The 67,432-nt window shown below is 49.3% G+C and overlaps 6 protein-coding genes across 15 annotated transcripts in view; 3 read left to right on the top strand and 3 right to left on the bottom strand.

The window, feature by feature from the left end:
• The window catches only part of LOC127208322 (testisin), a 5,765-nt gene extending 3,872 nt beyond the window's left edge, over positions 1-1,893 (bottom strand). The window contains exons 1-4 of one of the 2 annotated variants that reach the window (XM_051167726.1): positions 1,520-1,893; positions 1,394-1,420; positions 917-1,082; positions 121-404 (exon numbers count right to left, since the gene is read on the bottom strand). In XM_051167726.1, coding sequence (XP_051023683.1) covers positions 121-404; positions 917-1,082; positions 1,394-1,420; positions 1,520-1,730 — 688 coding nt within the window. In that variant the 5' untranslated portion in view covers positions 1,731-1,893. The remainder of the gene's footprint in view (positions 1-120; positions 405-916; positions 1,083-1,393; positions 1,421-1,519) is intronic. The other variant, XM_051167727.1, reaches the window with a different exon arrangement.
• A 5,799-nt stretch (positions 1,894-7,692) lies between these two features.
• Positions 7,693-13,845, bottom strand: LOC127208638 (serine protease 27-like). The gene is made up of 5 exons (XM_051168127.1): positions 13,700-13,845; positions 13,108-13,270; positions 11,231-11,511; positions 9,690-9,853; positions 7,693-7,944 (listed from the first exon to the last, which is right to left on the bottom strand). The coding sequence occupies exons 1-5, from the start codon at positions 13,827-13,829 to the stop codon at positions 7,693-7,695; spliced, it is 990 nt and encodes a 329-aa protein (XP_051024084.1). The 5' UTR covers positions 13,830-13,845.
• A 3,418-nt stretch (positions 13,846-17,263) lies between these two features.
• LOC127208783 (serine protease 41-like) lies at positions 17,264-22,587 on the top strand. Its single transcript, XM_051168365.1, has 7 exons — positions 17,264-17,330; positions 17,426-17,452; positions 17,533-17,568; positions 17,770-17,938; positions 19,021-19,301; positions 21,816-21,973; positions 22,348-22,587. The coding sequence occupies exons 1-7, from the start codon at positions 17,264-17,266 to the stop codon at positions 22,585-22,587; spliced, it is 978 nt and encodes a 325-aa protein (XP_051024322.1).
• Positions 22,588-28,799: 6,212 nt separating this feature from the next.
• Positions 28,800-30,235, top strand: Prss33 (serine protease 33). Its single transcript, XM_051167784.1, has 4 exons — positions 28,800-28,958; positions 29,096-29,367; positions 29,550-29,719; positions 29,894-30,235. The coding sequence occupies exons 1-4, from the start codon at positions 28,813-28,815 to the stop codon at positions 30,050-30,052; spliced, it is 747 nt and encodes a 248-aa protein (XP_051023741.1). The 5' UTR covers positions 28,800-28,812; the 3' UTR covers positions 30,053-30,235.
• Positions 30,236-34,876: 4,641 nt separating this feature from the next.
• On the top strand, positions 34,877-41,074 carry Elob (elongin B). The gene is made up of 4 exons (XM_051167786.1): positions 34,877-34,965; positions 35,070-35,204; positions 36,797-36,902; positions 40,717-41,074. Exons 1-4 carry the CDS (start codon positions 34,963-34,965, stop codon positions 40,827-40,829), a joined length of 357 nt encoding a protein of 118 aa, XP_051023743.1. The 5' UTR covers positions 34,877-34,962; the 3' UTR covers positions 40,830-41,074.
• A 427-nt stretch (positions 41,075-41,501) lies between these two features.
• Srrm2 (serine/arginine repetitive matrix 2) lies at positions 41,502-62,712 on the bottom strand. Of its 9 annotated transcripts, none has more exons than XM_051167908.1 (15): positions 62,490-62,712; positions 58,964-59,235; positions 58,018-58,125; positions 57,670-57,834; positions 55,754-55,831; positions 55,180-55,242; positions 54,920-54,952; positions 54,629-54,679; positions 53,800-53,892; positions 52,946-53,138; positions 44,208-50,788; positions 43,199-43,486; positions 41,993-42,106; positions 41,774-41,881; positions 41,502-41,649 (listed from the first exon to the last, which is right to left on the bottom strand). In XM_051167908.1, the coding sequence occupies exons 2-15, from the start codon at positions 59,203-59,205 to the stop codon at positions 41,640-41,642; spliced, it is 8,127 nt and encodes a 2,708-aa protein (XP_051023865.1). In that variant the 5' UTR covers positions 59,206-59,235; positions 62,490-62,712; the 3' UTR covers positions 41,502-41,639. The 9 variants fall into 9 exon arrangements, 6 of the variants coding, with proteins under 6 accessions (XP_051023865.1, XP_051023868.1, XP_051023867.1 ...); XM_051167911.1 differs by lacking the exon at positions 62,490-62,712 and having other exon boundaries at positions 44,208-49,748; positions 49,818-50,788; positions 58,964-60,295; XM_051167910.1 differs by lacking the exon at positions 62,490-62,712 and having other exon boundaries at positions 55,180-55,239; positions 58,964-60,295.
• Between the last annotated feature and the right edge of the window lie 4,720 nt (positions 62,713-67,432).

The raw sequence follows: 67,432 nt of genomic DNA, 5'->3' as shown, positions 1-67,432 counted from the left end.
GGGTGGGAGGGAGAAAGAGGAGAAATTGTTGAGTAAGTGAGAGGAGGGGCTTCAGAGTTCAGGGAGGGAGTGCTAGTGCTGGTGTGCCCCTCTCCCCAGCCCAGCAGTACCCAGGCTCACTCTCATCCTCTCCAATGTCCCCCCAGCCGGTCACCCAGCAGTCAGATCGGTTCTCAAACTTGAATGTGGAGTTGAGGAGGCAGACTGGTTGGATGTAGTTGTTGTAGCTGACAGGAGTCGACAGCTTCAGCAAGGCTATGTCGTGGGGATAGGACTCAGTGTACTTGGGGCTCAGAAAGATGTCTTCTATTTGGTAACGGTTGGAGTAGGCCTGCAGGTTCCACAGAGACGGCCTGGAAGTCAGTTCACCAAACTGGACGGTCCAATCAAAGGGATCGTTGTTCCTGCCAGAGAAGGAGAGGTCGCCAGAGCTCAGCTAGGCCTCTCTCTGAGAGGCCACGGTAGCAGTTACCCAGTCCTTCCTTCTTACAGGAAAAAAAAAAAAAAAAAAAACAGAACTCAGACAGGCTGGAAGCCATCTTTGGTCCTGGGCACTGTTGAACGGAAGAGCAAAAAAGTGGTCATCCCAGCAGCTTTGTCCTAAAGACAGAAGGTGAGCCTTGGGAAACCCCCCAAAGAGGCTCGAGCAAATGTGGAAACCAGTGTGGGACTATTTGGGAAGGGAAGGAGAAAGAGCAGTCAATACTCTCAAAGGGAAAGAGAATGTCCTGAAAGTACATTCTAGAAGAACTGGAAGAGAGCTCCCTCCAGCGACATTAATGTAAAATCCCGCCACAGCTTCTCCTGAGGCTACACTAAAATGCTTACACAGGTGCTAAATTCAGGACCAAAGTTACTGACCTTCCCACCCCATCCCACCCCCCTTGCAACTGCCCCGGCCTGACTTCAGACTCACTTTTGGAAGCAGTGGGCAGCTGTGAGCACCCAGCGGCGGTTGAGCAAGGTCGCACCACATAAGTGGATACCCCATACTCGCAGGCTCCCTTGCCACGGCCAGCGGCCAAGCTCGGCATCATCACCACCCACTACACGTGAAGGGATGGTCCTGTGACCACAGGGCCCTGTGAGGAGGGTCAGTCTGAGCAGAGATTTCCCATCCCCATGCCCATCCCTTTCCCCACACTGACACTTCGTTGTAGCCTTAGGGCACGGAGAGGGACAGACTTCCTGAGGATCTGCTGGGGACACTTCCCACGTGAACTGTGTGCACCTCCCCCGCCCCTAAACCACCCACCCACCCTTAGGGTTGGGGGGCAAGTGGCTTTACTATCAAACACAGTTGAGTTCTTGATCCTGGGGCAAAGGAGAGGAGCAGTTGAAGTGCACCCCGAAGCAGGGCCACCACGCAGGAAGGACGTTCTGAGCGCCTTACCTGACAATAGGTCCACTTCCTGCAATTCTGCGTGAAAGAGAGAGACTTGAGTAACACACCCCTTTGAGTTCCCCATCTACGTGCTGCCGCCCCCAGTCCCACAACAGTACCCCCAGAGCAGCTCACCGGGTCTCTCGGGTTCCACCTCCAAATGGGTTGACAGTGAGGCTGCCACCACCACCGCCACCACACCCAGCAGTGGCACCAACGTCTTGCCCCGCGCGCCCATGGCCACCTCCCTAGCCTCCTGGCACCCCCTCTTACTTCCTGCCGCACCAGGCCCGCGCCCACTAGAGAAAAGGCAGATCCCTAGGCCCAAGGGATGTTTGGGGGCCATGGTGCCCTAACACTGTCTTCCAGGACATCCATTAAAGCTGTTGACATGGCGCAGCTCTCAGTGAACCAGAGCAGTCCTTGTGTCTGTCATCTGAGCTCAGGGGTGCCGGTTACCTACCCTGTTGCCCTCTGTCCTCCGCTCACGACTTCTTCCAGGACCAAACTTAGCCAATGTCCCCCAGGAAGGTCCATGAGCACTCCTGAGGCCTACCCCTGTTGGGATCAAGCAAGAACGTGTTCCTTCCCAGGACTTTCTTGGCGAAAGCCAAGCGCCCGGCTTTCTCCCTTTGCGGGCAATCGGCTGAGCCCCGCCGGCTTAGGCTGCCCCCTGGCGGCAAGCTCATCTTTAATAGCCTTCCTCCTTGCTGAATCTTTTTAAAAATGTATTTACGTGGTTTTTGTTTCTTGGTTTTTTGTGTTGGTTTCTTCTTCTTCTTCTTCTTCTTCTTCTTCTTCTTCTTCTTCTTCTTCTTCTTCTTCTCTATTTTCTTTGTTTTTGTCGTTGTTTTTTGTTTGTTTGTTTTTGTTTTTGATACAGTGATTCATTCTGTATCCACTCTGGACTCAAGTTTATGATCCTCAGGCCATAGCTTCCCCAACACTGGGTTTACGGACATGTGCCTCTTAGACTTCTGTACACACACACACACACACACACACACACACACACACTCACACACACACACACACAAAGATAAAGACTACCAAAAGATTTTAAAACACAGAGAGAGATATTATTTCGTCTTGTTTTTCAAGACAGGGTTTCTCTGTGTAGCCCTGGCTGTCCAGAAACTCACTCTGTAGACCAGGCTGGCCTCCAACTCTTCCTGCCTCTGCGTCTTGAGTGCTGAGACTAAAGGTATGTGCCACCACATCCAGTTTATTTTCTCCCTTTTTAAAAAATGTTTGTAAGTAAGTGAGTGTGTGTGTGTGTGCACGGGCGAGCATGCGTGCGCGTGCCATTCACGTGTCAGTATTAGGGGGGCAAGAACAGGGATTAAAAGCATGGTATCTCAGTACATATATGCAACTTGCAACAATCAGATTAGGATAAATGGCAAATCCATACCACTAAACATTCACCGGTTCTTTGAGGATATTAAGAATGTTCTCTACTATTCCGAAATAATAAATCATTTTTGCTCATACTTCCCTCACCAAGCTTTGGTGTTTTAGAAATTATTCTTTCTACCCCGGGCCACTATTGTCCCCCACTCTCTCCACTGCCCTCCTCCCCTACACCTCCCAGCCTCTGGCCTCCACTATTGCGTTCTGCACTTTGAGATGAACTTTTAAGGTGTTAGATGTTGTTTGGGGTTTGGGAGGTGGCTTGTGCGTTATGATGGGATGGACCTCAGGCCCTCGCACACGCTAGGCAAGCCTTTACCAGCGAGCCGCATGCCCAGCTCCTGGCCTTCATCCTGTGTCTCATTTACTTCACGTATACAATGTCCCGAGCCTTGTCCATGTCGCTGCAAAGGACAGGGTGAGTTATGCGTCTGCATCACACTCTTTACCCTTCGCTCGTGGACACACGATGCCTCTGCTGACCCAGTGTCTCGCTCCTGGGGACACTGCTTCAGTGGACAGGCCGAGGCTGAAGTTCCGGGTTAAGTCTTTTTCTTCTTCACCTTTCAAATACCTGTCTTCACTGACACACAAGCCAATGGGTTGTGTACACATCTTCATCCCGTGAGTGTCATTGGGTTTTGCTCATACTCACTCTCATTCTTCTCTCTTGGCCCCTTGCCAAACTGGTCACCTTTCAAACAACACTCCTCAAAATGAGGCTAGAGGAAGGAAGGCTCAGCAGTGAAGAGCACTTGTTGCTCTTGCTATGGATCCCAGTTTGACTCCCAGAACTCACATGGCAGCTCACAAACATAGGTAAGTCCAGTTCTAGGAGATTTGACTTCTGATACGTGTGGTGCACATACATACATATGTACATGCATACACACACAGATATAACACACACATGCATATATACACACACATATACACTTACATACGTAACACACACACACATATACCTTTATATACATAACATACAGACAGACAGGCAAAAGGGTCTTACACATTTATTTTTTATTTAAAAAGTAGGGAGTAGCCAGGTGGTGGTGGCGCACACCTTAAATCCCAGCACTCAGGAGGCAGAGGCAGGTGGGTCTCTATGACTCCGAAGCCAGCCTGGTCTACAGAGTGAGTTCCAGGACAGCCAGAGCTACACAGAGAAACCCTGTCTAAAAAGAAAGAGTATTTAAATGTAGATTCCAAACAAGTGAAAATGTGTGATGTTCATCTTCTTGTTACCTTTTCTCTCTCTCTTTTTTTTTTTTTAAACCTTTTTTTAACTTTTTGTTGATTCTTTATGAATTTCACTTCATGCACCCCAGTCCCATTCATCTATCTCCCCTTCTGACCTCGGCCATGATGAGTCTAAAGAAAGAAGACTCAAATTAATAATAATAATAATAATAAAGAAAGAAAGAAAGAAAGAAAGAAAGAAGACTCTTTATTGATACTATGCAGCATACTGTTTGTTTGTTTGTTTGTTTGTTCGTTTGTTTATCAAGATAGAGTTTCTCTTGTAGTCCTGTCTGTACTGGACACTTTGTAGACCTGGCTGGCCTCAAACTGACAGTGATCTTGCCTGCTTCCTTTGCCTCCCAAATGCTGGGATTAAAGGCTTGTGCCGCCACCACCTAGCAATGCAACATACTCTTAAGAAAAAGAGAATTAGATTCCTTCTTGGCTAACAGGCTTCTAACAATTTGTACAACGATGTGGACCTTAGCTCCTGAAACAAGGAACCTTGGATTGGAAACATAGGGTAAAGTGGGTAGAGACGTTCAATTCTGTTACACTGCTAAAGGGCCAGAGGACAAGCCAGTAGAAACTCTTCCTCTCTGGAACATGTCAAAACAGCAATCCCCAGCCTCTACTTTCAGCTCCCCCCACCTCTACCTTCAGCGCCCTCCACCTCTACCTTCAGCTCCCCCAACCTCTACCTCCAGCTCCCCCCATCTCTACCTCCAGTTCCCCTTACCTCTATGTCCAGCTCCCCCCACCCTCTACCTCCAGCTCCTCACTTCTACCTCCAGCTCCCCCCACCTCTACCTTCAGCTCCTCCCACCTCTACCTGCAGCTCCTCATCTCTACCTCCAGCTCCCCTGACCTCTACCTCCAGCTCCCCCACCTCTACCTTCAGCTCCCCCACCTCTGACCCCCATCCTGAGCTATGGCACATGTATATCCTCAACACACCATGATGACAAATAAGCAATAATAACTAAATCAATTAATAACTTTGTTGCCTGGGGGTCAATATAAGTGTATAAAAGGGACATAGACACCACTAAGCGGTCCATCCTCTGGTCCCAGTGACCCGTGACCACTGGAGGAGGTCCATATTGGTTAGTTTCTTGTTACAATCAAAATACCCAACATAACTTGAGAGAGGAAGGCTTTGTGTCGACTCAGAGTTCGAGAGGTGTCAGGACATCATGACAGGCAAAGCACAACACTTCACATAATGGAGGGCAGGAAGCAGGAAAAAAGGCAGGGGACAATGGCGAGGCTAGATACTGCCCACAAGGGACAATGACCCAGTAGCCTCCTGCTGGACCTTACCTATTGTCTCAGTGACTTCTCTGTTACTGTCATTAGACACGCTGGCCCAGGCAACTTACAGGAGAAGGAGCTTATTTGGGGCTTTCGGTTTCCGAGGATTAGAGTCCATTGCCATTGTGGCAGGAGGATGGCAGCAGGCAGACAGGCATAGTGCCTCAGTAGCAGCTAAGAAATCACATCAGAGAGCCGGGCATGGTGGCGCATGCCTTTAATCCCGGCACTCGGGAGGCAGAAGCAGACGGATCGCTGTGAGTTCGAGGCCAGCCTGGTCTACAAAGTGAGTCCAGGACAGCCAAGGCTACACAGAGAAACCCTGTCTCGAAAAACCAAAAAAAAAAAAAAAAAAAAAAAAAAGAAATCACATCAGAGCACAAAGGCAGAGAGAGCTAACTGGGAATTGTGGAGTCCTTTTGAAACCTCAAAGCCCACCACCAGGGACACACCTCTCCAAGAAAGCCACACCTCCTAATCCTTCCCAGACTTTTCTACCAAGTGGGGACCAAGCATTCCAATACATGAGCCTATGGGGGGCACTGTTCAGATGGCCACGCCTCTTCTTACCTTCTCCTAATAATGCCGTCCTGTTACAGATCCAGCAGGGATTGTTTCCTTCCTTAGACCAGAACCCAGAAAAGATTTGCTGTCTATAATCTAGATGCTTCTCAAGGCTGTCCAGATAAATGTTAACATTAACCGTCGCTGCGAGGATGTGGTGGCACACCCTTTTAATTACCAGAGGCGGAACTTTGTGAGTTCAACACCACCCTGGTCTATATAGGGAGTTCCAGGACATCTAGTGCTACATAATAGAGAAAACTTGTCTCAAAAGATAAAAGGACTAATGATCATGGGGTGTGCCTGCTTGACGTCCCTCTGGTGTGTCTTGGAGCCCCACTTCCTTCAGGACATTGTGGAGTTGGGCAAGTGGTGCAATTCCCCAGCACTACCTCCTCCCAGGCAAGCCACTTCTGCTGTCATGGGTGTCCACTTCTTGGGAGTTCCGAACCTCAAGCCTGGTAGCAAGGTAGGAGCAATCAGGCAGGGGCCCCACAAAGAGGTGCTTTAGGGAGCATTCCCAAATGGTGCCCTCGAGAGGTGTTGGTGTCACAACAACAGCCAAGGATCTCTCTAACTTTACATGCTATGGTTAGCCCCTCCTGCCAAAAAAGGCCCAGTGGAATGGGAGCTGGCCAAGACACTCGAGGGCAGAATGGGTCCCAAGGCAGCTGGTTAAGGGACAAGGTCCATGGGATGGTAAAAGACCAAGATTTTCCCAAGAGTCCTTTTGTTCTTGGGAACCCTAGCATTCGCATCCCAGCCCATCTCTGTGTACTCCCTGCTGCCATCACCAAGCCCAGCTCACCACAGAGGCACAGTGGCCAGCTACCCACTTGGGACACTGGGACACAATCCTGGGTGCAGCCCAAGGGGTTGCTCAGGCCACAGGTCCCTACTTGACCTCTCACCTGCCTCAGCTCAGGCAGGCACAGACCCAACCTACCACCAGCCCTGCCCAGAGCCCAGGGACTGGGCCTCACACCTGCCAGTAATGCTGAGACTCACTTCAGTCATGCCAATGATTTACCATGAGCCTGGAAGTGACCCCACGCCTTACTTGTGATGTTACCCCAGTCCTACCAATGGCCCCAGAATGTTCAGGAAATCCTCCGATATCGCTAGAAGCAGGGAAACTGAGCCAAGGACATTTTCCTGCTTCTGATCGATGGAGCTGAGAGCGCTGTACACACAGGAGTGTCAAAAACCTGGTGCTATTATATGGGTGACATCTGCATACATGGGAGGCATATAGGGGGCATCCTCTGGGTGCCTGTGAAGGCTGAAGCTCATAGTAGGCATAGGAAGAACCACACAGTGGGAAAATGTGTCCCGCTGGATCCAGCCTTTATTGCTTCAGATACAGACACACTAGAGGGAGACCAACCCAGTCACAGAAGCCACCAAAGGACACTCTAGAAGCTGAAGCTTGGGCTCCACGCTGGAATGAGAGGCATGGAAGACTCTTGTCCCTCTGCCCCTGGAAATCAACAGGCCCCCAGGGAGTGACCGGCAGCTTCAGGGCCCATGGGGACTAGAAAGAGACCAGGGCTTAGCTAACAGTCCCAAGGGTTTTAATGATGTGGGAGTCAGGAAGCTTCCGTGGGGTAAGGGGAGGGTCCTAGGGGGACAGAGTACGGATGGGGTGCTTGTCTGCAGATAGCTATGCAAGGAAGGCACAGGAAAGGGGGTCCCTGAGAGAAGCCACACTAGCCTTGGGAGCAGATTGAGGGCAACAGGTCCGAATACAGGAGTGGAGGTAATGAGGCTGCAGATTAGGGTCCCAGGAAGAGGAACGCCAGGAATGGTAGCAGGCCAGGAAGCAGGGTCCCTGAAAGGCTGGGAGAGAAACTTTTTCCTTCCGTGGCTAAATTCCTCATGGTGCTCTCAATCCATGAGATGTAGAAGCTGACGTTGGTGTAAACACCTGGCCTCTTGGGCAGAGCACAGTCGGATCCCCAGCTCACCACCCCTGCCTGGATCCAGACACCATTAACTTCACAGACCAGGGGACCTCCAGAATCACCCTGAGGAGAAAGAAAGGATCCAGAGGTGTTGGGTGTGCCTGAGCCCGCTGCCTTCATTACACAAATAGGAAGCTGAAGTTCTCCAACCCAGTCCCACAGAACTCTCTTCCTAGTAGCAGACAGGATCGGTGAGTTGGAAGTTTCTAGAAGGTTGCGGGGGTGGGCAATCTGAGAACTGAAGGAGAAGGGGATTCCTAGCAGACGGGACACACAACCAAACGTCTAAATGAAATATGAACTTCCGCCACAGAGATGTGTTCAGCGCCAAGGGCAGATGGCCGTTTCAGAGCTGCTGATAGTGCTTCTTGCTCTAGCATGTTTGGTTTTATCTAAAACATCTCTTTGAAGTAAGAATCAAGAGGTATTTGGCAGGAAGGGTGTATAGAAGATCAAACAAGGAAAGATAAAATCAACGAAGCTTGAAGGTGGCCTGCTTCTCCTGAAAACGCAGTCAAAGGCTCTGTTGGGGGGGTGTAATCTGGCCCCAAAAGAAAACTCTCAGGGTAGAGGCAAGGTCACAGTGATTTCTTTTTCCCTCCCTTCCAACTCTGCTGAGGGTGGAGCCCAAGGCCTTTCAAACCTTAGGTACAAACTCCACCCCTGGCTCGCACCCCCAGCACTCTGATTATACTTATTTTATTTTATTTGTCAGAGGTGAGGCGTGTGAGGGGAGGGGTGTGCCGGCCTCTGTGTGCCCGTAGATGCCGGAAGTCAACATTGGATGTCTTCCTTTATCACTCTCCGTCTTTTTTTTTTTTTTTTTTTTTTTTAAATACGGAATCTCTGACTAAACTTGGGAACCTGTATTTTGATTAGACTGTCTGGTCAACAAGCCCCTGGAACCTGCCTGTCTTTGATACTCCCAGCCCCACCCCCACCCCACCCCCTACCTTAGTGATGGGGTTATAGACTTGTGCCATTTTACAAGTCTTTGTTTGTTTGGTTGGTTTTGGTTTTGGTTTTGAGACAGGGTTTCTCTGTGTAGCCCTGGCTGTCCTGCACTCACTTTGTAGACTAGGCTGGCCTCGAACTCACAGCGATCCACCTGCCTCTGCTTCCCGAGTGCTTGGATTAAAGGTGTGCACCAGCACACCCAGTCTCTCTCTCTCTCTCTCTCTCTCTCTCTCTCTCTCTCTCTCTCTCTCTCTCTCTCTCTCTCTCTCTCTCTCTCTCTCTCTCTCTCTCTCTCTTAATATTATCTTTAACAACTCACATGCTCATGAGATTTATTGGGAGGCTCAGGATGTAGAGGGAGGAATCCAGATCTGGCTGCCCCTGCTCCCAAGAGAGGACACTCCTCTTTTTTTTTTTTTTTTTTTTTTTTTTGAGTAGCCCTAGCTGTCCTGGACTTGCTTTGTAGACCAGAGACCTGCCTGCCTCTGCCTCCTGTGAGCTGGGATTAAAGGAATGCTCTACCACCTGACCGAACCTAGATTTTTATCTTTTTTTAAAATACATGAGTGCTTAGGATTCAAATTCCTCCTGCTCATGATTCAGGGAATGAACCATCTTCCCAGCCTCTCACTATGTTTATATTTATATGATATTTGGAAGGGAGACAATGTCTAGAGTTTCTTTTTTTTTTTTTTTTTTTTTTTTTAGTGTATGTATGTGTGTGTGCGCGCGCGCATGCTGTTTTTAAGACACCCAGCCCTCCTGGAAGGTTCTCGATGTGATCAGGAGTGGAACACCCTGCACCCTGGGGTTGCTGGTGAGGTGGAGCTGTCTGGGTATGGCTCACTCACGTTACATGCATCCTTCTTGCCTTCCTCGAAGCCAGCACACAGCATGTCTTCAAAGATGGCGGGCCCCACGCTGGAAATGGAGTTCTCCTCATAGTAGGCATTGCAGGTCTGGGCATCAATAAGCGGTACCTGCAACTCCTTCAGGGTGAAGGGTGGTGGGAGTGCTGGCGTTGGGAGAGAGCAGAGTTACGGGGAAGGGGACCATCCGTATCTTCCCAGATCCACATGGTTAACTTAACCCTGTGGCCAGCGTCATTTCTCCTACTTCTTTAAGCAGGGCTTTGTTTGCCCACATCAAACCCTGAAAGGCTTTCAAAGGTGGTATCCAAGTGTGAGGACATAGATTTGGAGGATGTACACTATTCCTCCTCCAGCTGGGCTCTGTGGATTGCAGCCATTCTCAGTCAAGACAGTAGAATGGAATGGACATGGGGTGGGTGGGCACAGGACAAAAGCCAGGAGCCTACACCTGGCCTGCTAGACCCTGGCCAGTGGTCAAGTCGCATCCATCGCATGACCCTACTATTCCCAGCATTCCAAACAGCAAGTCAAAGGTGATTTAAGGGCCGAGTGGGTTAAATAATGCGGCCCCAGATCCATGTCTACCCAAAACTTCAGAATGTAACCTTATCATTGAACAGGAGACCTGCAGATGTGATTGTCTAAGATGGGTGGATCAGGATGAAGGGCTCTTAAGAGACACAGTAGGAGACCTGGGGAGACACATGGCAGCGGAGGTCTGTGTGAACCCCAAGGCCAAGGCTGGAATGATGCACCTTAAGAAGCAAGGACCCTCCAGCCCTCCCTGGAGCCCCGAAAGGTTTGAAGTCCTTCTGGTCTCCTGAACTGAGAGTGAGCACCTATCTGATTTTACCATCAGCCTCAGGGCACTAAAGTGAGATGAGGTCACAAGTACAATGGCAGTGATGAGGACCATGCTGATGACGGTGGAAAACAGAAATGCCTCAAGAAGCATTGTGCCATGTACCTCTGTCCTGAACCTCACCAGGTCAGCGCTCTGGAGAGCTCACTGACCAGAGGAAGAACCCAGGCCCCATTAGATAGTGAAGGCTGCCCAGTCAAAAGTGGTCTCTTGGCAAACTGGGCATGGGGGTGCACACCCTTAATCCCAACACTCTGGAGGCAGAGGCAGGCAGATTGATGTGATTTCAAGGCCAGCCTGGTCTACAAAGTGAGTCCAGGGCAGCCAAGGCTACACAGAGAAACCCTGTCTCGGGGAGGGGAGCAGGGAATCCCTTGGCAAACACTGTCCACAAGGGCCTTGGTAGAAAGATCGCCAGAAATTTGTAGTACAGGCTGGGTTGGCAATTCCTTAGCCCGTTGTTGAGTGTGACACTATCTTTCTGGTTATTGGATATCAGGAGGACAAGCTAGTGTGGCAATGTTTTAACGCACCCTCTGTGGTGGACACTCTTTGTATAGACTTTATATGGGTCCTGTCTGAGCGTTGGGGCTGGCCCTAGGGAAGACCAGCCCTTCCACTCTTCCACTACCCTGCCACCAGCTCCAAACATCCTTACGTTGATTTGTGCCAATATGCCCCCAGCCAGTGACCCAGCACAAGGTGTCAGGATCCAGGGAGTCTCCAGGTTTCGGGAGGCAGACCGGAAGGATGTAGTTGTTGAAGGGGATGGATGAAGCCAACTGCACCAGGGCAATGTCTCCACTAGTATGCTCGTCTGCTGAATAGCTCGGGTGCTTGATACACTGGGCCACAGCTCTCAGCTCCTTTGGCTCGTTGATCCCAGGGTAGGAGGAGATGGTACCCAACAGTACTGTGTAGGCAGACAGGGACTGGTCCCTGGAAAAGATGGGAAGGTCAGTGGGTGAAAATGAAAGACAACCTTTATGGAGAGGTCTAATATTGCTCCTGGGCTTTTCTGGGAGCTAAGCACGCAGAGGCGCCCCTTTTAATGGCCACCATTAATGATCATTGTAACCCATAAGGCTACCGTCATTTCCTCCATTTTCCAGGACAACTAGGAAAGTCAAGTCACTCATCCAAAGGCCACCTGGCTGGTGAGCACTGTAGTCAAGACCCTGGATCTGGGGAGATGGGTCAGTGTGTGAGAACACTTGCAGTACAAGCAATGAAGACCAACCAACCCGGTATACACAACAGAAGACACTCAAAAAGCAAGGTGAAAAGTAAAGACTAATGCCTAAAGTTGTCCTCTGACCCTCACACACTCACTGTGCCATGTCTGTGCCCACATTCATACACAGTCATGAACACATTCTTCATATACGCACACAAAGACCTTGGATGTTCAAGGGCTGTTTGGGGAACTCTGTGTGTGTGTGTCTGTGTGTGTCTTTGTGCGTATCTGTGTGTCTGTGGATGTCTGTGTCTGTGTGTGTATGTCTGTGTGTCTGTATCTGTGTGTGTCTGTGTGTCTGTGTGTCTGTGTCTATGTGTGTGCCTGTGTCCGTGTCTGTGTGTCTGTGTGTGTATCTGTGTGTGTGTCAGTGTCTCTGTGTGTATGCCTGTGTATGTGTGTGTGTGTGTCTGTGTGTGTATGTCTGTGTGTCTGTGTCTGTGTGTATGTGTGTGGCTGTGGCTGTGTTTGTGTCTGTGTGTGTGTGTGGCTGTGACTGTGTGTGTGTCAGTGTCTGTGTGTGTATGTCTGTGTGTCTGTGTCTATGTGTGTGTCTGTGTGTGTGTGTGTGTGGCTGTGGCTGTGTTTGTGTCTGTGTCTGTGTGTGTGTGTGTGTGTGTGGCTGTGGCTGTGTTTGTGTCTGTGTCTGTGTGTGTGTGTGTGTGTGTAGCTGTGGCTGTGTTTGTGTCTGTGTCTGTGTGTGTGTGTGGCTGTGTGTGTGTCAGTGTCTGTGTGTGTGTCTGTGTCTATGTGTCTATATGTATGTCTGTGTCTGTGTCTGTGTGTGTCTGTGTCTGTGTGTGTGTGTGGCTGTGTCTGCCATGCTCCTGTGCCTGTACAGAAAATATAGGATGTCCTATATAGAAAATATCCGATGTCCTGCTCTATTTCGCTTGGCCCTGAGACACGGTTTCTCACAGAAGCTAGCCTCCAGCCATCTTCCTATTTCCACACACACTCCCAGCACTGGCCACATCTAGCTTTTTACACAAACTTAGGCAGAGGGTTTGAACCCAGGTCCCCACGCTTGTATAACAAGCCCTCTGACCTTCTGAACCATCCCCACCACCCAAGACTTGATTCTTGGGAATAAGAAGACTGGGTGATTGGCCCACCAGAGACAGGTAGACAACCTGCATGGGTTAACTGGGAGATATAAAAAGACATAGCCTTGCGGCATCTCCTGCCACAGTAGGCAGAGGCTGTGAATCAAGTGGAGAGATAAGGGCTTCTGGAAAGAATGTAGGGATGTCAGTACAGCCGTCCCCAGCCCACATGACCTTTGGGGAGACACTCACTGGCTGAAGCAGTGGGCAGCGGTCAGCACCCAGTCCTCGGCAATCAGGGAGCCCCCACACACGTGCTCCTGATGTTCCCTCACGCTGACCTGCCAAGGCCACTGGCCCAGCTGGGCATCCTGCCCTGACACGATGCGGCCCGATGGCCTGGGACGTCCACATACTGCAAGGAATCGGGAGAATTGGGTGACACGTGGCTATTCCGCCCTCCCCTAAACCCTCAAACCCGGCTCATTTGTCACAAGCCCCTGAGAATTTGACCAATGTGGGCCAGAGGATGTTCCCCCAGTGCCTGACTCCTAACAGCACCTGCCTGAAATAAGGCCAGAAGGTACCAGGATCAGACAGTTCTCTGGGTCTGCCTCCTGTAATCCCAGCCCTTGAAGACTGAGGCAGGAGGACCAGGAGTTCAAAATCAGCTTTAACTGTGCAATAAACTAGAGGCCAGTCTAGGGCTACAGTGAGACCCAGGCTCAAAACTAAAAGAAACAGAATAAAACTAAAGCAAAACAAAACCAAAGCCAGCAACAGCAACAGAACCTACATTCCGTGTCTCTTCTGAAGCTCCTGCTCCCTATCCCTGACCCCTTACCTAAATCCAGGTTAATTCTACTCCTGTCTGTCCTAGGAGATGGGCTGTAGGAGTCGGCTGTGGTGTTCTCGCTCCCCAAAAGGGCTCCAGGAAAGAGGATAAACAGGATGGCGGGCAAGGCCAGCTCCATGATACACCTGCTGGGGTCCAGACACTCCAGGAAGGAGGAAGGTGACTGCAGGCAGCTCTGGCGTGGCTGCTGGACTTGCCCTGGGGTGGGGCTCAGCCTCCACACCTGCCCTGCAGCTTTGGGAGAGGCCCAGCACCGCCACAGTTCCTGGACACAGAGGCCCTGGCTTCCCTATATGTTGCATGCTCTGGAGTCCTTTGGTCCTCCTCCTCCAGATCCAAGAGCCACAGCATCTACAACCCTCATCTTTTATCGATGCATAACCGTTGATTGTATAGTGTGCCTGGCACTGTACCAAGGACATGTGGCACCCTCACTGTCCACCAGAGGGCAGTGTGGGCCTGGCTCTTTGGCTCCATGGAGCTTCTAAGAGATTGTGCAGTCAGAAGAGCTTGCCAGCGTTGGCCTGGCGCAGGAGGTATGCAGGCATCCTTTCAGACTCCTGTGGTATTTGTCTTCTCCAGAAGCTCCTATTCTGTTCTCTACCCTCCACTCTGTCTCTAGGCAACTTCTTCCAAGAAGGCGTTGTCCCCGGAAAGGCTAACCGGCCAACCGAACACCCCAAGGACCCCACTGAAATAGAAATAGTGTGCAGTGATTAGTACGTCACCAGCTGTAGTGTGACTCTAGTCAGTGTAAAATAGCCCTGGTGCTTCAGAACACTAGTCTTGGATCCTGTCCTGTCATATTTTAAAATCGCAACATACATCTTTTTTATCCCATGTGCAATGTGTCCACCAATATATTTATAATTTAAAAGAAAAACTAAAACAAGGGTAGAGTGCCTGCTTAGCATGCATGAAGCTCGGCATTGGGGCACCCCGTAGAGCAGATGTAGACAGTATAGGACATCCCTACAGTTCCAGTGCAAGGAGGGAGAGACAAGTTCAGAGTCGGGGGAGGGGGGAGGGGAGAGTTGGGGGAGTGCACGCCTTTAATCCAGCACTCGGGAGACAGAGGCAGGCGGATCTCTGAGTTCCAGGCCAGCCTGGTCTACAGAGCAAGTCCAGAACATCCAGGACTGTTACACAGAGAGACCCTGTCTTGAAAAACAATCAAACAAACAAACAAAAGTTTAGAGTCATCCTAGGCCACAACAGTGAGTTTGAGCCTGTGGTGGTTTGAAGGAGAGGGGTCCCCATAGGCTTTTTTTTTTTGGTTTTTTCGAGACAAGGTTTCTCTGTGTAGCCTTGGCTGTCCTGGACTCACTTTGTAGACCAGGCTGGCCTCAAACTCACAGCGATCCGCCTGCCTCTGCCTCCCGAGTGCTGGGATTAAAGGCGTGCGCCACCACGCCCGGCTTCCCATAGGCTCTTTTATCTGAATGCTTGGTCTCTAGTTGGTGGAACTATTTGAGAAGAATAAAGGGTTGTGGCCATGTTAAAGCAGGTATGTCACTGGGGGGGGGGGGGGGGGGGGGGGGGTTGGGTTTGGTTTTTTTTTTTTTTAATTTTACTTATTTACTTATTTGTTCATTTGTTTATTTATTATGTATCCAGTGTTCTACCTGCATATAATGCCTGCAGGCCAGAAGGGAACAGGAAATCTCATTATGGATGGTTGTGAGCCACCATGTGATTGCCAGGAATTGAACTCAGAACCTCTGGAAGCGCAGCCAGTGAGTGCTCTTAACCTCTGAGCCATCTCTCCAGCCCCGGGTATTGAGGTTTCAATAGTCTACGCTAGGCCAGTGTTCTCTTGGCCTGCTGTCTGTGGATCAGGATGTAAAGCTGTCACCTACTGCCCACCACCATGCCCGCCCACTGTCACCAGGATGACCATATACTGATCCTCTGAAACTGGAAGGCAGGCCCCCGGCTAAACGCTTTTTGTGCTGGCTAGCCGGCATGACAGCACGCACCTGTAATCTTAGTGTTGGGGAGGCAGCGACAGATCACTCACTGGAGCTTGCTGGCCAGCTGCTGTCAGCAAAAGCCAAGGCTCCACAGAGAGGTTCTGTCTCAAAACAAACAAACCAGGGTAGAGAGATGGAGAGCCGGCTTAGTTAAGCGGCTTGGCATGGTGCCATTGCAGACAACCAAGCTCGGGTTCCTCATCTGTAACTTTAGTTCCAGGGGATCCAGAAGGTTCTGGCTTCTGTGGGCGCTGCCTGTATGTGGTAAACATACACATGCAGGCAAAACACTCAAGCATATAAAATAAAAATAAATAAATCTTTTTTTTTTCTTTTCCTGAGACAGGGTTTCTCTGTGTGGCCTTGGCTGTCCTGGAACTCGCTCTGTAGACCAGGCTGGCCTCGAACTCACAGCTCACTTGCTTCTGCCTCCCGAGTGCTGGTATTAAAGGCGTGTGCCACCACCACCCGCCTAATAAATCTGGAATGAAGAAAGGAAATAAACAAGATAAGACAGCTCCTGATAAATGACACCTGAAGTTGACTTCTAGCCTCTACATGTACCTGCGCGCGCGCGTGTGCACACACACACACACACACACACACACACACACCACACAGCCCTTCCTTTGGGTTATACAAGCAGTTAGAAATTGCCTTGAGGAGGAAGTACATAGCTGGCAGAGCTGCCTGCGAGTTGAGTCATCCACATCGAGTGTGTTCCGCTGGTGACGCAGCTGCATCTGAGTGACCTGTGTCCTGAGTGACCCCAGTGAATTTACTACGTCACTGAGCCACACTGGGGCTGAATCTTTTCTCTGGCCTGTCATTGGCATCCTGTCTGGATGCAGAGAGAGATCTGTTATTTACTTTCCCAGGAAAAGTCACACAATACTCCCCAAGAAACAGAAAGGAAGGGGAAGGGAGGGCAGGGGGAAGGGGCAGGAGGGGAGGGAAGGGAAGAATTGGGGGTAGGAAAAAGCAATTGTGTTGGGGAATTCCTCCAATACCAGAGGCAATGCCTGCACTGCTCATCTTGGTCCTTAGCCCACACACCACTGTGTTTCCAAGTACCTGGTTACCCGCTGAGTGTGGTACGGGTAAATATCGCTGGCCCTGTGGAGGATTTTACCAGGACGTCGAGGAACCGTCAGATCCCTCCTTTCCAGACGTGTCCATATGTTCCTTATTTCAGCAAATGCTGCTCAGTTCATCCAACAAAAGGCCATCAGGACTAACAACACGTTAACACATTGCTAGGTTCCAAGCCAGTGTACCCTAAGGGCTGTCTATGAGCTTTCCTAGGGGTGCTGGCTCAGGGCTGGTGCCTTGGTCCTAGAGAAAGCTGTCAGTACTCAAGAGGAGGGGGCATCTAGCACCTGGGCTCTGACAATAAAAGGATGATTGTTGATACACCACATAAAAGAGCGTGCGCTGTGAGACCCCGTCAGAAGTCAAGCTGGGGGAAGGTGGCGGCGCAAGGCTCCCACTCTGCCGCTTCTCCCCTAGGGGGCGCCACGGAGCCTGTAGCGCCAGCTGGCGAAGCTAGAAGGCAGGCTGCAGAGAGGCCGCCATGGCCATGGGTGTACGCATCCCGATGCTGCTCCTGGTGTGGCTGCTGGTGTTGGTGGTGCTGGGGGAGCCTGGTGAGCTAAAGAGATTCATTCACCGTCCTGGGGGCGATGGGGGAGTGCAGGGACCTTGGAGGTCCGCCAACGCTCACCTTCTCACCTCCACCCAGGGTCGCCTGAAGAAAGCCGGACGTCAGGTGAGAAACCGTGGTCCCTGTGAGCATACAGAGGCCGGGCATAAAGAGGTTGCCTCAACTTTTCTACTCCTCCTCCACAGGTCTTAAGAACACCACGAGCATCAGACTCCTCTCAAGTGACTGACGGGCTCTGTGGAGGGCTGGGTGTCTGCGAACCGCGTGGGAAGGGTTCTTGCCTTCAACGAGGCCTCAGGATACCGGAGGAAGCGGGTGGATGGTTACATGGTTCTCCCCAGCCCCTCCCACACACTTGTACCCTAGGGATGCTACGGGCCTGCCTCAGCTGCTCAGCCAGGTGTCTTCTTTGTCTGTCCCAGTGCCATGTGGCCACCGGAATGAAATTCGGTCACTCATAGTAGGCGGGACAGAATCCGTGCGAGGGCGCTGGCCGTGGCAGGCCAGCCTGCGCTTGAGGAAGTCCCACCACTGCGGAGGAAGCCTTCTCAGCCACCGATGGGTGCTCACGGCTGCACACTGCTTTGGAAAGTGAGTCTGGGATGGCAGCAGTCTGGTAGAGCGGTAATCTTAAACTGAACCTCCTGACACTCTGCTGAACGGCGGCTGGCCCCACTCCAATAAGCTTCCCCGTTGCCCCCCCCCCCCCCCCCCCCCCCCCGGTAGGGGAACACTGTTCTGATTCTCCCAGGGTGTTTTATTGGAACAAGCCCCATGAGGTTTGGGGTATATTCATTTGTGCCCGGCTTCCCCCAACCAACCGGATGGAATCAGGAAGGCAGAGGAAGAGGAGATGGCAGATGTGAGGCCCACACCAAGGCTGGTTGGTTTTGAGGTGGTAGAGCCCAAGTTGGCCTTGGACTTTATACTTAGCTGAGGATGACCTTGAACTCCTGAACCTCTTGCCTCTACCTCCTGGCAGGCTGGGATTACAGGCATGCACCACCATGACTGGTCTATACAATGCTGGAGACCAAAATCAGGGATTCACTCACGCTAAGCAAGCACTCCGTCAACTGAGTTACACACACACACACACACACACACACACACACACACACACACACACACACCACCCAATGACAAGATGTTTATTCTGTTCTTTCAGGGCCCACAGTAGCCTCTCCAGTGTCTGACTCCTCTTTGGGTTGCACAGGCATTTCCTTAGTGTCCTTAGGAAGTGGGCCAGTGGTCTTCCTGTTTCTCTCCTCAGAGTGCCACGAGCAGGGAATCTGGTTATGGCCTGTCTAGGCTTCGTTCCTACAAGGGAGTCCTTTGATCCAAGAGAAAGATTCAGTTGCTGGGTGGTGGTGGTGCATGCCTTTAATCCCAGCATTTGGGAGGCAGAGGCAGGTGGATCTCTGCGAGTTCAAGGCCAGCCTGGTCTACACAGTAAGTCCAGGACAGCCAAGGCTACACAGAGAAACCCTGACTTGAAAAACTTTAAAAAAAAAAAATAATAATAATAATATAAAAAAAGAAAGATTCAGTAATGACTGAGGCTCAGCAAAGGAGAAGTATTGGCCCCACGGTGTCACCTCACGGGGATCCAGCCGCCTCACACAGCCTGCCCTCCTCCCGAGGGTCCTGACCACTCTCTCTATCCTTGCCAGGTTCCTTGATCCAGCCAAGTGGACAGTCCAGCTTGGGCAGCTTACTTCCAAGCCATCTCTCTGGGACAGGAAGGCCTACTCTGACCGGTACAGGGTAAAAGACATCATCATAAACTCCGAAAACACAAAGAAGTTCCACGACCTCGCCCTGCTGAGGCTGGCCTCCTCGGTCACCTACAGCAAGTACATCCAGCCCATCTGTGTGCGGTCCTCCACCTCCACGGTCCAGCGGCAGCCCAGCTGCTGGGTGACCGGCTGGGGCGTCCTTCAGGAGGACTTGAGTGAGATTAGGGGCAGAAGGGGTGGGCATGAGGGTGGGCTATCTTTGTTGCCTGGTTTAGCCACAGCTAGCTCCCCAAAGCCCTTCTCTGGCCTCCTCACCATTCCCTTCACATTGCTTCTCTCCTTGTTCCCACCTGCAAGGAACTCCCCAATCTTCTAGACAAGGTGTGCGTCCAGTGGCCAGGTACGCAAGAGAAGGACGCTTAGCCGGGCTTGCATTCCCCAGCTAACCGGGACAGGTCTTCTGAAAGTAAATGGTTAAAGAGTGGCCGCCAGTGTAGTCACAAAGCTGCGAAACTGTCACCATTGTCTAAGTCCTTAACTAGGTGACACTTTAGCTCCCCAGATCAGGCATGTTCAGAGGGCTGAGGCCATGGGCTGTCAGCATTTTCACCATTTCAAAAAGAAAGCCTGTCAACCTGGTCTACCAAGCTAGCTTCATGCCTGTCTGGAAAAACAGGCCAACCCCTCAGTAGACATGGTGGCATAATCCCAGCACTTGGGAAGCGAAGGCAGCAAAGTCAAGAGTTCAAGTCTCTTCTAGACTTCATATCTTGGACTCTATCGCAAGTTTGAGATCAGCCTGGACTACATGCGGCCTTGTCGCCAAAAAAGAAGAAGAGCTCATCCCACTCTGTCATTTCTTTCAGTCTCCTCATTCCTCTCAACTCTGTCCCCATTGCTGCCCAGACCTGCTTTGTTTTCTGTCTCTTCCCTAGCTCTGGTTATTCTACACAAATACAACCAAAGAAAATGGTCTTTTCTGTTGGGATTCTTTCATGAAAAGTGGTGTCTTCAATGTTGCCCTCCTGTGGCAGTTTCGGGTACTGCTTCTCTTTTTAAATTCTAATTTACACACCATTAAGGAACCACCTAAAGAATATACTTTTAATCCCAGCACTCGGGAGGCAGAGACAAGCAGATCTCTGTGAGTTCGAGGCCAGCCTGGTCTACTGAGAGAGTCTAGGACAGTCAAGGCTCCACAGAGAAACCCTATCTCGGAAAAAAAAAAAAAAAACATGCATGGAGAGTCTGCCCATAAATACAGCTTGTGGTCCTGTGGCTTTTTTTACATACTATCCCATCTTTAAGGTTCATCCTTTTTTCTTTCTTTCAAGCTAGACTGCCTTTATTTCTTTCTTTTAAAAAAAAAATATGTTCATTTACTCTGTGTGCAGAGGCCTGCCTTTGCCTCCTGAGTGCTAGAATTAAAGTATGCCTAACCAGCCAGGTGTGTGTGTGTGTGTGTGTGTGTGTTGTATTGTGTATTGTGTGTACTGTTTGTGTGTTTGTGTATGTAGGTTGTGTGTGGTCTGAGTGTGTATGTAGGGTTTGTGTGTAGTGTGCGTGTGTGTACTGTTTGTGTGTTTGTGTATGTAGGTTGTGTGTGGTCTGAGTGTGTATGTAGGGTTTGTGTGTAGTGTGTGTGTGTGTGTGTGTGTGTGTGTGTATGTGTTGTATATGCTACATATGAGTGTGTTGTAAAGGAATGTTAATTCAGAACATGCCTGTTCTGGAAAGAGATCACATCCAAAGATCTTCTAGGTCTGTGTGATCTGGCTGGAATACAAACATGCCTTTAATCCAGGAGACAGAGGTAAACAGGTTTGAGTTCAAGGCCAGCCTGGTATAGAGCAAGTTATCAGGTAAAGAAAAGCTTAGGTCTAGGCATGGTGGTTTGTGCCTTTAGTCCCAAATGGAGGCAAAGTTGGTTTGTAGAAGGAAGCACTCGTGTTTGAAAGTGATGTCTAATTGAGTGGCAGAAAAGGTGAGGAATCAAGGAAGATATGACAGAATAGGATACGCCCAACTCTCATGAGAAGAGAGAGGAAAGGGAAGCTACTTAAAAGGCAGTTTTACAGAGAGAGGAGGCAGTTTTACCAAGACAGTAATAGAGAGATGGGTATGTGTGTGTACTTGTGTTTGTGTGTGTGTGTGCCTGAGTATGGATATATGTGTACCCGAGAGAGAGAGTGAACCACCATATGCATGCGTGACCTCTGCCCACAGAGGTCAGAAGAGGCAGCAGATCCCCTGGATATAGTTACTGTGAGTCTCCATGTGGATCCTGGGAACTAAACCTTGGTCCTCTGCAAAAACACTAAGCGCTCTTAAAACAGCTCTCCAGCCCCAAGAACAGTTTAAAGAAAATGTTTTGCTCTGCAGTCTAGGCTGGCCTCAAACTCACAATCCTGTCACCTCGGTGCTGAGGTCCTAGGCATGCACCACCAAGTCTTGTGAATTTGGGAATTCCCATCTTGGGTCCTGTGTTGCCAAACTGTCTCAGCATCCCTAGCCTGTCTCCACCTGTGCTGCTGGCACACTCAGGGGCCAGCCCTTCCAGGGAAGATATAGAGGAACGGGGGTGGGGGGGGAGCCTCAGGGGAGCATCAGCATTTATCTACCCATTGTCCTACTGTCCTTCTGTCCTTCTGTCATACTGGATTGTCCATGGTGTGGGGTGAGAGTAGAGGTGACCATAATGCTGTGCCCTGTCTCTGTCCTACCCCCAGAACCTCTGCCACCACCCTACCACCTCCGAGAAGTGCAGGTCACCGTCCTGAACAACAGCAGGTGCTATGAACTGTTCAGAAGGGTTTTTTTCCACCTCTTCATCAGCAGTGACGTGTTCTGCGCCGGTGCTGAGGATGGGAGTGCGGACACCTGCAGGGTGAGTATGCCCGCCCCTCTGAGGAAGCCTGCTCTCCCCCACCGCAGGCCTGAGAGCTCCCTTCATGACTGCCACCAGCCTGTCCTCAGGGTTCACCCATGAGAAGTCACATGCAGCCCTTAGTTACCCAGCCCGTAAACACACCTCTCATCTTCCATTTGTGATATTTTCCCATCATCCCTGAGGGCCCCGCCTCCCCCAGAGGTAGGAACTGTGGCCCTACTTTCCTGATGAAGACGCGAGGCCAAGGCTGTGTTGCGTTGGAGGAGAAGAGTAGGACCCTGCTTCTCCCCGACAGTGTTCCCTGCCCTCCCCACCCCCCCTTCTCCTGCCCCACCTCCCGAACCCTCAGGCTCACCCATGCTGCCCCTCAGGGTGACTCAGGAGGTCCTCTGGTCTGCAACATGGATGGTCTCTGGTATCAGATTGGGGTCGTGAGCTGGGGAGTAGGCTGTGGGCGGCCCAGCCTACCTGGCGTCTACACCAATGTGACTCGTCACTACAACTGGATCGAGAGCACCATGACCCTTAGTGGTGCCGTCAGGCGTGAGCTGGCCCCGCCCCTGCTGTTCCTCACTCTGCACTGGGCTCGCTGGCTTTTGAGGCCCACCTGAACCTAGGAAGCTGCAGCTTTGGGCCCAAAGCATCACTGCACCTCCCCGGGCCCAGGACATTCAGTATAAGGTAGCAGCTGTTGTCCATCTCCTTCACCAATAAACTCTTGTGCATATCTGAGTCGGCACTTTTCAGGACGTTATGGGGACCTTGTGCCTTCCTGGACACTTCCCTATGTTCACCATGAGTGGTCCAGGCCAGGACCCATGATAGCTTGTCTAGGCTTTGGCTGCAGACAGCGGATCTGTCAGTGACTATAGAGTGGAGAGTGGAGCCCCAGCCCACCCCCCCACCCCCACCCCCCCAGCACCCTGAAAAGCTCCCCACCCCCCTACCCCCCGCCCCGGAGAGCTCTGCTCATGTGAAGCTGAGATTCCTGACTATAAGCAGTGTAAAATCTCAGAAGAAACCAGTGTCTACTTAGAGCTTCTGTGGCTGTGATAAAACACCAGGGCCGGGGGCTGGAGAGATGGCTCAACAATTAAGAGCACTGGCGGCTCTTCCGGAGGTCCTGAGTTCAATTCCCAGCAACCACATGGTGGCTCACAGCCCTCTATCATGAGATCTGATGCCCTCTTCTGGCCTTCAGGGGTACATACAGGCAGAACATTCATATACATAAATAAATAATTAAAAAAACAAAAAAAACAAAAACACCAAACACCAGAGCCAAGCCAAGCAGGGGTCAAAACCACCCTTCTCCCACCACCACCACCACCACCACCACCACCACCACCCCCCAAAAAAACACTACAACCAAAATCAACTTGGGGAGGAAAGGATTTATTTCAGTTTACAACTCTCAGGTCACACTCCATCACCGAGGGAAGTCAAGGTAGGAACATGGAGGCAGAAAGTGAAGCAGAGACCATGAAGGAAGCTTGTTGTTCCTTGTGGCTTGCTCAGCCTGCTTTCTTAAAAAATCCAGATCAAAAATAAATAAATAAATAAATAATAAAAATAAAAATTTTAAAAAGTCAGATCACCCACCCAGGGATGGTACTGCCAACAATGAGCTGTACCCTCCACATCAATCATTAATCAACACAATACCCCCAGACATATGTACAAACAAGTTGTTGTTGTTGTTGTTGAAGACAAGGTGCCCTGGCTATCCTGGAACTCACTTCGTAGACCAGATTGGCCCCCATCTCAGAGATCTGCCTGCCTCTACCTCCTAAGTGCTGGGATTAAAGTATGTCTAACCAGCCAAGCTTGGTGGTGCACACCATTAATCCCAGCACTCAGGAGGCAGAGGCAGGTGGAGCTATATGAGTTCAAGGCCAACCTGGTCTACAGAGTGGGTTCCAGGACAGCCAAGACTACACAAAGGAACCCTGCCTAAAAAAAAAAGGTTAAAGTACAGGGCTGGAGAGATGGCTCAGAGGTTAAGAGCACTGACTGCTCCTCCAGAGGTCTTGAGTTCAATTCCCAGCAACTACATGGTGGCTCACAAGCATCTACAATGTGATCTGGTCTGATGCCCTCTTCTGGCTTTCAGGTGTATGTGTAGGCAGAGCACTGTATGCATAGTAATAAATATATCTTTAAAAAAAAAGAATAAAGTATACCTAGTCAAATCTTAATTTTCCTTCTTACTACATATGTTCAGGTTTGTGTCACCTTGACAAAAGCCACTGAGCAGAAAGCAGAATGGGAGTTTGTTTGTTTGTTTGTGGAGGTAGGGTGTGGCTGGTTGGTTTGGGGTTTTTTGTTGTTTTTGGTTTTTCGAGACAGGGTTTCTCTGGGTAGCCCTGGCTGTCCTCGACTCACTTTGTAGACTAGGCTGGCCTCGAACTCACAGTGATCTGCCTGCTTCTGCCTCCCGAGTGCTGGGATTAAAGGTGTGCACCCCCAAGCCTGACAGCTTTCCTTTCAAAAACTAAAAATAAATAAAGGGTGAAAAAGATGACTCAGCAGTTAAGAACACCGACTGCATTTCCAGAGTACTTGGATTCAATTCCCAGCACCCACATGCCGGCTCACAGCTGTCTGTAACTACAGGCCTTCAGCATTTCTCCTTCTATTTTATCAGTCTTATTTTAAATATCTTTATATAAAAGGATTATTGGCCAAAAGTGATGGCTCAAGACCTTTAACCTTGGCACTCCAGAGGCAGAAGCAGGTAGATCTTACGAGTTCAATGCCAGCCTGATCTCCATAGTGAGTTGGGCCAGCCAGGATTACACAATGAGACCTGGTCAAAAGGCAAAAACAAAAAACAATGTTGTCTCTAAATAGACATCCTTTGCACAGACTTTGTTAGTTGGTGCCATTTTTTTGTTGTTGTTGTTTTGTTCTTGTTTCTAGTGACAGGATTTCTCTGTGTAACCATGGCTGGAATTCACTCTGTAGACTACACTGGCCTCAAACTCAAGAGATCCCCCTGCCTCTGTCTCCCTATTGCAGGGACTAAAGGCGTGCGCCGCCACCACCCAGCTAATCGGTGGCATTCTTGACCTTTGGCAGACCAGAGATGTGAACCAGGCTAGAGGGACAGGACCACCCTGTCCTTACCTTGTCCCTTTAATTTTCTCTGTTTCTCTGCCTCAGACCCTCTCTCCTGTTAGTGCAACACGAAAGGTAACATAGACTGATGGTTGTGCCTCCAGACTGCTCGAAGACTGCCAAGCCTGGGGCCGGTTAGTGACGGGAAGACCTCCTAACCATAGCCCACACCTGAGTGTTCGCCGTCACACCAGCACCGAGTGCTCCTGGTCTCACCGTGGTCCACGTGCCTCACCGTAGGATCAGGCCTTAGCTGCATGTGGCTTATTGAGGACACGTGGTGTTGTTTCTCAGCGCGGCGGTAACCTGAAGACAGAGTCGGACAGCGAGACAGGCTCAGCACACCGTCTGCGCCTCCACTTGGGTCGGGTTTGAGGGTATGCGCTTCCTTCTCCGAGGTTCAAACGTCCAACATTCAAACAGCTGGAGGCTTTTCCCTCAACTGAACCAAATTCTCAGAGAGAGAGCTCATCTCCTTGCTCCGTGCATCTCGCCGTCACTCCAGGCTGCAGCTTTCAGGCCCTGTGCCAGATGGCACACCCACCTAACTTGCAAAGTTTGGTCCATGACCCCAGAGGTGACCGTATGCTCTTGGGTTGCTCCCAACCCTACTAGTCCTTATTAACCTTTTTAAGAGCCACGGACACCGCTTCACCGTCTAGGGGCAGCCAGACCTGGAACAACAGACGATCCCAGAGGTTGGAGGAGGATGGGCACACTCTTCTTCCGCTCCTCCTGCACTTTTATAGGATTTGCCACATGCCTGGCCCTCCTCCAGGCTCTGCACGGTTCACCCAGCTAATCTTCATAACAGCCAAGTGGTCAGCTTTATAGATGAGAAAAGTGGGGTGTGCAGGAAGTTGAGTAACTCCACCGAGGGCTCAGCATTGGAGGGAGGATATGCCAAGGCCAAACTCCGGAGAGGTGAGCCAGTGGATCGGTTAATACCACCATCACCACCCTGCCCTCCCTCCCTCCCTCCCTTCTCTCCTCTCTCTCTGTCTCTGTCTCTCTCTCTCTCTCTGTATCTCTCTCTCTCTCTGTGTGTGTGTGTGTGTGTGTGTGTGGTGTGTGTGTGTGTGTGTGTGTGTGTGTGTGTGTGTTGCTGGGGATCAAATCTAGGGCCTCAAATAAGAGAGAGCTCTACCGCTGAGTTATCCACCCCCAGCAAATATGGGGGTTTTGTTTTTTGGAGACAAGGTCTCATGTATCCCAGGCTGACGTCAGACCTGCTATGTGGCCAAGGATTATCTTGATCTTGTGATCCTCCTGACTCCATCGCTGAAAGTGCTGGACTATGGGTGTGTGCCATCACACTCAGTTCATGTCACCCTGGGTTAAAATGCGTGGTCTTGTGCATGTATGGAGGGAAACACTCTGTCATCTTAGTCACATTCTCAAGCCTCAAGTGCGGGTTTTATTTGTTTTGGGGTTTTTTGTTTGTTTGGTTGGTTGGTTTTGTTGTTGTTTTGATTTTTTTTTTTTTTTTTTGGTTTTTTTTTTTTTTTTTTTTTTGGTTTTTTATTTGTTTGTTTTCTCGAGACAGGGTTTTCTGTGTAGTCTTGGCTGCCCTGGGCTCACTTTGTAGACCAGGCTGTCCTCGAAATCACAGCGATCCACCTGCCTCTGCCTCCCAAGTGCTGGGATTGAAGGTGTGCGCCACCACTCCTGGCTCTCAAGTGTGGGCTTTAAATTTGGTCTTTGAGCAGAAGCCAAGGCTGAAAGCTGGCTTCCTCCCTACACTCAAGCACTGAACTACAACAGTGTCCTCTTCTCTATATCTCCGCCTTGCCTTCAGCCTGTGGTTTTGCTCAGCCTTTTCCTCTTACTCCCAGTTCTTCAGCGCCAGCTCTGTACTAAGCACAGTTCTACTCAGTGGAAACTGTCTTAAAATGAATGTATCACCTTCTTTATTGGCTTTTCGTGACTATAACAAAATACCAGAAGCAGGATAACTTTATAAATAAGAGAGATTTCTTTTTTTGGTTGGTTGGTTGGTTGGTTGGTTTTGTTTTTTTTGTTTGTTTGTTTGTTTGTTTGTTTTGTTTTTTTGTTGTTGTTTTGTTTTGTTTTGAGACAGGGTTTCTCTGTGTAGCCTTGGCCATCCTGGACTCACTTTCTAGACCAGGCTGGCCTCGAACTCAGCGATCCGCCTCCCTCTGCCTCCCAAGTGCTGGGATTAAAGGCATGCGCCACCACGCCAAGAGAGATTTCTTATCTCATAGTTTTACAGATCCAAAGGCAAGGCATAGGCATCAGCTCAGTACTGTGTTCTTTGCTCTATCCTGGCCACCCCCAAAGCAAAGCGCATACTGTTCCCCAGTGTAGTGCAGAGTGCTGCTGTGGCCAAAGGGTTGTAGCAGCTTGAAACTGACCGTTCTCTACTCCAAGATCATACAGACTGGGATTTAGAAGGGACTGGCCAGGTTGGGCTCTGTGTGCAGTCTGCTGCAGGCCTGAGGTCTAGGGTTTGGGTCCAGGGTCTGAGCCTCCTTGTGGGGCCAGTTAGCCTGGTTGAGCTGGAATTACTGATCAGAACAATAAAGCTCAGAAGCTCCAGTGAGCAGATTTCACAAGGCAACAGGATCTGGTTTAGAGATGAGCTGCCAGGCATCTTCTGGAGCTTCCTGGCCTAACCGCAGCTCCCCTGAGGCCCGCCCCATGCCCCTCCTCAGCACCTGGTGTCCTTTTCCTGCACTTAAGTTCTACTCAAAGCATCTTTGTTTGAGGCTGTTCTGGTGAGGCCACGGCTCCGCCTTGGCCTTGTTAATTACCTGGGCCTCCACCCCCTCTGTCTTTTAAGCCCCCAGGCCCTCCCTTGGCCCCAGTCATCAGAGAGGAGACCCAGGCTTCAAGGGTGAGAGCTGGGCCCAAGGGCTGCTAGGAATCACTGTTGGGAACCAGAGGGTGAGGCTCCAGGGTTTCCTACTGAGGCCTAAGGTGCCCAGATCTCAGAAGTTGGGCATGCTTGGTCAGGTTGGTCACATGGAGTCTAAGGCAGAGGTAGAGGGGTAGAGTCTGGGCTTCAGGGATAGCTCCAGGACCACGCAGAAAGTAATGGCAGACAAAACAGCCATGGAGGTACAGGGCTGGTTGGGATGGGCTCCTCTCTGCCCCCTGCTGCCTCCAGACCAGAGACCAAGACCTGAGAAGTGCTACCTGCACCCAGGCCAGACCTGAAGGGAGGATGAAAGATGCTGCTCACCTCCAGCTCCTGCTCCTCTTAGTGCTGGGTGAGTGAGCGCCAGGGCCAGGGTGCTTCCAAGGAGTTGCCTGCCTCGCCTCTCCCAGAGCAACACGGGGCATCTGATCTTTACTCCAAGGCACGGAGTCTCTCTGGCACTGACCTTGAAAGGCTCTCCAAATCTGAGTATGCTGTAGGTAGGTAGTGCGTAAATTCTACTCCCTCCTCCCAGTGCTCTGGGGGAGGGTGATGGAGGCTGCCAATGGCATGCAAGCTTGGCATGAGGTCAGTGTAACAAATATGTCCTACCTCCTACCTAATCTCTGACCCAGGCTCTGTTACCTGGCACCAAATCCCTAATCTAGCACCTTGCCTGCTTCCTCCTGCAGGAGCCAGGGTGCAGGAGTGTGCAGGTAAGGAAATCTGAAAACCGCTTCCTCCTCAGGTTGGTCCTGTCCCCCCTTCCTAGACCCCAAGTCGCAGCCAACCCTCACTGCCAACTTGTCCCGTCATAGCCTGTGGGCAGCCCCGCATGTCCAGTCGGATCGTTGGGGGCCGGGATGCTCGGGATGGAGAGTGGCCGTGGCAAGCAAGCATCCAGCACCGTGGAGCCCACATCTGTGGAGGGTCACTCATTGCACCCCAGTGGGTGTTGACAGCAGCTCACTGCTTCCCTAGGTCAGTGCTCATTCCAGCTCCAGGAAAAACAAAGCCTGAGGGAAAGCGCAGGTGCTGCCTGGGGAGGTGTGGGCGGTGCGGCTTCCAGTAGCCCCACGGTCTAGGTATTGCCAGCAGCCCGTTTGTTTACTCTGCAGACGGGTATTGCCATCAGAGTACAGTGTGCTCCTGGGAGCACTGAGTTTGGGCATGACATCATCCCACGAGCTCTTGGTTCCCGTGCGACGGGTGCTGCTGCCGCCTGACTACTCTGAGGATGAGGCCCGCGGCGATCTGGCACTACTGCAGCTGCGTCACCCAGTGTCCCTGAGTGCCCGCATCCAGCCTGTCTGCCTGCCTGCACCAGGCTCCCATCCACCACCAGGGTCTCCATGCTGGGTCACTGGCTGGGGTAGCCTCAGCCCAGGCGGTAAAACATATTGTCAGACTGTGCAGTATGGGACCCAGCACCATGGAAGCACAAATCTCCCTTCTACTCAGACTCAAGGAGTCCTGGTTTACAAGTCAGACCCTCCCACTCGCCTTTTCCCACTGAGCCCCACTTCAAACTGTCCACTCTCCTGATTCTCAGATCTCTTCCTCTTTTTTCAGTACCACTCCCAGAGGGGCGACCCTTGCAAGGAGTGAGGGTGCCACTGATGGACTCTCGAGCCTGTGACCACCTCTACCACCTGGGTGCCAATGTGCCCCAGGATGAGCGCATAGTGCTACCAGGGAACGTCTGTGCTGGCTACCGCCGGGGCCACAAGGATGCCTGCCAGGTGTGTCTCGCTAATCCACATCCTCTGGAATTGGTTCCCCAGCCGCCTAACTGCCCTAGAACCCAGGACCCGGGAGGTTCCAGGCCCCTAACCTAAAGCCGCTAGCTACCTCAGGGAACTGGAACTAGGAAAGTGGCCTTGAAAGAAGGCCTAAGCTCACCTTTTTTCCTGCAGGGAGACTCTGGAGGGCCCCTGACCTGTATGGAGTCCGGCCGCTGGGTCCTGGTGGGGGTAGTGAGCTGGGGCAAGGGCTGTGCCCTGCCCAACCGTCCGGGTGTCTATACCAACGTGGCCAAGTATAGTCCTTGGATCCAGGCCCACCTGAGCCTCTGACGTTGGTGGGGTTTGAGAATCCGAATCCAGAGCTTCCTGGCCCATCTTGAACTCTTCTGCTTTCTTACATGAAGCTGAAAAGCTAAGAGTCCACCACAGACACACACACACACCCCACACACCCCACACCCCTGACACCCCCGCCTCCTCTCCTCCTTTGAGGCTCATATTCTGTCACTGAGGGATTTTCTGTGAGTCCTGTGCATTTACACTTCTGCCCTCTCCTTTTGGCTAGAATTTACTTCCTTCTGCTTTAAAGATGGGCAGGCCAGCTGGTGGCTCATCTGGCCACCATGCCCTTTGTTTGTTGGAGGAAGTCAGACAGATTAAAAGCCTACGAAGGACTAAACAGCCAGCCACGATCATCTCCTTTGCTGATTTTGAATGTCTAGGGGCCAGGCATCGTGAGGACCACAAGGCACCCACAGCCAGCCGTGAGCACCAGGTCTGCTGTTACCCCCATCTTCTAATCTCTTGCCTTCGTGCTGGTTAAGCGCCCAACAGAGGACCCAACTGTGCCACCCATGCTTTTGATCCACAGAGTTTCAATAAATTTATGTTGTTTTAAGCTGTTACCTCGGCGGCAATTTGTTACATAGTCATAAAACCTAGTATATATAGATTATTGCCCAATTGTGATGGAGGCATGCCAGAGGGAAAATAGGCTCGCCCTCTGTGTGTGGCATCCCATGCTCAGGAGGTCAGCTCCTACAGTGTCAGGCAGCCAGAGAATTTCTTTTTTTGTTTGTTTTGTTTTTGTTTTTGTTTTTCGAGACAGGGTCTCTCTGTATAGCCTTGACTGCCCTGGACTCACTTTGTAGACCAGGCTGGCCTCGAACTCACAGCGATCCACCTGCCTCTGCCTCCCGAGCGCTGGGATTAAAGGTGTGCGCCACCATGCCCGGCTGAGAGCCAGAGAGTTTCAAAGCCATCTCTTAGGAGTTAACAATGAGGAGACAGAAAATGTGGTGGAGGATGATCAAAGGCCTGAGTGTGTCTGCTCCCTCCCCACCTTCCTCTTCCCCCGTCTTATCTGATGTGCTGTGAATCCAAGGAGCTGCACTAGATGATCCCTGGCCCCATGAGAGAGGCTGTGTGGAAGAAGAGCTCAAGGTGGCTTTTCCTGCCCCGGGAGGCTGAGTACAGTCATCTGTATATAGAACTGTCGTACCTGTGATAAGGGATGAGGATGCTTGGGATGCTGCAAATGGCCATGTGCACATCAGTGACTGGACCCTGGGGCTCCTGCTGAGAAAACACTGACAGCGCTCAGGATGTACCGTGAGTATGTCACTCCCCACCTCTCTCCACCGCCTCCATCATCCTTTGCCCTGGCAAGGCAAGCACTCCTCCAGGAAGCCTACTCGGGTAGTGCACGAGGAACCGCTGAAAGAGAGTGAACAGCCTCAGGGCCTTGGGCTTGCCTTGATACAAATTGTAGATCCCAGTCTGGAGAGCCCGGGATTTCTTATGTATGACCAGGCAGCCAAGGAGAGACTGTAGAAGCAGAGAGCAGGGGTCAGTCAGCTCCTGGCTCCACTACACCCTGTGATATGCTCCTGAGTAAGGGGAGGGAGGAGGCTCTCTGCACCATTTCATCAAAGACTCAGTTTTCCTATTTGCCAAGTGAGAAAAAAATGGTGCCCAAAGTCACAGCTGAGACCAGTCACAACTGGCAGGGTGGTAGACCAGTGCTTTTCAGGTGTCTTCCGACTTTCTCAGCCTTGCCTGGCCTCTCAGGCCATCCCTGGACTGTCAGTGCATGCTGCTAGCAAGGCACAGATCTCATGTCTGTGCAGTCTGTGGCACCTTGTCTGACTGATAGCAAGGCCAGATGCAGGGTGTGGCCCTCCTGCTGAAGCTATCAGAAGCTCTGAGCTGCAGCCTACCCACTGGCCACCAGCCTCACCACAGGCCTGATCTGCTACTTGACAGGATGGGAGAGTTAGGGGCTAGGAGGACTGCAGTGAAGGCCAGTGAAGGAAGAGATTTCAGAGGGTTCCTGCCGAGCCAGAGGCTACTGCTCAAATATTAAAAAAAATTTTTAAGCTTTTTGGTTTTTCTGTCTTGTTTTGTTTTGGTGACACCATGCCTAGCTTATTTTTTGGTTTTTCAAGACAGGGTTTCTCTGTGCATGCAGCCTTGGTTGTCCTGGACTCAATTCATAGACCAGGCTGGAACTCACAGAAACCCACCTGCCTCTGCCTCCTGAGTGCTGGGACTAAAGGCTTTCCCCACTACCAACAGGCTCAAATAACAATGGCTAGTCATACCTTAGGAGATGGAAAATGAGGGCTAACACTTGGAGAGGCTCTACAGTACTACTTCAGAAGGCTGAGTTCAGTTGCTAGAGTGCTTTCCTGGCATACATAAAGCCTTAGGTTAGATTTTCAGTATCCCATAAAACTGGGCATTATAATGTACACCTCTATAATCCCAGCACTTCGGAGGTGGAGGCAGAAGGATCAGAAGTTCAAGGTCACCTTCATCTACATCCTCAGCCAGGTGTGGTGGCACAAGCCTTTAATCCTAGCACTCACGAGGCAAAGGCAGGCAGATCTTTGTGAGTTCGAGGCCAGCCTGGTCTACAAAGGGAGTCCAGGACAGCCAAGAATACACAGAGAAACACTGTCTCGAAAAATCACACACACACACACACACACACACACGAGAGAGAGAGAGAGAGAGAGAGAGAGAGAGAGAGAGAGAGAGAGAGAAGGAGAAGAAAAAGTAAAAGTAAAAGTAAAAGAGAACGAAAGGAAGAGAGAGAGAGAGTGAGTTTAAAGCGAGGCTGGGCTATTTGAGAACCTGTCTCAAAACAAAAACTTTGTAGATTTGTTACCTCCCCCAGTCCCTGCACTGAGCCCAAAGCCTAGTAAGTGCCAGTTAACCCACTAACTAACCACTAGTCTAAAACCCCAATCCTATTCTCTCATATTAAAGAAAACTAGCCTGGATGAGGTTAACTGCCTGAAGCTGCAGGTCACCTGGGAAGCAAGTTTAGTCAGTCACCAGTCTAATAACGAAGGGCCGAGCCAGCAGCACCGTGGGTTCACTCAGAAAGTGAACCAATCCAGGAAATAAGAGTAAAGAAAGCTTTCTCTGTGTAATAGCCCTGGCTGTCCTGGAACTTTTTGTAGACCATGCATGCTGGTCTCGAATTTACAGAAATCTGCCTGCCCACTGCATTTTTAAAACACAGGGTGGAGCTGGGCATAATGGCGCACACCTTTAATCCCAGCACTTGGGAGGCAGAGGTAGGCAGATCGATGTGAGTTCGAGGCCAGCCTGGTCTACAAAGCGAATCCAGGACAGCCAAGACTACACAGAGAAACCCTGTCTTGAGGGGGGAGGGGATGAACAAAAAACACAGGATGGAGCCAGGTGTGGTGGCACATGCTTTTATTTATTTATTTTTAAAGATTTATTTATTATGTATACAGTGTTTTGCCTACATGTATGCCTGCATGCCAGAAGAGGACACCAAATCTCATTATAGATGGTTGTGAGCCATCACGTGGGTGCTGGGAATTGAACTCAGGACCTCTGGAAGAGCAGCCAATGCTCTTAACCTATGCGCCAATTCTCCAGCCCGGGACATGTTTTTAATCCCAGCACTTGGGAGGCAGAGGAAGGTGGATCTTTGTGAGTTCAAAAACAGCCTGGTCAAGAAGAGACTTGATATCCTATGAGCATATAAAAGGGGAGGAAGTCCCCCTCAGGCACAGTCATAGGGGAGGGGAGTAAGGGGAAAATGTGAGGGAGGGAAGAATGGGAGGATACAAGGGATGGGATAACCGTTGATATGTAACAAGAATAAATTAATAAAATAAATTAAAAACAAAAAACAAAAAAATAACAGCCTGGTCTACAAAGCGAGTCCAGAACAGCCAGAGTTCTTGCCTTCCTCATGAGACCACATTTAATAAATCTGTCTCTGCTTTTCACTATTAACACATTTGGGAGTTTGTTTGTTTGTTTGTTTGTTTTCGAGACAGGGTCTCTGTGTTAGCCTTGGCTGCCCTGGACTCGCTTTGTAGACCAGGCAGGCCTCGAACTAACAGCGATCCGCCTGCCTCTGCCTGCCGAGTGTCCACCATGCCCGGTTACTATTAACACTTTTTAATTGATATACTGGGACTAGGTAGGCAAGCCTACCTAGCTGGTGTTGACAAGACCCAGGCATTGACCCTAATAACTACAACCCAGTCTCCAAAACCAATAGCTTCTCTAGCTCCTAAGAGGCCACATAAGCATGCCTGAATTGGATTTAACAAACCAACAGACCCAAGCCTGAAGCGAGATGAGGACAACACCCAATGGCGATAAAATCCAAAATTATACAACTCCTCAAAATGGCTTTTAAGTTACTCGCTCGCAACCCTATGTGAGCTTGCCCTTTAAATAAGGGTGGGCTGGAGAGATGTTTCAGTGATGATGAGGACTGGCTGCTCCCGCAGGAGCTCTAGCTAGGTTCCATTTAACATCCACCTGGGGGCTCACAACCGCCTGTAATCCCAGTTCGAGAGGACCCGACGCCCTCTTCTGGCCACCCCAAGCACTGCATGCAACTGGTGCATAGTCGTACATCCAGATAAAACACTCATTATTAAAAAAAAAAAATGGCAGATCTCACTCTCTCTCTATGTTCCAATTCAAACGTCGCTTGTGCCACAGACCCGTGAGGGCCTCAGCTTTTGCCCATCTACAGCACAGACACCGAGATGGCGGCCACGCACATCAAGCCGCTTCCGGATCGCTTAAGATGGCGGCGGCGGTGTGGGCGGGGCTGACAGGACAAGGGGCGGGACCGGGCGGGGCCGCGCGGAGCACGCCGGGCCGCGCTTTGACTGCCGGGAAGGGGCGGAGCGCGGCCGCGCCGGCGCGTCGAGCCAGAAGCAGCCGCCGGGATGGTGAGCGGGCGTGGGGGGGAGGGGCGCGGGGCCGGGGGCGGCGGGGGCTCCGGGGCCGGCCCGGGGGCCGCGGGCTAGCATTGACGCGGGCTCGCCATCCTCAGGACGTGTTTCTCATGATCCGGCGCCACAAGACCACCATCTTCACGGACGCCAAGGAGTCGAGCACCGTGTTCGAGCTGAAGCGCATCGTCGAGGGCATCCTCAAGCGGCCGCCGGACGAGCAGCGGCTGTACAAGGTGCGACGAGCGGGCGTGGCGGTTGCGCGCGTGGGGGCCAAGCAGGACTCTTTAAGTAAGGGGTCTCAGATCGTGCGGAGGGGCGGGCGGCGTCGGGTCCCGAGCCAGCCGCCCCGCCCCGCCCTGCTAGGCGGCCTTGCTCAACGGTTGGGGAAACCGAGGCCTCGGTAATTTTATGCAGGCGAAGATCGTGCCAGAGCCAGGGTTTGTTTCAGGCTAAGCCACCACCATGTGCCTAACCTTTGGCCTGCCGGGAGCCCACCGGAATCCCACTGCCAGAGGGTGGGGTGGAACCCGATGAATGCGAGTGTTGTCTAGAAGATAGGTCAAGATTCATCCAACCACAGTGTTTATCCTTGCAAGTCTCCTGATGTTCTAGAACCGCCTAGCATTCACGCACACTTTTTACTTGAGAAGCCAGCTCCAGTTTTCAATAAGCCAAGCTGTGGAGTTGGATTCTCGTGCCTCAAAATCGACTCAGGTTTCCCAGAAGCATAAGGTCAGCCACCTAAGCACATTGCGCTAATTCCAGCTGTAAACAGGAGCTTCTTTTGCGCTAGGCTAGAGCCTGGCTCCAAAGAGCTTTTCTCTGATACTCACTGGGCTTTTCCCTGAAAGACCCATCCGTTATTCTAGGAACCACATAGTATTCTTGTACTGCATTCTATGCCTCTATGGGTTATTAAAACTCCTGACTTCCCTGTGAGTTGGGAATTCCAGTAATTTCCATTTTAAGGTTAAGGTTGGTTTAAAAAGAAAACACAGCCAGGCGTGGTGGCAGCAGTCGGGGGACAGAGACAGGTGGATCGCTGTGAGTTCGAGGCCAGCCAGGTCTACAAAGCAAGTCCAGGACAGCCAAGGCTACACAGTGAAACCAAAAGAAAAGAAAACACAAAACTTAAAAGAAGTGAGGGCTGCAGCTCTGTTAAGTGGTAGCATGATCTGTCTGCGTGGAGCTCTAGGTTAGATCATCTGGCTGGAAAAACTGGGCAGAAATCACATTTGGGAGGTAGAGACGGGAGGATCAGAAATTCAAAAACAAAATACTGTGTAGAAAAATTCAACAACCTCTTTGAGTTAGATTTACCTAGGGAACTTAGAAAAGCCAGAAAAGAGCTCTTTTGAGCTGTTTTTGTGTGGCATCTTCCCTACACACACACAGTCCAGATGTTTGTGGAGGCATCAGATCCGTCCTATGGAAAGGGACCTGGGAGCCAATCTATATGAGCACTAGAAAATACACTTGGGATTCTCAGCCAGAGCTTTTAACTGCTGGGAGTCATCACTCCAGCCTGTTTTGTTATTTGGTTTTTCGAGACAAGGTTTCTCTGTGTAGCCTTGGCTGTCTTGGACTCACTTGGTAGACCTCCAACTTACAGAGATCCATCTGCCTCTGCCTCTGCCTCCTGAGTGCTGGGATTAAAGGAGTGCACCACCACCACCTGGCATCAGATTTGGAAATTCTTGGCTATAGTTCTGGAATGTGTGTTTGTACTTCGGGACATCTCTCCCCAGTAGATTTGCTGACCAGCAAGGCTCTCTTTGGGACCTGCCCTTTAGGACCTTTCCCCAAACCCTGCTTCTCTCTTCAGGACGACCAGCTCCTTGATGACGGGAAAACTCTGGGCGAGTGTGGCTTTACTAGCCAGACAGCACGGCCACAGGCCCCTGCCACAGTGGGCCTGGCCTTCCGAGCAGGTAAGATGGCTAACCTGGGTGGCAGCTGCCATCTAGTAACACCCAAAGCAGAGTTCCTTCAAGCTTTCCCAGTCCACAAAGAGCATGAGGTATTTGTTTCCTTATTAAAAAGCAAAGCACAGGGCCTGGAGACATAGTTCAGTAATTTAAGGCACTCACTGGCTGCTGTACCAGAGGACTTGGTTTCCATTCCTAGCACCCACATGACAGCTCAGAACTTTAATTCCAGGTTCAGGGCACTTGAAGCCCTGGTGTCCATACACATGAAAAATAATTGTTAAAAATTGAGACACAGATGGTAGATATTAAAGATGACTTGCAGGTTCCTGATATCGGCCACGTTTATAGGATTTATTGAGTACTTCACCCTGTCCCACCTCATCTTTTTTGTTTGTTTGGGTTTATTTCTTTTGAGACAGGCTTTCTCTGTATAGCCCTGTAACTCACTCTGTAGACCATGCTGGCCTTGAACTCAGATTTCCAGCTGCCTCTGCCTAGGATCAAAGGCATGCTTGGGCTGTTTGGTTTTTCTTGTTCTTGTTGTTTTTAGAGACAGAGTTTCTCTGTGTAGCCTTGGCTGGATTCACTTTGTAGACCAGGCTGGCCGTGAACTCAGTGATCCACCTGCCTCTGCCTCCAAGTGCTGGGATTAAAGGCATGTGACACCATGCCCACCTGGCTGTTTGTTTTTGTTTGTTTGGGTTTTGTTTCTGTTTTTCGAGACAGGGTTTCTCTGTGTAGTCTTGGTTGTCCTGGACTCCTTTGTAGACGAGGCTGGCCTCGAACTCACGGCAATCCACCTGCCTCTGCCTTGAGTGCTGGGATTAAAGGCGTGCATCACCATGCCTGTCTCTGGCTGTTTGTTTTTTAGACAGGTTTCATCTATGGAGTCCTGGCTGTCCTGGAATTTGCTCTGCCTCTCAAGTGTTGGGATTAAAGAAATTTAACTACTACACCCAGCTCCACCTAATCTTTTCACAGTTGTCCTAGAAGACAGGAAAGCCAAGACATGGGCTGCTATAGATGTGAGGCAAGCTATAAGGAACTTACTTGCTGGAGCAAGATACCATGCCAGAGGTCTACAGAGGGAGTTCCAGGACAGCCAAGGATACACAGAAACCCTGTCTCAACACAAATTTAAAAAAAAAAAAAGAGGATATGCCTTTGGGAACTTAAACAGGAGCCATAGGCTTTTTTTTCCCGCAGCTATGGACTCGGACTGTATATATGATGGGCAAGAAAATGTGGAGAAATGTTCAGCAATTAAGAATACTGGCTCAAGCTAGAGAGATGGTCAGCGGTTAAGAGCACTGTCTGCTCTTCCAAAGGTCCTGAGTTCAATTCCCAGCAACCACATGGTGGCTCATAGCCATCTATCATGAGATCTGGTTCCTTCTTCCTGTATGCAGATATACATGCAGGCAGAACACTATATGTGTAATAAATAAATCTTTAAAAAAAATAATAATAAACACAAACCACTGGCTCTTGCAGAAGACCTGGGTTCAGTTCCTGTTACCCAAATAGCAGCTTAAAAACCATTTATAACTCTAGTTCCAGAAAACCCAATGCCTTTGACCTTCATAGGCACAAGCCACATAACATAGATGGTACACATAGACACATAAAACATTTTAAAATGACAATGATAGAAAAGTGCCCCGGTTGTTGGGTATTTGTTTTTTTAAGATTTATTATGTATATAGTGCTCTGCCTGCATGTATACCTCCAGACCAGAAGAGGGCACCAGGTCACATAGATGGTTGTGAACCTCCATGTTGTTGCTGGGAATTTAACTCAGGACCTTAGGAAGACTAGCCAGTACCCTTAACCTCTGCAGAGGCATCTCTCCTGCCCAGAAAAGCATCCTTTCTATCTTGAAAGAAAACATAAGCAAAGCTAGTTTTGGTGACACATGCCTTTAATCCCAGCACTCAGGCGGTAGAGGCAGGTAGATAGCTTTGAGTTTGAGGCCAGCCTGGTCTATAAAGTAAGTCCAGGACAGCCAAGGCTAACACAGAAACCCTGTCCCAAAAAACATAAGGCTAGTTTTTATAAAGTAAATCTCAATTCAGCAAGGTATATCTTTAGGTGTAGCCAGTTGTCTCTCTTGCCCCTATCCAGCCGGGAATTCCCATCTCCACAGGGCATTCCAAGCAGAGCCTGCTGTAAAATGCCGTGTTACAAGAATCTGCCCCACGGTAACATTGAGGGCTGGTGAAGATAAGGGGGGCAGACGATTACCTTTTGCTTAAGCTGGAAGCTGAAAACAAAATTTATCTCAAGGAAAGGTTGTGTTGTCTTCAAAAGTCAGCCCTTTTCTCCCGAGCAGAATCTAGAACACTGGAGGTTAACATTACTTTTAGTAGTAGCAAAGCTAAAGGCAGTGACTTGTGTTTTCATGATTCCTGGAATGGCATTGGATATGGAAGTGGTGACTGAACCAAAGGTTCTATATCCCTCTGGCAGACGAAATGTGTTGTGACAGGATTTGCAGGTGCACTTTTGGAAGCATCTTGACAGCACTAGGTTTCTGGACCTAATTAGAAGCCTTCCCTTCCCTCCCTCTCCCACTCAACATCCAGCCTAGTAACTGGAATGAGGGAAATATGAAGCAAGAAATCTATCACTGTAGATTTGTAGCTTTTGGTTTTTTGAGACAGGGTTTCTTTGTGTAGTCCTGGAACTTACTCTGTATACCAGGCTGTCCTCAAACTCAGAGATCTGTCTCCAAAGTACAAGATTAAAGATGTACACCACTACTTGGTCAGTTCAACTTCAGCACCACTGGCATTTGTGACCAGAATGGCTAATTGTGCATGCTGCTCTTACAAAGCACCTGAGTCCAAGCACTTACATGGCAGCTTGCCAGCATCTTGGACTTCCTGGAAGCCGTCTCAACTCTTCCCCTCCTCGTTCCCTACTTACATGAATAGTATTGAGAGCCATGTCAGGAATTTCTGGGTGGGTGCAAACACCTGAGAAAGATTGGTGGTGGTGGTAGCGCAGGTTGTTTTGTACTGAGTGGGTGCTAAAAACAAAATGGATTTTGAGTTGGTAAAGCATCACTTGCCTGACAGACCTGAAGCGCTTAGGGTGTGATTCCTGGCACTGCGTTTAAAAAATCCAGATGATATATGCCTGTAATCCCAGCACGTGGGTAGGTGGGGACACGTTATTCTGGGGTACATGAGCCTGCCTTGGGGGAAAAAAAGGCAGTATCTTACTTTCCCAAAGCAGGGCTTAAGCTGTGAGTTGAATTTGGCTGTGAGTACCTAGCAGCAACTAGCTTTAGGACCCAAAAATGCAAAGGCTGCCTTGAAGCGGAGAGTGGTTTGGTACTGAACAACAATCAGACTAACTGGAACAAAAGATGACAACCTTCCCCGAAGTGGTTTTGCTTGCATTTATGTATTCATAATAATGCCTACCTGATGCTTTTGAATTAAACTAGTCTTGATGTTTGGTGTCAAGGGAATTCAGATCTTGGTGGAGTGTGACAGAAAAGCCAGGTGGCCACCCTGGTTGATGCCGAACCCTAGAGTATCTAATGGAATGGGTGGTAAAGTTAGGTCTCTTGGGAGCAGAAGATAAAATGCCATTGCCAAGTCAGTCAACAGTTTCTCTGTGTATCCTTGGCTGTCCTAGCTTTGTAGACCAGCTGGCCTCAAGCTTACAGAAATCAGCCTGCCTCTGCCTCCCCCGTGTTGGGATTAAAGGCGTATACCAGCATGCCTGGCTTGTGGCCTTAGTATTCACCCTTCCAAGTGAAGGAAACATTGGGAATCTTCTACTGTTCTGTTCCCTTCCACAGATGATGCCTTTGAAGCCCTGCGCATTGAGCCCTTCTCCAGCCCTCCAGAGCTTCCAGATGTGATGAAGCCACAGGATTCTGGAGGCAGTGCCAATGAACAAGCTGTGCAGTGAGGGCCCCAGGGCCACCCCCTAGAGACCCATTCCCCCCAATAAAAAAAAGATTTGGCTGTCTATCTGGCTCATTTTTCTCTTGCTCACTTTTCAGAAAGCTTACAAGACCATCCTGTTCTCTGGCCAAACTGAACACTAGGACTGAAAACCCAGCCTAGGCCAGTCTGTTGGCCAAGAGACTCCAGAGTTTCTCTGTACAGCTTTGGCTGCCCTACAACTCAGCTCTGTAGAAGCTCTGCTTCCCTCCACCCATGTGCTGAGATAAAAGGTGTGTGCCACCACCGCCTGGCTTTTCCAACTGCCCATATGAGTAAAAAGTCTACAGACCAATTATTGCGTTTCTCATTTTTTATTTGACAGAAAAGTTGCTTTTACTGTACAGATTTTAAAAAACCAAAATGCCTTAAGAAACAATTGGGGGGAGGGTATCACTTTGTCAAGGGGGTGCAGCAGGGCTAACCAACTCCTTCCTCTTCCAAGAACATATGACTTACCAAGTCCCAAACCATCAGTCACCCCCCAAAACTCGGGGACTAGCTCCCTGGATTATTACAATTCCAGGGCTTAGATGTGCCCTCCCTCCCTAAACTCACATTCCCTCCCACTCCAACCCCCCAAACACATGAACCAGGAAAAACTCACAGAGATCAACATTTCACAGGAACAAAAAAAAAAAAAAAAGGAGGGGAATTAGCCCTCCCTTCAAGATGCTGCCAAGGTTCAAGGGAAGGCAAAGACTCCTCCCATGATTCTTCTGAGAAAATGAGGAATACTCATGTCTCCAGAGTATGAGGTGTGGTGGAATCCAGATTATGGGGACCTGAAACAGAGATGACTGATTAATGCTAGTGTCACCCAGGTTTCACTTTTTGTGCCACTCTACAAATATTCCTATTCCAACTACTACTAGTTCTCAGAAGGGCCAGACTTCCACACAGACACACCTGGAGGAGCGGTGGCGATTAGGCCGGGGACTAGGTGTCTCCTTCCTGCGCTTGTGGCCAGGAGAATGGCTGTCCCCACGCTGGCCTCTCCAGGAAGCTCGCTCACTGCTACAAGAGAATAGAGATTAGGCACCAGGGCAGATATCCCTTAGTTTTGCTTACAAATTAATGGTGGCTAATTGAGCTAGGTTACTAGCACCTGCTTTGTATGGGCCCTACCTCTGTTGATCCCTTGGTGAGGGCTGGGGCGAGGGCTGCCGACGCTCAACAGGTGAGTAGCTGAGGGATCGGGAATCCCGAAGGGAGTCTATTGGCTTTCGAGGGCTGCGTGACCTAGGGAGCAGCAGAGTAGGCCTCTATAGCACCACATCCTCCCAAACCCACCAGCCAAGCATTCAGGACCACCCACCCAGGTCCTGACCACCAAACCTCACACCACACAGGGCCAGCCTCAGACCCACCTTTGTCCGCACTCACCCATCCGCCCGCACACCATCCACCGAGTGCCCCAGTGGACAGGGCACAGGGTGCAGCGGGGGATGCAAAGATAAAAGAGTCCCTGCCCTTGGAGGAATTTTGTTTGGTAGTAAAGGAGGTCAACAATGAAGGCACACACGGCCCCTACATAGGAAACAGCCCAGCTGGGATGGATATGCATGGGCCTGGGGATCCAGAGCAAGGATGGGGACCTGGGCAGGACAGGGAAATGGCAGGGCAGTCTTCACGGAGGTGCTGGTTTGAGTGCAGTCTTGCAGAACGAGTTCACCAGGCAGACAAGGAAATCCCAGGCAGAAGGAACAGCATTCCAAAGGCATGGGGCTCTCCTTAGACTGCAAGGCGCTGGGTATGGCCGGAGCACAGGGCATGTGTGGGGGCGGGCAGGAGGAGCACAGGGCGGGCAAGGGCAGCTGGTGAAGAGCCTCACACGCCATTCCCGCAGAGGTGGCACTTTATCCTGCAGGCCACAGGGCGTCCCGGAAGGATTTGTGGAGTGAAGGGAAGTAACCAGATGTGCGTTTTAGAAAGATCCCTCTGGCTACGTGTGGAAGAGAATGGCGTGGAGGCAGGGAGACAGGGAGGAGGCTGTGGACAGAGTCGGGAGAAGATGACGGTGGCCAGACCAGAGCCCTGCAGCAGCAATGGGGAGACTTAGAGCTAGGATCTCTGGGACCAGGCTGCTTGTCAGGGGAGGGGAAAGGGAGGAAGAACCCTAAAACTTCCCAGTTCAGGCCTGGGCCCTCAGCTGGACAGTGCAGCCCTTCACCAGAACACAACACTGTGGGAGGATGGGAGGAGTACCGGACTCCTCCCGTACAACCAGACACAGACGTCCACACGAGGCACCCTAGCAGGAACCTCACCCAGGGTCCATTTTCTGGAAAACTCCCCCAAGCCCCCTTCCACAATAGGCAAGAAAGCACTCACCTCCTCTCGCCAGGGGGTGGCTTCTTGGGGCTTGCAGGTTTGGGCAAGGCCTGAGGGCCAGGCTTAGCAGGGGAGGGGGAGGAGGAAGAGGAGGAAGAAGAAGAGGAGGAAGAGGAGGAGGAAGAAGAGGAAGAGGAGGAGGAGGAGGAAGAAGAAGAGGAGGAAGAGGAGGAAGAGGAGGAGCTGGAACTGGAGCTGCTAGAGCGTCTCTTCCGTTTGGCTGGGGTTGGCTCTTGAGGGCGTCCCTCTCGAACAGCCTCCTTTGGGGCTGGGGTGGGGCTGGGAACCCTGTGAGAGAAAAAGATGTCACAAGGAGACAAGATGCCCCAGCCCCAACCCTACCTTCCTTGGCCTGGAGGAAGGGCAGTGGGGGAGGGGTGCCTGAGAAAGGCCCTGGGAGCACAAGAAGGCAGGCCAGTGAGCTCTTCTCTTGAGCAGTGTGGAACGGAACTGACCAAAGTTCTGCTAACACAAACAACAGGCTGGGGCCCGAAGCACAAGGGATCAAGGTTAAATCTCAAGAATGTCCCTAATGAAGGAATAAGGCCCCTGGACTCAGATGTGGAAGCTGAAGCTGGGTAGTCTCCCTCCTTGGAGAGCCGCAGCTTGGGGAGGCCCCTGTGTGTGCAGGTTGGCTGGGGAGGGGCCGTCCTGCCTGGAGGCAGGGAGAGGGATGGGATGACCTCTGAAGATCCTTCCAGCCCAGGGAGTTCCTCTTGAGGTCTAACTGCCATTCCCTCCTGCTGTAAAATTAAGTCCATTTCCTCTAGTTCTGTCCTCTGTAGAGATGGAAAACTTATCATTATCCTCTGGAGAATTAACCTTTGGAGACTTTTATCTGTCCCATTCCTCCCCACAAAGCCCCCACCCAGCATTCTTTCTACTCCCAGCTTGAAGGCCAAGGTACCCCAGACTTTCTCAAAGCCAAGTATTTTTGACAAGATTTCTCCCTCCCCCATACCCCCTCCCATTGTAAATCCCTTCTCCCTAGATTCCTTAATGCTCTTACCTTTTCAGTGCCACCTCAGGTTGAGCAGGAAGGCTGGAACCCTCAGAGTCACTAGAACTGGAGCCAGAGGAAGAGGATGACGACGACGACGATGACGATGATGATGAGGAGCTAGATGATGATGAAGAGGAGGAAGAGCTCCGACGTTCCTTAGCTGGTTGCAGAACAGCTAGTGCAGAAGGCTGCTGGGCCCCAGTAGAGGCAGGTGGTTCCCCACCTTCAGCATGGGACACCCCAGGGGCAGGGCCAGAAAACATGCCATTGTGGTCACTAGCAGAGGATGTGGACTTTGCTACGGTACCAGATGAAAGGGACTGAGACCCTGCTACAGGAGTGGTCTGGGCAACTGAACGAGATGGGTCTGACAAAGCAGATGGCACAGGGGACCGAGGCCGATCCTGTGCTGGAGGGAGAAGAGATTGTGAAGAAGCCTGGACCATTCTTGAAGCAGGGGAAGGAGCCCGCTCAGAGGTCATTCTAGATTGGCTTGGGGCAGATGGTGGTGTTCTGGACCTGGCTCGGTCAAGCAATAAAGGGGAGGTTCTGCCACTGACACGATCATAAGCAGAAAGGGGCACCCTGGGACTGGTAAGATTTGCACCAGACAACGCTGGAGCCATCCTGGCACTGGAGAGATTTGCGGGAGCCAAGGCTGCAGGGGTTCTAGAACCAGCAATATTCACAGGAGCTGTGCCATGTGCAGATCGAGGACCCACCAGGTTTGCTGGGGTAGGAGCCTGGGGCGTTCTGGAACTAGAGGGATAATTTGCAGCAGTTGGGGGTGTCCCAGAGCCAGTGAGGCTCAAAGCTGCCAACGCAGCTGGTGTTCTAGCTCCTGCTAGGTTCACAGCTGTGGCCGTAGGGGTTCGAGGATCAGCAAGGTTCACAGCTGAAGGAGCCACTGCTGTTCTAGGGCTGGCTAAGTTCATGGCTGCAGCTGCAGCTGGTGTTCGTGAGTCAGCAAGGTTTACTGATGTTGGAATAGCAGATGTCCTGGCACTAGCAAGGTTCATGGCTGCTGCAGATGCTGCTGGAATCCTGCTGGCAAGGTTGGCAGCTGGGGCTGTTCTGAGACTCATGAGAGGTACAGGAGCTGGAACCTGTGACATTCTTGCAGCAAGGCCAGCAGCAGACATGGAGGGAGGTGGCCGGGCAGTGCCAAGACTGATGGCTGTCAGGGCAAGTGCAATTCTAGACTGAGCATGGTTTTCTGGAACAGATGTTCGCGGATGATCAGGAATCCGGGGACCTGGACCATCCATCATTGAGCCACCAGTTTGTTGTAGTACAGACATGGGTGTTCTAGCACTTCCAAGAGGTTCAAGCATTCCAGGCGATCTACATCGGTCAAGAGGAGTTGGTGACATGCTAGGACGACTGAAACAGCTCATTCTTGAACTACTGAGTGCTACAGGAGGTGTCCGAGATCCAGAATGATTTCTTGTTGCTGGAGGAGTGGCAGAACGTGACCGATCAGAGCTGCTTCCAGATGCAGACCGCCTACGGATGGCTGGAGGAGATCTTGTTAAGGACCGCTTGCCCCGAGTTGCTCTAGGAGTACGAGACCTAGAACGGCGACGGATAGCAAGTGGTGAGCGACTTCGAGAGCGCTTGCGTGGCAACAGTGGTGTCCGAGACCTAGAGCGTCTCCGAATAGCTGGTGGAGTTCGGGACCTGGAACAGCGGCGTGCCACTGGAGAGGTTCGAGAACGGGACCGCCTCCGAGTGACTGGAGATGTGCGAGATCTCGATCTTCTCCGGGTGACTGGGGATGTCCTGGATCTTGATCTTCTTCGAGTAATAGGTGAAGTTCTGCTTCTAGATCTCCTCCTGGTTACTGGTGGAGTCCTAGATCTGGACCTTCTGCGAGTCACTGGAGGAGTCCTAGAACGAGAGCGACGACGTGTGGTTGGTGTTCTGGACCTTGAGCGACGACGAGTTACTGGTGGTGTTCTGGACCTGGATCGCCTTCGACTCACTGGGGATGCTCTTGATCGAGATCTACGTCTATTCACTGACCTTGACCGTCTCCTACTCACAGGTGAGGTCCGAGACCTGGACCGACGTCGGCTGATGAGGGGTGTTCTGGACCTGGATCGCCGATGAGTAGCTGGTGAGGCTCGAGACCTAGAGCGCTTCCACGGAGCTGGTGATGTTCGAGATCTAGAGCGCTTCCGGCTGGTCAAGGGTGTCCGAGAGCGGCCTCTTCTGCGTCGAGAAGAGGTTCGAGAACTCTCCTGTCTGGTAGGTGATCTTGAATGGTAACCAGAGCCACCCCGCCGTCTACGGGTAACCCGGGACCTAGACCGGCTCCTCTGTCTTCTCCGTGATGTTGACTGAGATGACCCAGACCTATCTCGGCGACGGGTTGTTCTGGTTTTTTCTCTGCGTGAGCGGGATCGGGATCTTTGGAGTCCACGAGGTTTTGGTGAAGGAGACCGGCCTCTCCTTGAAGTTGTCTTGGTACGGGGAGATGAAGCTGAGCGTCGCCGCCGTGAAGACCTTGATTTTTCAGTTGGCTCTGGTGAAGATACTGAAGGACTTCTTCGGCGTCTTGGTGGAGTTCTGGAGCGGGTTTCCGGTGATGAGGAGGCAGATCGGCTTCTACGAGAGACTCTAGCCTTTCTGGTTAATTCAGGAGATGACCGAGAACTCCGTCGTCTAGGCGGTGTGCGAGACTTTGTCTTTGGCTCTATTGAGGACCTGGAGCCTCTTCGAGCAGTTCTGGATTTGGGTGGGTGTTCTGGAGAGGACTCAGAACTACTGCTTCCTTCACGTGAGGGGCCTCTGTCTTTGCTTGAAGAACCTGACCTACTACGTCTAGGCAGGGCCCGAGGGGCAGGTATTTTGTGTTCAGGGGAAGAATCAGTACCACTCTGAGCCCTCTGTAGCACTCTTGGCTTCTCCTTCATTTCAGGAGATGAACCAGACCTACTGAGCTGGGGAGAGTGTCGAGATTTGCTGTCAACTTCTGGAGATGATCCAGAGTGACTCCTTTGTCTAAGAGGAGTTCGAATCTTGGGTTTAGATTCTGGAGATGAGTCTGACTCACTTCTTTCCTGTGGGGATGCACTGGGTTTCCCGTCAAGCTCTTGGGAAGACCCAGATCGACTTCTTTGTCCAGGAGAGGTCCTAGTCACAGTTTTCTCTTCTATCGATGATTCTGACCCACTTCTCTCTCTCTGAGGGGTGACACTCTTGTGTTCTGGGGATGATGGAGAATGACTTCGTGCCCTGGGAGTATGAGGCAATGCTTTTGATTCAGGGGAAGAGTCACATTCACTTCGTCCCCTGGATGGGGTTTGAGGTGTATCTTTGACCCCAGGAGAGGATCCAGATAGGCTATGTCTAGAAGGAGTCCCAGACCCATCTCTAAGTCCTGGAGAAGAGCCAGATCGGCTTCTCCTAGATGGAGATCTGGGTAAACCATCTTTCAGCTCAGGAGAAGATGCAGAACTACTTCTTTCTCTTGAAGGTGTTCTTTGTACAGTCTCAAGCACAGGAGAAGACACACTCTGAGATGAAAACATTCCTACCTTTTCCACTACTTCTGGGGATAACTCTGAACTGCTACGCCTGGAGGACCTTGTTGACTGTTCTTTTATGTCCACAGATGGATCTGTCTCTGTTTGATTAAGGAATGGTCCATTTAATTCTTCTTTAACTTCAGGTGAAAATACAGTATTTACATCTGAAACAGGGCCTGAGTTTCTAAACTCCAAAACTGACTCAAAGCTATTCTCCCTAGGGGGAGAATGAGATAGTTCTTTAAGTTCTGGAGAAATTTGTGGCCCACCCCAACTGGAAGCCACCGCAGGGACATCCACTGCTTTTGAAGGAGGTTGTGACTGGCTTTGGTCAAGAGCAGACAATACAGCAGCAGGCCTTTCTTCTATTTCAGGAGATGTCTCAAAGTTACCTGAAGGCATTTCTTTATGTTCTGGAGATAACCTGGGTAAAACTTGGCTTAAAGGTTGCTCCGATTTTTCTACTTCCATTAATTCATCTTGGCTTGAATTAAGTAACGAACTATTTTGGCCTCTTGTGTCGGGAGGTGACCCAGCTCCACTTCTTTCTTTTAACAGTACTCTAGGTATGTCTTTCAGTACTGTAGAGGACTCAGGCCTATCCTGTATAGGACTGTATTTGTCTCTTGGTACAGAAGGTGAGGTGGCAACATCCTCTTGAATTAAACCTAGTTTCTCTTTTAATTCAGAAGGCTCTAATCTGCTCTGTACTAGAAGAGATTTAGCATCTACAAAAGAATATAGGTTAGAGTCAGTTTTAGTCTTACTCTGCTCAGGTGACATTCTTGATTTCAGCTTTGGATCTGTTGATAACTCACTTTTATCTTGCTTTACTGGTGATCTGGGTGCCAGCTCAGTGACTGGAGATGAAGGTCTGGAAAGGCCACCCTTAGGAGATGTTTGAGATTTGCTCTGCAGCAATGGAGATTCCAAGTGAATCTGCCTCACTTCTGGACTTGAAGTATCTGGCCAAGTTTGAGATTGTCCTTTCTGTTGCACAAATGTGGCAGCAAAATAGCTCTCTCCTGATAACGTACTAGGTGTTATACCTGGACAGAGGAGAAAGGATCCAGAACTTTCTGTTGGCGAATCCCTAGACTTCTGGGGATATGGTGACTTTGATCCAGGAAGATTTTGCTCCGGTGGAGTCTGGAGCATGCCTTTTGGGTATGGCGATGTAGACCCTGAGTGACTCTGTCTCACAGGTGTTCCCAGTTCTGCTTTAGTATCTGGTGAGGAGGATCTAGAACGGCTATGTCTTGACAACAATCTAGAGTCCACCTTGGAGCAGGGAGATGCTGATCTGCTTTGCCTCTGAGGTGTTCTAGATGCCACTCTACCAGGACTTGGAGAAGAGGACCCAGAATGGCTTCTTTGCCTTGGTGATATTACAGTCTTCACTTTGGGTTGTGGAGATGACGATCTAGATGGGCTCTGTCTTGGAGGTGTGCTAGATTTTACTCGAGGAGAAGACCCAGAGCAGCTTTGTCTTGATGGGGTCCTCGACTTCACCTCACCATCAGGTGATGATTCAGAACGGCTCTGTCTCTGTGGTGTTGCTGATTGTTCATCAGCCTGCATGTTTGTTACAGACCCTGGTCTTGGTGGTGTTCCAGATTTTACTTTAGGCTGAGGAGATAAACTTGAATAACTCTGTCTTGGTGGTGTTTTTGACGTCTGTTTAGGTGGTGAAGAACCAGAACGACTTCGCCTTGGTGGGGTCTGTGATTTTTGTTTAGGACACGGAGAGGAACCTGAAAGGCTTCGCCTCAGAGATTTTGCTTTAGATCTTGGTGAAGAAAGAGACCTGCTCCGTCTTGAGGAAACATGAGATTTTTTCATTTCTGGGCTTGAGTTAGATCTGCTCCTCCTCTGAGATGTTCTGGATTTGTTCTTCCTCTCTGATGATGAGCCAGATCGCCCTCTTCTTTGTGGTGTTCTAGAGTGAGATCTTCCACGTCTAACAAGACTTCTACTGCGAGATCGTCGTCGTGCTGGTGTTCTAGATCGAGATCTCCCCCTCCGGGCTGGTGTTCTAGACCGAGACCGGCCACTTCTCCTAGCTGGTGTTCTAGAGCGTGACCTCCCTCTCCTGGCTGGTGTTCTAGACCTCGATCTGCCACTTCTCCTGGCTGGTGTTCTAGACCTCGATCTGCCACTTCTCCTGACTGGAGATCTACTTCGAGATCGCCTCCGCACTGGTGATCGTGTCCTAGACCTTCGCCTAGCAGGAGTTCTTGATCGAGACCTGCCCCTCCGAGCTGGTGTTTTAGACCGAGACCTACGCCTAGCAGGTGTTCTAGATCGTGATCTACGCCTAGCAGGTGTTCTAGACCGAGACCTACCCCTTCTAGCTGGTGTCCTAGAACGGGATCTGCCCCTAGTGGCTGGAGATCTAGAGTGTGACCTGCCTCGCCTTGCTGACCTAGACCTGCCTCTTCTCTGATTATTTCTGCTCCTGGACCAGCCTGGCCTCTGAGGAGACCTAGACCGGCCACGCCTCTGGGGACTTCTGGATTTTCCCCACCTCTGTGCAGATCGTGACCTTCGCCACTGAGGAGACCGGGATCTAGAATGACCTCTTTTTGTAGGGGTTCTAGATCGAGATCGTCCCCTCTTAGTGGCAGGACTACGAGACCTCCCTGCTCTATGAGATGGGGTATGAGAATGAGATTTATCCCGCTTTGCTCTGCCATGTGAGCGATTCTTAGATGTAGGTGAAGAAGAAATTTCTCGACGGGCTCCAGCAGCTGGTGTGGGTTTAAGACTTTCAGGAGAGGAGCTGGCATGCCGAGAAACTTTGGTAGGCTGAGGGGATGGTGGGCAGCTCTCTGAGGAAGACGACTGGGGAGGTTTCTCAGGAGACTTAGGTGGTGAACAGCCCCTGGATGGGGAGGCCTCAGATGAGGGGTTAACTGGCTCCTGACTGGACGGGATTGCTGGAAGGGGTCGAGGGGAGTCGACATGTTGCTCAACAAGGAGCGGAGTGGGGGCAGGTAGTTCTGGCCCTGTGCTGCTCCTTTCCGGAGAGGGACTAGGTCGAACTGCAGATTTCTAAGAGTGAAAAAGAAAGTAGGAACAGTGATAAACACCAAAACTTCATTATCACCCATAAGAACCCAACAGTTTCTAATAAAATGTTCCGCTATATATCGCTTATACCAATTGATCCTTTCCTTACGCATAGTCACACTCAGTAATATGACATCATGTAATGCTTAATGGGGAGCCAGCAAGGTAGCTCAGTGGGCTACAAACCATTGGACTCACGTGGTGGAAAGAAAAAAACCCTATTCCTCAATGTTGCTCTCTGACCTGCACATGTGCACACATACAAAATAAATGCTTTTTTTGTTGTTTTTCCAGACAAGGTTTCCCTGTGTAGCCACCATGGCTGTCCTGGACTCACTTTGTAGACCAGGCTGGCCTGGAACTCAGAAATCTGCCTGTTTCTGCCTCCCCCAGTCCTGGGATTAAAGGCATGTGCCAATAAATGCATTTCTTAAGTTGAAAAAATAAACCAGTAGGGGAAATTTCTGACAATATGGACAGTATCTGACCTCAAGTAATAATTCAGAAAAACACACAAAATAAAGAATACCATTACCAACAAAATACCATCAGAATCCTGGGAATAAATTTTCTTTTTAAGGGAATCTAGTAGTATGTGTGGGATACATATGAATACTAATATCCCCCCAAAAAGGTATAAATAAATGGAAAAGTTTGTGTGACCTTTACCCTTGAATATGGACTAAGCTAAGTTAAAATATCATGAAATTGCTTAAGATTTTGAGAGTATGATTTGTGCTAAAAAAAACTGACCAACAGCCGGGTGTGGTGGCACACGCCTTTAATCCCGGCACTCGGGAGGCAGAGGCAGGCGTATGACTGAGTTTGAGGCCAGCCTGGTCTACAAAGAGAGTCCAGGACAGTCAAAGCTACACAGAGTAACCCTGTCTCGAAAAAAAACAAAAACAAAGCAAACAAACAAAAATTTAAAAACTGACCAACAGTGACCTAGCATGGCAGTACATGCCTTTAATCCTAGCACTAGGGAGGCAGAGGCGGGCAGAACTCATTGAGTTCAAAGCCAGGCTGCACTGTGTAGTGAGATGCAGAACAGCCTATGTTAAAAAAAATTATTTAATTAATTAATTAGTTATTGGCCAACAACTAGAGATGGCACTTGCCACATAAGCCTGGTCACCAGAATTCAATCCCCAGAACTCATATATAGGTAGAAATAGAGAACCGATTCACAAGTTGTCCTCTGATATCCAAACACACATAACACCCCTGCCTTCCGTTCGTCACATACAAAAATTAATTCACCAAGGTCTTGCAGGAATAGGGTAAAGGAGGAGGCTAAGTCATAAACATCTTAAATACAACTTTTTTTTAAAAAGCATACAAAGCAGGCAAATTTTCTAAGATGAACTTAAGCTTAAGTTACCTTGAAATGAGAGGCAAAATATGGGTGTTATTAAGTTAAACCAATTACTGGAATCATTAGAAACAATCAGCCATTGAGCAAGAATAGAGGATATGAAACTGGAATTACTAAAAAGACTATTCCTTAATGTTTTCAGGTTGGCGACACCAAATCAAAGGGTTGAAAATTTAGTAGTCATGAAAAAAGCACACAATAAAAAAGATACTTGAAATAGTAAACATAATTTTTAAAAAAACCTTTTGCTCCACCTTACGGAAATAAGCCAAGTTACTAATATAAAACCTACTAATATCCACTGAAGTTTCATTGTGAAGACTCACAATTTAGTGGGTCACAACTCTTAAATATTCGCAGGTGTATAAAATGACTTGGTAACTGAAAAAGGAATGTAGAAATAGAAACGCAAATATTTCTCAAGTTACTTATAGACTGGATCGTGCAGCCCTTGCTAACTTTTCTGAGTTATAACTCATTGAACTCTTTCTTTCGCATTCTGTATCTTCTCCAAATACTGTCCAAAAATCTTCATACTTGTTCTTACACTATTGGCCATTCTGTTTCTCAGATTCCACCCTCCAACCCCCCAACACACACACTTATTTAATGCTCCCTACAGGTGCTGGCCACCCTCCATAGATGAACCTGACTATAACTCAAAAAGCAAATGTTCCATTAATAAGTTAGCTTACCATATTTGTCCCTTAAGGCAGATCCCTAAGTAAAACCCAATGAACACCTACCAACTCAGAACATACCTCCTTCTTGTCTTTGTCTTCATAAGGACTGCTAGACTGCTTTGTAGAGGGGTCTGGGCTACTAGGCTGTTGGATGTTGGTGACACCTGGTTCACTAGAAGGTGCATCTCCCTCCCCTTGATGTCCTGAAGCAAGGGGAGGACTTTGCCCAGTCAAGGCTGTTGTATGAATTTTAGCAGCAGCACTTCGAGACCTGTAAGTTAATGGGGGGCAGGGGAGAGTAGGGAAATCAGCTCAAGGGAGAACAGAAAACCCCCTCCACCCCCAGCTGGCAATCTACTTTCCTGTATGCAAAACCCTTTTCAAAAACAAAACAGAACAAAACTTATTGGTCACACGACTGAAATCACTTTCAAAAATGCAAATACAAGTCCCTTTTTTTTTTGTTCCATCTCTTCCCAACATAATCCCAAATCATATATGCCCTTCTATCCCTTTATTCAACCACCCTCCAACCTACCCAAACCTTCCACCCCAGGCCCTTCCCTACCCGCTTTATTCACAACTCACCTCTGAGCCCACCTCCTTCAGGAAGCCTTCCCCGATTAAGGAAGCCAGGGTAAGGACTCCTTCCTCCCCCAGACACCACCAAACCACCCCCGCCCTATTCTGGCAGTCCATATACATCGTAACAAACGAAAAATAAAATAAAAACAACAACAACAAAAAAAAAGACAAGGGGAAATGTATATGTCTGTCCATCCTGTTGCTTTAGCCTGTCAGCTCCTAGAGGGCAGGGACCGTGTCTTCGGAATGGTCTGTGCAGCGCCTAGCACACCGTGGGCGCTCAATAAATATTAAATTGATTAACCCATCACTCCCTCTCCCTCCATTCCTCCTGGACTACCCCTTACCGACTACGAGATGTATCAGAGGAAGAAGCAGAATCAGCAGAAGATGACCGATGAGCTCGGCGGCTCTTAGGAGCTGGTGTTGTACTTCGAGACCTGAAGGAAATCCACAAGGCTCAGGAGATTGCCATAACTATTATGAATTCTCCAAACTCATTTAAAAAACAAACAAAATTGGCTAGGCACGGTGGAGCCTGCCTTTAATCCCAGGATTTGGAAGGCAGGGGCAAGCCAATCTCCATGAGTTGAGGCCAGCCTTATCCACAGAGTGAGTTCTAGGATAGTCAGGGATAAAAAGACCCTGTTCTCAAAAAGATCTTAAAAATTAAGAAACAAAAAACAGCTGGGCGTGGTGGCACACGCCTTTAATCCCAGCACTCGGGAGGCAGAGGTAGGCGGATCGCTGTGAGTTCGAGGCCAGCCTGGTCTACAAAGTTAGTCCAGGATGGCCAAGGCTACACAGAGAAACCCTGACTTGAAAAACAAAAAACAACAACAACAACAACAACAAAAAAAAAAACCAAAAAAAAAAAAAAAACCAAAAAACAATTACACTTAGTTTGAGTGTATAAATATGCAGAAGGAAGTTAGAAGACAAATTATAGGAATTCATTCTCTCCTGCTATGTCAGTCCCAGAGATAAAACTCTGGTCTTTAGGTTTAGTGGAAAAGGCCTTCACTTGCTGAGCCACAGCAGGCACTCAGTTTTAGTTTTTGGGTTTCCCCCTTACACCCTACTCAATCCTTAACTACCAGTCAGTCAAATGGCACAACTAATTTCAATCCCCTCCCCACAAAGGGGACTTTTTCTATTTCCTCCAGATACACTTACCGCTTCCTCTTCTTATCCTTTGATTTACGTTTGCTCTTTGGAGTAGGAGACCTAGAAAAGAAGGGAACGTTGTCTAAAAAGAATTTTTAAAATAGTAATAAAATATGAAACTAAGGTGAAATGGAAATAACTGGCCAAGTATTGGTAACAGGCAGGTAAAGGATTGAGCCCTACTAAAAAACAAAAGGTGACACCTACAGACCAAATACAGTGAACAGCCTTCAAGCATAATTCACAACTCCCACATGGCACTACGTGCCCTCCCCCAAGAACCAGTAAGTTCTTTCTTACCTGTGCTTCCGTTTCTTGGACTCAGATTCTGACCTATTAGTAAAAATAAATAAATAAATAAAGAGAAAATTATTAAGCCACCCCTACTTTTCAGCTCAAGACTCCCAAGAATGTCCACCTTAGCCAGAGGTGATGGTTCATGCCTTTAATCTCAGCAAAGGTAGACAGATTTCTGCAAGTTAGAGGGGCCAGCCTGGTCTATGTAGATACTCTCTCTTTTTAACAAAAAATAACAACAAAAGCAACTTTCTACCTCATACCTGTGCTTCTTTTTCTTTGAGCTCTTCTTTCTCTCCCGGCGAGGAGAACTGCTCTCTGACCTGCTAAAAGGGATTAAGAAGCACGTCATTTTACTTGGCTTTCTCTGGCCCTCTTACCTATACAATTATCAAAAATGCTGCAACACCATCAATGACCATACTTTACTTACTTCTATATTCAATCAACAAACATAAAACTCAAATTCAAAATGCTGCTGGGGAGCCGGGTGTGGTGGTGCACGCTTTTAATCCCAGCACCCAGGAGGCAGAGGCAGGCGGATCTCTGTGAGTTCGAGGCCAGCCTGGTCTACAAAGCGAGTCCAGGACAGCCAAGGGTACACAGAGAAACTCTGTCTCAAAAAACAAAAAAATAAACAAACAAAAAATGCTGCTGGGTTAGCCTTTTCCAGCTAGGCTAGAGTCAATCATTTCCCACTAAGCACACATATTTCTTCTCAGCTGAGACCCTTCAACTGTCTTTGCAATTTGAGTCTCTCCTATCTGAAAGCAAATTCACTTAGAAGTTCAACAGGCAAGTCCCTCTGAAGAGTAGTTTCCTTGCCAAATAACTTACCGTCCTCTATCTTTCTTCTTTTTCTTCTTCTTTTGCTTTGGAGTTGGTGAGCGAGAACTGCTGGTCTCTCGAACAAGGCTGGGAAAAAGCAGAGAGTCTTAGTGCCAAGACAAACTTCCTTACATTTCACCCTATGGGCTGGAGATGTTCTGAGTTCAATTCCCAGCACCGACATAGTGACTCACATCTATCTATGAGACCTGATCCCCTCTTCTGGCAAGAGGGCTCTATATGCTGGCTCTATATGCTGATATAGCACTAATATACATATAAACAAAAGAATTCCACCCTAATGAATATATTTCCAACAGTTCACTGAAAACTGCTTCACCGTAGGACAACTCCTACATATCAATTTTTTGTGTGAAAACTTTAAGTTTGCCAGGCAGTGGTGGTAAACACCTTTGATCCCAACACATAGGAGGCAGACAGATAGATCTCTGAGTTCGAGGCCAGGCTGTCTCGGGCAGAGATGTAACTTTAAAAGAGGTTGTATTTCTAATAAGTCCTAGATTGCGTGCGTGCGTGGTGTGTGTGTTTTAAGGCAAGTCTCATTATATAGCCTTGACTATCCTGGAACTACCTATTACGGAGCAAGGTGGACTCGTGGAGATCCTCCTGCCTCTGCCTCCCAAGTGTTGAGATCAAAGGCCATGTGTCACCTGGTTTTATTAAATAATTCTTTGGCCAGGCAGTGGTGGTGCACACCTTTAATCCCAGCACTTGGGAGGCAGAGGAAGGAGGATATCTGTGCATTTGAGGCTAGCCTGGTCTACAGAACAAGTTCCAGGACAGCCAGAGCTGTTACACCCAGAAACTCTGTCTCAAAAAATTGAGTAAGTAAATAATGACAATAATAATTATTTTAAGACAGGATCCCCACCCCATCCTACTGGGTTTCTCTGTGTAGCCTTGGCTGTCCTGGACTCGCTTTATTGACCAGGCTGGGCTTAAACTCACATCCATCCTCCTGCCTCTGCCTCCCTAGAGCTGGGACTAAAGGTGTGCACCACCACATCCTGCCCAGACAGTATCTTAATATGTAGCTCAGGCTGTCCTCAAACTTTATATAAATTGGCTAGAGGTGGCACGTGCTTCTAATCCCAGCACTGGGGAGGTAAAGGCAGGTGGATCTCTATGAGTTCAAGGCCAGCCTGGTGGACAGAATTGAGTTCCAGGTTAGCTAGAGCTACACAAAGAAACCCTGTCTTGAAAAGAAACAAAAACAAACAAAAAAAAAAAAAAAACAAGACAAAATAAAAATAGGGGCTAGCAATAGGAATCAACAGTTAAGAGCACCATCTACTCTCCAGAGAGCCTGGGGGTCCATTCCCAGCACTAAGACATTTCTCAACCATCTGTAACTCTAACAACAGAGGGTCCAATGCCCTCTTCTGGCTTCCAGGGGCACCAGGAACATGGTACAAAAATATAAATATAAGCAAGACACTCATACACGTAAAAATAAATTAAAATTTGACCCAAAGACAACGAAATCTAAAAAGTTTGAAAGCAAGTTAGGTATAGTGGTGAGTGCTGTTAATCCCAGTACTTGGAAGGCAGAAGCAGGTGGATCTCTTTTGAGTTCGAGGCCAGCCTATTGTACACAGTGAGTTCCAGGACAGCCTAGTGAGACCGTATCTCAATAAAATAAATTTAAAGGTTTGCAAATAGCCGGGTATAGTGGCACATAATTTTAAGCCCAGAACTCAGGAGGCAGAGGCAGAGGCAAGCGGTTCTCTGTGAGTTTGGGGCCAACCTGGTCTACAAAGTGAGTCCAGGACAGCCAGGGCTATTACAGAGAAACCTTATCTGGAAAGCAAAAACAAGTATGAGTTTGGAAACAATCTACTAGTAATAACAATATAACAGTATTTTTAAGCAGGAAGCTTATGGAGGCTTCTCTTCTTGAGTACCTGTATGGCTTGGGAGGCTCAGGAGCTGTTTGTTTAGCTTCTCGAGCACGTCTCTGAGGATCAAAAGAACTTCCATCCACATAGGAATCACTGATGCCAAAGGCAGCACGGAGTCGCTCATTCTTCTTTTCATTTAGTTCTGCTAGCTGATGGGTCTCAGTAACCCTGAAGGGGAAAAAGCCCAAAATCTGATGGATACAGAGAGCAAAGCCCTAATTCAGAACGCAAGTTATAAGGAAGGAGTCAAAAAGCTAAGAAAGATGAAGGCAAAACCAAGTCCCAGGTAAAGAGAAAAGATTACAGTAGCTGTTATAGCGTAGACCCCAAAGAACTGATCCTAACACTCACGCTGGTCTCTGTCCTGGGGTTTCCTCCTTGCCCCCAGCGTTCACATCCTTCTCCAGCAACATGAGTCGAAAGGTCGCCACTTTTTCCTGAATTTGCTGTTCTTCGTACCTGAAGGATAAACCCCTCCAAGGTTAGAGCTTGGCAAAGGCTTTCCCAAGTCCCAATTTTTAATTGCTTCCTTTTCCAACAGGGTCCTCTTTCCTTCTCCATGCACACAATACTTTTCACTCACTATCACCAAGTAATTCCGTAAGTTTTTCTGATCTTTTCCCATGACCCTCCTTTTCCTTTTCTACACTATACTCTAGAACAGTGGATTTTAAACATGCTACAATTCGGGGGCCAAGAGAAGACAGTTTGCTTGCTGGCAGAGTGCCCAGTGCTCCTTACCAACTTCAACAAGAATAGATCTTTTATCTCCTGGGACTTCAAAGAAAACAATGTATAAAGGACACCGTTGCTCAAGTTTGAAAACCACTGCTCTAAACGGTTTACTACCTGAATGTGCTCCTCTTCCAAAATTTCACCTGTCTGCCAACTCATGATATCCTCTAGTCAAATACTCTTTCAATTCCGATCTTCTCTATTTCCACTTTCCACAGCCGAAATCCTTAAGTCCACCTACCTTTCTCTTCCTACCAATAACAACACCTATCAGGTACCTGGCTCTTCTGCCTCATACTACTTTCTTATACAGCACATTTTTGTTCCTTGATGGGCCCATTATCCTTCATAAATTCAGCTAAATAATTCAGATCCCCTTAGGCTGCTATTAATTTTCCAGACAGTTTCCTTGACTTCTCAATTTTTCAAGCTCATTTTCTCTCCCTTAAAACTCCTTTTTATGACTCTTCCAACCAGCTCTAATTTCTTTCCACACATCCCACACCTAACACCCAACTAAGCACTCACTCAGTGCTCAGCTTCTCCCCACCCATTCCCTCACCCCTGCTCTTCCATCATCTCCTCCAGCTCGAGGCATCGCAGCTCCACGCGCCGCTTGCGCTCGTGGTCCAGGATGTCAGGATTAGGCCGCTTCACCAGGGCAGCCTCCAGGCGCCGCAGTTCCTCCTCTCCCTTGTAGTCAGGCCGCTCACCACGGCGACCCCGCACCAGGGACAGGTTGCGCTGGACGTAGCCGTTGGTGCCGCTGCCCCGGGGCGTCGGCAGCCCGATCCCGTTGTACATGGCCCTGTGCCCAGGGGGGCACCACCGCTCCTGAGGGGTAGCGGGGAGACACCAGTCAGGCTCCTGGCCCCAACCTAACTACTTACCACATCTCCCACATCCCTGGCTCTCTTAGCCCTTAGTTCAACACTTAGTCTCACACTGAAACAAAATGCCTCATTCCACTACTCTGCAAACCCCTCCAATTCATCCTCCCCACTGAATCACCACCTACTTTTAAATCTTTTCTCACAATATACTTTCACCAAACCCTAGGCCATTTTTCTTTGTACTTGTATTTCCCTTTCTTTACTCGAGGCAAGCAAAAATCCAGTTTCTCTCCAATCTCTCCACACTATTCCTTTACACTTCTTTGGCCACAACACACACAAATGGTATCCTTCACCAATCACTCAGAATGTAACTACTGGTAACCAAGTCCTCCAAACACAACAAACACCACAGATGAGAAACACCTTAAAGCCTACATACAACCCATTTTCAAAGACTCCTCCAAGAAATATTGAGGCTAACTTGAACAAACATGAAATGGATTAACAGTCCTAGGTATCTATACAGATAAACTGGCCAATTACCATAAACCTAGTGTCTATGTGGCCTCACAACCAAACTACAGGCAAGCAAGAACCATGGACAAGTAAGCTTATACTTCCTACGGGGAAGGTGAGCCATCTCTTTGATTCCAGATATTCATAGCTCCTACCAACTACACTGATTTTATTATTTTAGCTAACTTCCTAGTAAGGTTTATCAGACAGCTTGCAGCTCCTCCGAGTCTGGCTAGCTCTTGTTAAATATTGCCTATTTCCAACTCAGATAATCTAAACACATCAAACACTTTCTGTCTTCCAACTGTTCCCATACTTTCTCTACAAGTATCTAGAAACCTTCAAACTCCATACCTACTTTAATGTAAAATTGTTACTGTCCTATCTTTGTACTGGCACTCCATTTTTTTTCTCCTAGTCCTGCTTTACAACTTCCAATTTAACCCTATGTTTTCCTGTCATGTTCTACCTTTTCCTGTTATTTCAACCTCAGTATTACTAAGAACTCCCAAGCTCTAGTTTTTTTGGACTATTACTCATTCTCTATTCCCTTCTCATGATATATGATTCACTCCCCCCCAGAAAAAAATTTTCTCCCAGATAAATTCTCAGAACATATGAACAAAAGCTAACACACACACACACACACACACACACACACACACACACACACACAGGTTAGTAAAAGCAGATGGAAGAGATGGAGCTGGATAAAAGGTTACATTCATGAAATTCCAGTAGTATCATCATACCAATGTCTGAATGTGGGGAAAAAAAGAAAAATACAGGCAAATATTGAATGTAAAGCAAACACCCAGATGTACTTTTGCCCCATGTTTTTCAAGCCTAGCCTAAATCCTACTCAATCACAACAGCTACACAAGAGAATATAAAAACAAGAAAGATTGAGTCTAACAGGGTCAAGACTAACAAATAAGGCTAAATCTAAGAAATACAAGTGTAAATTCAGAAGGGGAAAAGCTTTGCCAAAAAAAAAAAAAAAGTCTTCTTTTAAAATCCTTCATTCCTTATTCTAAATCTAAGGCCTACATTTCCCGCCTTGTGTCCTTTCCAAAAGGCTTATCACAATCTTTCAACCTAACCGTTCACTCACACTTCCACCATTTCACACAAAAATCCTTCCACACCCTACCTGAAGAATGGAAGCTAAGCAACAGGTATTAAAATCACCGATTTTGGTGAACTTTAAGGGCGTTGCAACCCAGCATGCCAAGCAGTGCTCAGAGCACTGAAAGGGAAACCACAACTACCAAAACTAGGACGTTCTTAAAACAGGAGCTCCAAGTATGTGAGCTTCCCAAAAAACACAAACAGCAAATTGGCAAGGGGGAAAATTACCAGAATGCCAAACTAGAAAAAAGTAGAAATTTCGAACCAAGATATTCAAGAAAATAAACGGCAACTCAGAGCACAGCAATGATCCAAGATGGAGGTTAATAGGCAGAGAACTCAGCGCTGAGACACTAACTGCGTAGGCACCATGTAACACACAACTACAGGATTAATCCAGGAAGAGACCTAACCTAAGCCCACTCCAAAAGGGTAAAATACAATAATTTCCTTCTGAATCTTTAATTCAGAAGCATCTTTAAAGAATTGTAAAATAAAAACAGGTTAAGAAATTTTTTCATGCCAAGTAATAGCTGACACAAGCCAGGCAGTTAAATCCAGAATTTCCTTCCCACCGAAAAGCTCCAAAGGCATACCTAGCTTTTAACGTTTTGACATGTTTAAAAAGCAGGGTAGAAGCCGGACATGATGGCGTAGGACGCCTTTAAACCCGCAGAGGCGGGCAGGATCTCTTGGGTTCGAGGCTAGCCTGATGTACATAGGGATTTCGAGGGCAGCCAAAGCCATGTAGACAGACATCCTATCTCATAAAGCCAAAATGCAGAAAAAATAAAATAAAAAAGCAGAGTAGGAAGGAGCACATGGCCTTCCTTATACATGCAAACTGCATGAACACCTTCGGGTTCTTGGGTTGGGTTTTGTGTTTTTAACTTTTGAGATTTGGGGATTCCACCCCCCCCGACCCCCGCCACGTCCTGTAATACTCATAACCCGAGGAATGATACGAGTTCGGACTGTTTAAATCAGGGCCTTCTAAAGTTCAAGACCTCCAGCACTCACTGAGCCTTCGAGCCTATTTTCGGCCTTGAGGATGGGGGAGGGAGCCGCCCGGCGCCCCGCAGTCTGAGAGGCTCTGGCCGTTTCTAAGGCCCCGAGCAAAAGACCCACGCCGGTGTCAGTCCGGTGGAGACATACGGCAGGTCCGCAGCACAGGCCGGGGAGAAAATCCCGGCTGCCGGCTCCCCGCCCGGCCCGGCCCCCGCCACTTAAAAAGGCAAAAAAAAAAAAAGGGGGGGGAACGACCGCGAAAAATGAGGAGGGGCTCCTCAGACCCAAGTCTAGCAAAGGCGAGAAACCAGGAGCCTCGCGCACTGCTAGCCCGTCGGGGGCGCGCGGACAACGAGAGCAGGCGGCGGCGCGCGCCGTTGTCATGTGGGGGAGGGGCGGAGGAGTCGAAGGCCGCGCGCGGACGGAAACCGCGGAGAGGGTGGGGGGAGGGGAAGGAAAGCAAGAGACGGCGTCCGCGCTAGCCGCGACGACGAGCACGCGTGCGCGGGGCGGCCGGGGCCGTTCTCCCCGCGCTTCGGCCTCGGGCCGAGCCCGCCGCCCCTCCCCCACCCGGGCAGCGCGCTCCCTTTCTCTCACCCGCCGCGGCCGCCGCCGCCGCCGCCGCCGCCTCCCGCCGCCGCCTCCGAAAAGAAGAGGTCCTGCCGCAGCTGCTGCTTGAGTTTTCGAATCCCCTCGGGGCCTGGAGCCGCCGCCTCCGCCGGTCCGCCCGCCTCAGCTGCCGCCGCCGCCTCCTCGCTCGCTCGCTTCCTCAGGGGCCGCAGCGGGCTTCGACTGCGCCACTCGCACCCCGCCTGGGCAGCGTTGTACGTCAGCACGCCCAAGTGCGTCAGCACGCAATCACGAGAGCCGCTGGGCCCTCTGGGAGCCGTAGTGCGTTGTGCGCAGGCGTTGAAGCCACACGGGGAAGTAGAGTTCTTTTTAGGCTCAAGGGACGTTCGACCGCGAAGTCGAAAAACCCCGAGTCCCGTCGGGCACTGCGGGGAAAGGCGTGGCGCCACTCGGAAGCTGCAACGTCTGCTGGAAATCTTCTTCTGGAGGAGGGGCAGGGGTGGGGGGGGCCCGCAACCCACGACGCTGGAGGGAGCACGCCTTTCTCGCAGAGAATTCTGGGAGTTGTAGTTCGGTTTCAGAAACACGCACAGCACACCCACCGGGCAAGGTCGCCATTTTGTCTGCCTGTGTAGGGCGGCAATGGCTCAGCAGCTTTACCTCTTCCCTGTGACCGCGGGTTTCCTGAGGCCCCATAGCACCGCTCTCAGGAGGATGTGCTTCAGAGTTGAGCCGCCTGATACCCCTGGAAGCACTGGAACCCGGCTTCTGAAGCAAAAGCCAAACTAGTCTCCGTTGGTGTCCAGTTTTCACCTCCAGTAGACCTAGCTGAAATGGGGCCATCAGGCCACTAAGAAAATACTTTCTCTTACCTTTGGGGAAGGAGACTAGATAAGTGATTTCTTTTAGCCTATGGAATCTTTACATGAAGGAATGTGTCAGGAATTATCCATTGTACTTTTCTATCCCATGTCCTGTGCCGTGTAGTGTGGTGCTTTGAATTGATCCTAGGGCCTCATACTTGGTAGCAAGGGCTCTACCACTGAGCTACACTCCCAGCCCATTTCTTTCTCTCTCTCTCTCTCTTTTTTTTTTTTCCAGTTTATTGTGTTAAAAATTATAAGTATGCATGTTTGTCTGTTGAGAGTGCGCGTGAGTACAGTTCCTGTAGGGGTCAGAGGCATTGGATCCCAGAGATGTAGTCATAGGCCTTGTGGTTGAGATGAGGTGGGTGCTGGAACCGAATTTAGGTCCTCCCCATGAACAATGCTAAGGTCTTACTGAGCCATCTCTCTAGTGCTTTCCCATTAGTCGTACATGCCCTCAGACGGTTTCTCTATGTAGCCCTGGCTATCCTGGACTCACTCTGTAGACCAGGCTGGCCTCGAACTCACAGAGATCCACCTGCCTCTGCCTCCTGAGTGCTGGGATTAAAGGCGTGCGCTACCATGCCTGGCCCCATTAGTTTTTTGTTTTTGTCTTTTTTGGGGGGAGAGGGAGTTTCGAGACAGGGTTTCTCTGGGTATCCTTGGCTGTCCTGGACTCGCTTTGTAGACCAGGCTGGCCTCGAACTCACAGAGATCCACCTGCCTCTGCCTCCTGACCATTAGTTTTTAAAAGCCCTTTTTCCAAGGTGGTCTCCCAGGAAGCAGAGCTGTAGGAAGTTGGCCTTGTAGCCTTCAAACTAAGTCAAGTGGCCTTACCATACATAGTACCAAGCTGTCTGCAGTCTTGCGCATAAGTTAATCTGATATAGTATTTCTTTTTAATTTACCAATAAAAGGATTTACTCAGGTACTAGAATCCCAAGATTGTGAGATCCATCATTTTGTATAGAAATCTGAGTTCACATTCCTGCTCTATGGAGTGGTACCAATCCTGTTCCCTTGAAGTCTCCAACACTTCTAGACTTCCATAAGCTGGGTGCACCTTTGGAGTTAAGGTATTTGAGGATGAAAGGAAAAGGTGGTGGTTTCTTTAAAGATCATATCACATCTAGTAAGAATTTTCCTAAATAAATAAATAAATAAATAAGAATTTTCCTGTAAGCTAAATTCCCACCGAGATTACTCTTATTTTGGGCCCAATTTTGTATCTGCATTAGTGCATATAAAGGTTTATGACAACAGTGAATTCCTTTACCTGTCGACACTGCAACTTTCAAAATCAAAGACTGAAAGCTGGGCATGCTGGCACATGTGTGTAATGTAATGCCCAGACTCAAGCATTTTAGACAGGAAGCCCCTGGGAATTCAAGGCCAGCCTGGGCTCTACAACATGACATCAACAACAGAAGGTAGGGCTACTAAGATTGGTTTGGCTGGAAAAGGAACTTCACCTAACCTGTCTAGTGGGAGAACAAAGCTAACTTCTGCAAATTGTTCTCTGACTTCTGACTGTGTGGCATGACTCTAACCCCAGGCCCCCAAACACAGACACAAAATAAATTAATACAAGATGAAGGTAACATAGAAACAATGCTAGGATCTACAAACCTTATTGAGACTTTATTCTGATGACATTTTTTTTATACCAAAAAACAGTTTTGAACCACTTGGCTGTTTAACTATTTCTTCTGAGTTGAAACATCCTCTCCTGGTGGGAGATGCTTATGACTCAAGACCTAACAGAAGCACAAAGTCCTAAGGCCTCTCAGAGGGACAGAGAGAGAAAACAGTTGCTGGGCAAGAGGAACATCTCTGATGGAGTTGCCTTGGTGTCCTAGACTCACTTTGCAAACCAGGCTGGCCTCGAACTCACAGAGATCCACCTGCCTCTGCCTCCCTGAGTGCTGGGATTACAGGCATGTACCTGGAACCTATATGGTGGAAGAAAAGAACTGACTCCTACAAGTTTTTCTCTGACCTCCACACATACCCTGTGGCAAATATATATGTATGAATAGAATCAAATAATTACTTTGAAGGGTTTTGTTTTTTGTGTTTTTGTTTGTTTGTTTGTTTTGTTGTTGTTGTTTTTTGGTTTTTCGAGATAGGGTCTCATTATAGCTTTTGTTGGCCTGGAACTCCCTGTATAGAATAGACCAGGCTGGCTTTGAACTCATACAGATTTGCCTGTCATTACCTTTCTAGTACAGGGATTAAAGACATCAACCATCACACTCAGCCTCTAAGGAAACAACGGAAAGCATAAGAAGGCAAGAAGGCATTTAAACATCTGTGTGTAGCTTGGCATGGTGCTACACACCTCTGCTCCCATGGAGCAGATTTCAAATACAATATTTTGAGAGTATGTCATCAACCTTAAGAAAGGAAAATACAGAGCTGGAGAAATGGCTCAGTGGTTAAGGGCACCACCTGCTCTTTCCAGAGGTCCTGAGTTCAATTCCCAGCCACCACATGGTGGCTCACAACCATCTACAATGTTACCTGATGCCCTCTTCTGCAGATAAAGCACTCATATACAATAAAATAAATATTAAAAAAAAAAGAAAAAAGGGAAAAACAGCCGATGTGGTGGTGCATGCCTTTAATCCCAGCACTAGGTAGGCAGAGGCAGGCAGATCTCTGTGTGTTCGAGGCCAGCCTGGTCTACAAAGCAAGTCTAGGACAGCCAGGATGACAAGAGAAACCCTGTCTCGAAAAACCAAAAAAATAAATATAAATACAAGTTTTTGGTTTGGTTTGGTTTGGTTTTGGTTTTTTCGAGACAGGGTTTCTCTGTGTAGCCTTGGCCATCCTGGACTCACTTTGTAGACTTTGTTTGGTTTTTGATGCTGCTTCTCCCTGTATAGACCAGGCTGGCCTGGAACTCATAAATCCCCCTGCCTCTGCCTCCTGAGTGCTGGGACTAAATGCATAAACCATCATGCCCACTCTACATACAAGTTTTTATCAGGTTATATTTCTCTTTTATCAATTTAGTTTTTGGGGGAAGGATGTTTTTGTTTGGTTGGTTTTAGTTTTGGGTTGGTTTGGTTTTTTGAGACTGAGTTTCTCTGTGTAGCCTTGGCTGTCCTAGACTCACTTTGCAAACCAGGCTGGCCTCGATCTCACAGTGATCCGCCTGCCTCTGCCTCCCAAGTGCTGGGATTAAATGTGTACCTCACCACGCCTGGCTATTTTTTTATAGTAGCCATTCCAGCAGGTGTAAATAACATAACTCACCCCCGCCCCCGCCCCACCCCCTCCTATATGATCAACAGTTAGCTACCTACCCGCTAGCTACTAAAATAGTTGACACAGAGAGATATATTCTAAGCCAATCATTGCCAATCTGATGACTCTAGGCAGCTTCTGCTCCATCAGTCTGTCCTCGTGGCCATGTGCCCATTGTCCATCAGTCTGTCCTCGTGGCCATGTGCCCATTGTCCAGTTACACGCTATGGTGACTCCCTTTCTGTCTCATCTTCTACTACTCCCTTCCCATCTTCATGGTCTCTTGACCCCCCCAGCCCAGAAACCTAAACCCCGCCTACCTCTCATCTGCCAAGTCCCAGGCTTCAGCATTTTTATTAACCAATCAGCTTTAAATTAGGATAGAGCAAGGTTTACACAGCAAAGACAGGTGTACCAGAGAATGTGCTCCCTTAAGCAGCAAGCAGCTTTTAGGTTTCAGTAATTAGCATTAGAATATACAGAACCAAACCCTGCTACCTTATCCCCTCCTCAGATGAAGCATCAAACTGAGGACCATGTGTACACTGGGCACTAGGGAGCTCTTCTCCTGAGCCACCTCCTGGCCTGTAATCAACTACCATGTTTTGTTTTGGTTTTGGTTGGTTGGCTGGTTGATTGGTTTTTGGTTTTGTGAGACGAGATTTCTCTGTGTGGACCTGGCTGTCCTGGAACTCGCACTGTAGACCAGGCTGGCCTCAGAACTCACAGAGATCCACCTGCATCTGCCTCCCAGAGTGCTGGGATTAAAGGCATATGCCGCCACCACCCAGCTTTGTTTTGATTTTAAGATGCATTTATTTTATGAGTGTTTTGCCTACATGTATATCTGTT

The sequence above is a fragment of the Acomys russatus genome, chromosome 25 (assembly GCF_903995435.1).
Source record: "Acomys russatus chromosome 25, mAcoRus1.1, whole genome shotgun sequence".
NCBI lineage: Eukaryota > Metazoa > Chordata > Mammalia > Rodentia > Muridae > Acomys > Acomys russatus.
Note: the sequence above shows the minus strand (reverse complement) of the source record. Positions and strands in the feature narration are given on the sequence as shown.

What these genes read in the sequence shown, in the direction of transcription:
- Prss33 (XM_051167784.1), top strand. Translation starts at nt 28,813, where the DNA reads ATGTCCAGTCGGATCGTTGGGGGCCGGGATGCTCGGGATGGAGAGTGG. An exon ending in GGGTAGCCTCAGCCCAGGCG is followed by an intron (nt 29,368 to 29,549) that starts GTAAAACATATT and finishes CTCTTTTTTCAG; the next exon opens with TACCACTCCCAGAGGGGCGA. An exon ending in GCCACAAGGATGCCTGCCAG is followed by an intron (nt 29,720 to 29,893) that starts GTGTGTCTCGCT and finishes TTTTTCCTGCAG; the next exon opens with GGAGACTCTGGAGGGCCCCT.
- LOC127208638 (XM_051168127.1), bottom strand. Translation starts at nt 13,829, where the DNA reads ATGGAGCTGGCCTTGCCCGCCATCCTGTTTATCCTCTTTCCTGGAGCC. An exon ending in GCTGCCCACTGCTTCAGCCA is followed by an intron (nt 11,512 to 13,107) that starts GTGAGTGTCTCC and finishes CATCTTTTCCAG; the next exon opens with GGACCAGTCCCTGTCTGCCT. An exon ending in GCATATTGGCACAAATCAAC is followed by an intron (nt 9,854 to 11,230) that starts GTAAGGATGTTT and finishes TCCCAACGCCAG; the next exon opens with CACTCCCACCACCCTTCACC.
- Srrm2 (XM_051167908.1), bottom strand. Translation starts at nt 59,205, where the DNA reads ATGTACAACGGGATCGGGCTGCCGACGCCCCGGGGCAGCGGCACCAAC. An exon ending in AAGAAGAAAGATAGAGGACG is followed by an intron (nt 55,243 to 55,753) that starts GTAAGTTATTTG and finishes AATCCCTTTTAG; the next exon opens with CAGGTCAGAGAGCAGTTCTC. An exon ending in TCACCAAGGGATCAACAGAG is followed by an intron (nt 41,882 to 41,992) that starts GTAGGGCCCATA and finishes ATTCTCTTGTAG; the next exon opens with CAGTGAGCGAGCTTCCTGGA.
- LOC127208783 (XM_051168365.1), top strand. Translation starts at nt 17,264, where the DNA reads ATGGGTGTACGCATCCCGATGCTGCTCCTGGTGTGGCTGCTGGTGTTG. An exon ending in GGTGGTGCTGGGGGAGCCTG is followed by an intron (nt 17,331 to 17,425) that starts GTGAGCTAAAGA and finishes ACCTCCACCCAG; the next exon opens with GGTCGCCTGAAGAAAGCCGG. An exon ending in CGTCCTTCAGGAGGACTTGA is followed by an intron (nt 19,302 to 21,815) that starts GTGAGATTAGGG and finishes TCCTACCCCCAG; the next exon opens with AACCTCTGCCACCACCCTAC.
- Elob (XM_051167786.1), top strand. An exon ending in ACGAGCAGCGGCTGTACAAG is followed by an intron (nt 35,205 to 36,796) that starts GTGCGACGAGCG and finishes TTCTCTCTTCAG; the next exon opens with GACGACCAGCTCCTTGATGA. An exon ending in GGGCCTGGCCTTCCGAGCAG is followed by an intron (nt 36,903 to 40,716) that starts GTAAGATGGCTA and finishes TCCCTTCCACAG; the next exon opens with ATGATGCCTTTGAAGCCCTG.